Source organism: Callionymus lyra, chromosome 11 (assembly GCF_982586985.1).
Source record: "Callionymus lyra chromosome 11, fCalLyr1.hap1.1, whole genome shotgun sequence".
In the NCBI taxonomy this organism is placed as follows: Eukaryota; Metazoa; Chordata; class Actinopteri; order Syngnathiformes; family Callionymidae; genus Callionymus; species Callionymus lyra.
The window spans coordinates 6406248-6474198 of NC_141828.1; the positions used below are offsets into that span (position 1 = coordinate 6406248).

Here is a 67951-nt window from a genome sequence, read left to right on the forward strand (position 1 = left end):
GTGTAAAATAATATACTTATAGTAAACTTGAATAGACTACTATTTGCTAAGATGTCAAAAGCAACCTTCAAGTGTACTTCTTACCTTTTGGTATAAAATAAGTACACTTAAAGTACACTTGAATATACTACTATTTGCTAAAATGTCAAAAGTAACCTTCAAGTGTACTTCTTACCTTTTGGTATAAAATAAGTACACTTAAAGTACACTTGAATATACTACTATTCGCTAAGATCTCAAAAGTAAACTTCAAGTGTACTACTTACATTTTGGTATAAAATAAGTACACTTAAAGTACACTTGAATATACTACTATTCGCTAAGATGTCAAAAGCAACCTTCAAGTGTACTTCTTACCTTTTGGTATAAAATAAGTACACTTAAAGTACACTTGAATATACTACTATTCGCTAAAATGTCAAAAGTAACCTTCAAGTGTACTTCTTACCTTTTGGTATAAAATAAGTACACTTAAAGTACACTTGAATATACTACTATTCGCTAAGATCTCAAAAGTAAACTTCAAGTGTACTACTTACATTTTGGTATAAAATAAGTACACTTAAAGTACACTTGAATATACTACTATTCGCTAAGATGTCAAAAGCAACCTTCAAGTGTACTTCTTACCTTTTGGTATAAAATAAGTACACTTAAAGTACACTTGAATATACTACTATTCGCTAAGATCTCAAAAGTAAACTTCAAGTGTACTACTTACATTTTGGTATAAAATAAGTACACTTAAAGTACACTTGAATATACTACTATTCGCTAAGATCTCAAAAGTAAACTTCAAGTGTACTACTTACATTTTGGTATAAAATAAGTATACTCATAGTACAAGTGAATGTACTTACTTAACCACGGGGAAGTTAGTTGATATTTAAGCGGCTGAAAGAACTGCCAGAGGTCTGTTTATTTATGGGACCGTCAATGAATTTTACAGACGATAACATATGAAAATTAAAATGGAGAGGTGAATAGAAAAAACACTTCATATGTATTCATTGTTTTTACAATTCACTTCTCAAAATATTTTTAATAAATATTTATATGTAATTGTTGGTGTTTTTTCTCAATAGCTTCCAGATGTTGCGATAAAATCAATCAAAATCCCTTTAAGATCATAGAACTAAACGATATTCTTAATATGTATTCATTATTTTAACTGTGCACTTCTCAAAATATTTTTTAAATATTTATTTTATGTTAACGTTCGTCAAAGTATTCATTCATTGACGGTCCCTAACAGACTATATACTAAAGGCTGTATAATATGACGCAGAAAGTTTGCCCACGTGTGTTAAACGTTAGAATGTAAACGATAATCAACATAAATATCAGTCATTTTCAAATACATTTGGGTGTTTTTGCTTATTTTCTTTTTTACCCTCGACGTGTTTTTATACATTTTAAATGAAACTTGCGCGCTTTAAGTTTGTCCATCATCAGAATAATGTTCAAATGTTACTGACAACTACCGGACATCGTTGTATAATCTTGAAAACACACTCACCTGGAGGTAGAAGATGGAAGGATGTTAGATGCGCGTCCTGGACCTGGTTAAGGTGTGGTTGTGAGATACAGTGGAGGACTTAAAAAAAAAAGGATTTCCTTCCTGTTCAAAACCCCCCAAAAAAACACCTGCCGGTCAAACCCCGAACCCCCTGAAGGACCCGAGCTGCAGATCAACCTGCTGTTATTCCGAGGACTTGTCATAACATTGTTCTGCTCGCTGTGGGAAATATTTTCTCTCGATCCAATTTCCAGCAAATAATATCTGAGAGCAGAGGCTGGAATGTGGAGGAAAACAAAGTCAAGTCCGGGTCGCGCCCTGTTCCGAATATTTAATACCAATATACTCATTAAACCTGAACGAAAATGAAGTTATTAAAAGTATTAAAGGTGGAAAAACTCCCTGGACAGCATCACACTCAGTGGTTTGACTCACCGCGGCTGAGAAGATGCGACTCGTGCCTCCGGAGATGAACTCGAACTGATCCTTCACCACAGAAAAGTGTCAACGTAACGAGCGTGTCTACCTTAGTGTCTTAGATCCACCAGGTGATGACGTCACACATAAAGGTTAGGTTAGGTTAAGTTAGGTCAGGTTAAGTTAGGTCAGGTTAAGTTAGGTCAGGTTAAGTTAGGTCAGGTTAAGTTAGGTCAGGTTAAGTTAGGTTAGGTTAGGTTAGGTCAGGTTAAGTTAGGTCAGGTTAAGTTAGGTCAAGTTAAGTTAAGTCAGGTTAAGTTAGGTCAAGTTAAGTTAGGTCAGGTTAAGTTAGGTCAGGTTAAGTTAGGTCAGGTTAAGTTAGGTTAGGTCAGGTTAAGTTAAGTTAAGTTAGGTCAGGTTAAGTTAGGTCAGGTTAAGTTAGGTCAGGTTAAGTTAGGTTAGGTCAGGTTAAGTTAGGTTAGGTTAAGTTAGGTCAGGTTAAGTTAGGTTAGGTTAGGTTAGGTCAGGTTAAGTTAGGTCAGGTTAAGTTAGGTCAGGTTAAGTTAGGTCAGGTTAAGTTAGGTCAAGTTAAGTTAAGTCAGGTTAAGTTAGGTCAAGTTAAGTTAGGTCAGGTTAAGTTAGGTCAGGTTAAGTTAGGTCAGGTTAAGTTAGGTTAGGTTAGGTTAGGTCAGGTTAAGTTAGGTCAGGTTAAGTTAGGTCAAGTTAAGTTAAGTCAGGTTAAGTTAGGTCAGGTTAAGTTAGGTCAGGTTAAGTTAGGTTAGGTTAAGTTAGGTCAGGTTAGGTTAGGTCAGGTTAAGTTAGGTCAAGTTAAGTTAAGTCAGGTTAAGTTAGGTCAAGTTAAGTTAGGTCAGGTTAAGTTAGGTCAGGTTAAGTTAGGTCAGGTTAAGTTAGGTCAGGTTAAGTTAGGTTAGGTTAGGTTAGGTCAGGTTAAGTTAGGTCAGGTTAAGTTAGGTCAAGTTAAGTTAAGTCAGGTTAAGTTAGGTCAAGTTAAGTTAGGTCAGGTTAAGTTAGGTCAGGTTAAGTTAGGTCAGGTTAAGTTAGGTTAGGTCAGGTTAAGTTAAGTTAAGTTAGGTTAGGTTAAGTTAGGTCAGGTTAAGTTAGGTCAGGTTAAGTTAGGTCAGGTTAAGTTAGGTCAAGTTAAGTTAAGTCAGGTTAAGTTAGGTCAAGTTAAGTTAGGTCAGGTTAAGTTAGGTCAGGTTAAGTTAGGTCAGGTTAAGTTAGGTCAGGTTAAGTTAGGTTAGGTTAGGTTAGGTCAGGTTAAGTTAGGTCAGGTTAAGTTAGGTCAAGTTAAGTTAAGTCAGGTTAAGTTAGGTCAAGTTAAGTTAGGTTAGGTTAGGTTAGGTTAGGTTAAGTTAGGTCAGGTTAAGTTAGGTTAGGTTAAGTTAGGTTAGGTTAAGTTAGGTCAGGTTAAGTTAGGTCAGGTTAAGTTAGGTTAGGTTAGGTTAGGTCAGGTTAAGTTAGGTCAGGTTAAGTTAGGTTAGGTTAAGTTAGGTCAGGTTAAGTTAGGTCAGGTTAAGTTAGGTCAGGTTAAGTTAGGTCAGGTTAAGTTAGGTTAGGTTAGGTTAGGTCAGGTTAAGTTAGGTCAGGTTAAATTAGGTCAGGTTAAGTTAGGTTAGGTTAGGTTAGGTCAGGTTAAGTTAGGTCAGGTTAAGTTAGGTCAGGTTAAGTTAGGTCAGGTTAAGTTAGGTTAGGTTAAGTTAGGTCAGGTTAAGTTAGGTCAGGTTAAGTTAGGTTAGGTTAGGTTAGGTCAGGTTAAGTTAGGTCAGGTTAAGTTAGGTTAGGTTAGGTCAGGTTAAGTTAGGTCAGGTTAAGTTAGGTCAGGTTAAGTTAGGTTAGGTTAAGTTAGGTCAGGTTAAGTTAGGTCAGGTTAAGTTAGGTTAGGTTAAGTTAGGTCAGGTTAAGTTAGATCAGGTTAAATTAGGTTAGGTTAGGTTAGGTTAGGTCAGGTTAAGTTAGGTCAGGTTAAGTTAGGTCAGGTTAAGTTAGGTCAGGTTAAGTTAGGTTAGGTCAGGTTAAGTTAAGTTAAGTTAAGTTAGGTTAGGTTAACTTGAAATGTATTTCATCAAGTAAAGTGTATAAGTATTCACACAGCTTCACTTGTGTCATTATTACAGGATTGAAAGTGCATTAGATCCAGCGGGCGGGCCGAGGGTAGGTAGAACTTTATTGATCCCTCAGGAGGTCTCCTTAGGGAAATTGTTTTTTTCCAATTAGACACAGCAATACAGCAATTATTCATACAAGTAAAAATTAAAAATAAGAACAAAGAGAAATAAAGAGAAAGAACAAGATGATACAATCTAAGTCTAAAGATAAAGAACATAGATCAAAGAAAAATAACAAAGGATACAAAGACTAACATAGAATAGAACATCATGATACTTTCACTCCTGCCCTTCAAACTCAGAATTATACAATCTAATAGCTAATTTAATAATAATCTAATTTAAATATGCATGTGTTGAGACATACAGCATAAATGAAAGCGTGGTTCTCTCTGACCCACGATGCAAAACATGAATACATGAATTAAGACATTCAAGAAAATAAATAAAAAATAACTGAGTTGAAAAAGCTAAGGCTTCATTAAAATGTACACATTTGACTAAAAACCACAAACCTGATTTAACTGGTGATCCAGCTCACATACAATAAGGTTTATTTATCCATCTTCTTTCACCTTTCTTGCTCTTCTCCCAAAGTGAAAATGATTAAATAAAACTTCAACATGCAACTCACTTTTTATTAGAAAATTTGATTAATTTAGGATCTAATGTTTCTCTGGATTTTCAGTTGGTAAAATTAAAAAAAATTAAAACGGTAAAACATAACCAATGTTAATTGTAATAATACTGATTAAATTTAACTGTCAAATTAGCAAAACATTTATACCAAGGGTGTCATTTACAGATCACATGATGTCGTAACTGCTTTCATTGTTTTGAAACCAACTGACCAAACGCCAGCTTCAAAAACTGAAAAAAGACAATGAATATTTGTTAATTGTAAATAATTAAAATACACTTTATTGAACAGTAAACCATCAACAAAGAAAAAGGATACAAAGACTAACATAGAACAGAATATCATGATACTGTCACTCCACTCCTGCCCCCGAACTCAGAATTATACAATCTAATAGCTAATGTAATAATAATCTAATTTAAATATGCATGTGTTAAGACATACAGCATAAATGAAAGCGTGGTTCTCTCTGACCCACAGTGCAAAACATGAATAGATGAATTAAGACATTCAAGAAAATAAATAAAAAATAACCAACAAAATGAAATTAATAATCAACAAACTTAAATAATCAACTAATAAACAGAATATAAACAAAAAACAGAGTGAATACACAGGTAGTGCACGCGAACAGGCTGGAAAGGCAATTTCAATGCTGAAAAACACATAAATAGTCTGACCGTTTTATTCTTATTTCAGCCGTGCATGAAACAAAACTGCAGTTTGAAGACAATGTATGACAAGAATTATATTTACATTATTTTTCTCGAGATGGTTTTGACTTCCTTGGTTGAGTGTCATACGCCGGTTGACCGGCAGGTGACACTCGTGCATGCAGAGGCTTTCAAAACGGCCACGAGAAAAGGTAAAGAAGAAGACGCAGCCGAAGACTCCATTGGCTGTTTTAAATCCGCGGCTGTGTTCAAACGAGCGCAGCGGTTTAGTGTGGAGGACTCACGGAGCTTCCCTGGAACCACAAACCTCTATCCGGCCTCCAGTAGTTCTGCTCCCGCTGCAGGTTGTTTATAAACCGGAGGTAAGAAGCATAAAGCGGGGAGAACTTATTAGCATTAACACATTAGCATTAGCTTAGCTACGACTAAGCGCCGCCGGCGACGTTTTTGTTCTGTTGACAGTTTTATCTCTTTAGCCATCGAATAACAAAACGATTTAAGTCCATAGAACGTATTCATAACTGAAGCTGTGCTGACACACTTCTTATGTGTTCATTCCTGGTTGACGGCGATGTTTATTTTCCAGGAAATCATGGAGGATTACTTGAAAATAGAAAAGATTGGTGAAGGTAAGTGTTTACACGTACTTGTCTATTTGAACCTGAAGAGAATTGAGATGAACGGACTAGATGTCATCCATCGATCTGCTTGACAAGATCGTTGTTTTAGGGAGACTTTATTTATTTATTTAGTTTTACTTGATGTTCTCTTCAGTGCAAATTCTGCGTAAACAAAACCAAAGGTGTTCATGAACTCTATAATAGATCTGCGTGTCACCTCCCGCAGGCACGTATGGAGTGGTGTACAAGGGTAAACAGAAGTCCACAGGGCAGGTGGTGGCCATGAAGAAGATCCGACTAGAGAGTGAGGAGGAAGGAGTCCCCAGCACGGCGGTCAGGGAGGTGTCGCTGCTGCAGGAGCTGAAACATCCCAACGTTGTCCGGTAAGAGACTGAAGACGAGTTTGTTTTGATGCGACTCCACATCTGTAGCTGGTCGTGAGCTCGGCTTCTGTGTCCAGACTACTGGACGTGTTGATGCAGGAGTCCCGTCTCTATCTGGTCTTCGAGTTCCTGTCCATGGACCTGAAGAAGTACCTGGACACCATCCCGTCTGGACAGTACATGGACCCCATGTTGGTCAAGGTGAGCGATTAAAGATGCTTTGGTGAAGATGGTTCTCGTGCACGGACACTAAACCCTCGTCCATCTTTCAGAGCTACCTCTACCAGATCCTGGACGGCATCTTCTTCTGCCACTGCCGGCGAGTCCTCCACCGAGACCTGAAGCCCCAAAACCTTCTCATCGACAACAAGGGGGTCATCAAGCTGGCGGACTTCGGGCTGGCTCGAGCCTTCGGCGTTCCCGTCAGAGTCTACACTCACGAGGTGAGTCATCCCTCGCTCTCTCCCTCCAGTGACGACGCCTTGTTAACTCTCGTGATACCAGGTGGTGACACTCTGGTACCGGGCCCCTGAGGTCCTCCTGGGCTCGGCCCGCTATTCCACCCCTGTGGATGTTTGGAGCACCGGCACCATCTTTGCTGAACTGGCTACCAAGAAGCCACTTTTCCACGGAGACTCTGAGATCGACCAGCTGTTCAGGATCTTCAGGTAAACCTGCAGTGATGACGAGTCCGTCAGTGAGAGCGTCATCTTCTCACCGACCTCCACTAGGGTCGTGACAACAGTTTTCTCCTCTGAACAATGAGACCAAACATGCTGGTTCTTCTCCCCGCAGGACTTTAGGAACTCCCAACAACGACGTGTGGCCAGAGGTGGAGGGTCTGCCCGACTACAAGAGCACCTTTCCCAAGTGGAAGGCCGGCGGCTTGTCCAAGCTGGTGAAGAACCTGGACACCCAGGGATTGGACCTGCTGGGGGTGAGAGCTAAACCCATGTCATGTGTTTCCAGCAGTCGTGGAGTAACAGCTGTTGGTCATCTGACATGTTTAAACACATCACCAATATTTGTTTTTTTTCTTCTAGAAAATGTTGATCTACAATCCTCCGAAGAGGATTTCGGCTCGTGCCGCCATGTTGCATCCTTACTTTGATGACCTGGACAAATCCATCCTGCCTGCAGCCAACATAACCAGAACCTGATCCTCTTTTTTTACCTCCACTTTTGTTCATATTTGCTCGTTTGTCGTGTTGAATAAATCTATTTTAATGTCTTTATTCTGTCTTTTTCATTTGAGAAAATCACTGTAGATATTTCATGATCCGAGTCGTAAATGACTCTTCGAACAGAAACTCAAGACAACGGAGTTCGTTACAAAGAAATGTTTTCAGGCTTCAGGTTATTTTATCTTGTGCACAAATCATTTGTCATAACCTGTTGTATTGATTAAAGGTTTGTAAATGTATTCCTCTAGTGTAGAGTAATTTTAAGGAAAGTATTAAAGAAAAAAGCTAAGCCTTTAAAATGTCTTTTGACTAAAGCTTCAACATGCAACTCACTCCATTAGGAAATTTGATTCATTTAGGATCTAATGTTTCTCTGGATTTTCAGTTGGTAAACTTAAAAAAAATAAAACAGTAAAACATAACCAATGTTAATAGTAATAATACTGATTAAATTTAACTGTCAAATCAGCAAAACATTTATACCAAGGGTGTCATTTACAGATCACATGTCGTAAATGCTTTCATTTGTTTTGAAACCAACCGACAGCTTCAAAAACTGCTGGAGTCACTGAAAAAAGACAAATATTAGTTCATTGTAAATAATTAAAATACACTTTATTAAACAGTAAACCATCAAATAATTATGGTGAAAAACATGATTTGAAGCCGATCTACTCGATCAGGCCAGTGAGAAAAGTCTTTAGTAAAACAAGTGTTTATTATCAGCATATGGACAGAACAATAGAATATAGAACTTTTCTTTGGAAGAAACATTTGAAGATTCATGTTCGCGAGCCGAGCTTCACCAACATTTATCATCAGTTCTTGATTTTTTAAAAACTGGCTACTTTGAAAATATGTGTTTTAAATGAAACAGTTGCACAAATAACACAGTGAACACACACCATACATAGAAGAAACTAACTAAGATGTTTTAGGGGTTTTCTGGCGGAGAGGCGACTGCACGTTCCACTGCCTCGGTCCTGAAGACCTGAGAACACTGGAGTCTTTCTCACCTGCAGGAACGAGCAGAGGTAACACCTGCGTATCGCACGTATCTCACACCACACACATCTCCCGCGCACACCACACACACACCACACACTCACTCGTACCTGCAGCGTCGCTGAAGATGGCGCTCAATCCCTCGTCGAAGCTGAGGCTGATGCCAAAACCTGGACACATAGTTAAACACTTGTTTAGGTTACATTAGGAAAATAAATTTCATTAAAATATTCCATATCGTTGGTGTTAACAGATTTGATTGTTTCACACAGTCCTGTATATTTAATAATATCTTAGCTGCTGTGTGAGAAGCAAAAGGTCCTCATTGTTTTTATTCACACTTTGACAAGTCGGTTATTATTTGAGCAGCTGCAAATTGTTATTTAACTTTAGACTTAGATTGTGTCATCTTTCTTTTTATAGAAACTTTGTTCATGTTCTGTGTCGCTGTGAGACCTCCAGAGGGATCAATAAAGTTACATCTATCAATTATTGGAAGGCATTTCTTACCGTACCCACCTTACTGATGGTGCAACAAAACGGTGAACTCCCATGATGCCCTTCTACACACTGCTCTATTCGGTGACAGCTGATTGGTCGTTAAAACACTGTATTCATGCCACACCCATGTTGCTATGTCGAACGTTGTGATGCAAAGCATTATGGGAGCTGTTCATGGAGGCCTCAACATGTATTTGAAGATAAAACAAATGGTTCTGAGATCAGTTAACTCCCGTCGTTCGAGAGCTAGTTCGCTAAAGTTGCAACATATGTCGTCGACACTTTCTCGTCATTAGATGTTCGTTCAAAACGGGTCATTGGTGAGCAGGATCTGGTACCTCTCGGTGTGCTGATGGCTCTGTTCTGAGCCTCTCCGCGGCAAATCACTGTTGACGACAATAAAAAAAATAAAAAAACACATTTAGTCGCCGAGCTCTTGCAGAAAACACAAAGAGAACTTTACCCGTTTGTTCCAGATGAATGGACCTCGTCATCGCCGGGTCGTCCAGTTTGGAGCGAGCGTTGACACGTCTGTAGCACAAACGGATCATTAGAAACCCATGTGTGGAGCTCAAGATGTATGCTTCATCTACTGGTACCGAGCTCAGAAACACTGACTAAGCAGAACCAGAACCACGAGAGGACGGCCTGCTGGGTTTAGTTTGACTTGTCAATAAACATTTTTCTTCCTGGAAAGTTTCTCGTTAAACCGTCCGTGTCTGCGTCGAGTGTGAGGTTTGAACTCTTACTGCTCAGTGAAGGCCACGCGTGCGGCTGAAGGTTTGGGGCGCGGCGGAGGTTGTGGCGTGGCGAAGACGAAGGGAAGTTGAGACTTGGTCACGGCGGGACACGGCGCAGGTGAATCCTGGAGAGGACAAAGGTCGGCAGACTTGAACACTCACTGCCGTCAGAGGTTTATCAAGATGGTGGAACGGGAGGAACTCGCACCTGTGCCGCCGGGGTTCTGGCGTCTCCAACGATGCTGACGGTTGCCAATCGCTCCTCCGTCTCCTTCTCCATCTCCTTCTGCTCCTCAGCCTTCTTGATGGAGAACTCTATCTCTGCTGCGAGCTGCTCGTCACCGGCGAAGAACTCCTTCACCTCGTGACGATAGTCCTGCATGGTCACCTGGAGGAGACAGAGGCCACGCTTGGGAATTAGATGATAGATTTGAACCATCATTTTTTACCCGCTAGAGAAAAATATTAACTATCATTACTAAATATTAACATATTTAAAACGTGAAACGAACACTGGTTTTACTTCCGTTGATCACGAGCTCTGTGGTTGAAGCTGCACTCACTGGTGACGAGAGAGGAGATCTCTGGACAAACTACTGTCCATCATGGATGATGACATCATCGTCTGAACTCACGAATGCTCCTCCCATGATGCAACACTAATAGACTCAGGGACTCATTCATTCCTCATGTTATAAGATTGTTTAATTCTTAGTTTGGAGGCAGAAGTGAAAAGATGATATTCCATGTTAATCTTTGTCTTTGTTATTTTTCTTTGATCTATGTTCTTTATCTTTATACTTAGATTGTGTCATCTTGTTCTTTCTTTTATTGCACTTTGTTCTCGTTTACACTTTCTTTATTGTCATTGCACAGAAGAACACAGCAGTAAAAACTGGCAACGAAATGTTGTGGCTTGGCAACCGTTTAAAAACCACAGCATAGGGTGATTGTATAAATAAGTTATAAATAGCTCAATATAATATAAACAGAATAAATCAATGTTTTAAATATTGCATATAATGAATGTATATAAAACATTTCATGAATCTATTGTCTGTGTTGCTGTGAGCTGGAAAAACAATTCCCCGAAAGAGACCTCGAGAAAATCAAAGTTTATCCATCCATCTAATTTACTACATAAAGTTCACGACCACGAGTTAAAGGTCATCAAGAGTAAGTAAGTAAGTAAGTAATATTTATTTATATAGCGCTTTTCGAGACCAGGGTCACAAAGCGCTTAGACAATCAAAACAATACTCAAAAAAGTACATACTTTAAAGATCAAGAAATACTGAGAACAACACATGAGTTCGAGAAATTAAAGGAAAAGCCTGAACAAATAGAAACGTCTTAAGATGTTTCTTAAAGGAGTCAGTAGATCCATCAAGCGCAAAGAGAGAGAAGATCGTTCCAAAGCTTAGGAGCAACAGTCTGAAAAGATTTCTCTCCTCTGGTCCTGAGCCGTGTGCGTGGAACCATAAGTAGATTCTGATCCACAGACCTCAGAGCCCGAGCTGGGGTGTAAGGCTGGATCAGGGACGGGGAGATCCCCGCACGGAAAGAGAAAAAGCGACGGATAGAAAGAAAGAAGAGGGCGCTGGACGGAGAGATCACCTGCAGGTAGGTCATGAGGTCCCGGAGCGCTGGGGAGTGTTTACGCTCGAGCCGGTTCTTCAAACGGATGACCAGAGGAACAGTATTTGCAATGAAGGTCTTTTTCTGGACCTGCGGTGGACGAGACAAGCGTGTGTTGAGCGAGCGTCTCCACGTCCACGGCGAGGAGTCACGACTGTGCATGGACTTGCGTGCGAGATGGCCTTCTTCTGCGCCGCGTGCAGCACCACTTTGACCATGTTCTCCTCATCTTGCTCTTCTTCTGCGGCGCCGCCTGGAGGAGCGCTGATGGTCTTCAGTTTCATCTCCTTCAAGCTGAGTATTTTGAAGGTTTCAGATAAAATCTCGGCGCCGTCGTCATCCAGACACAAATCTTTATCTGCAAAGCATGCTGGGAAGACAAAAAGGAGTTAAACCAATCAAGTGACAGACTGACACCTCCTGCTTACCCAAGACGTTCTGGTTGATCTTGTTGGTGATGCTGAAGCGCTGGCTGTCGGTGAAGTGACTCAACAGGAAGCGATATATCCTGAAGCGCTTCTCCCGGTTTTGTGGTCCCTTCAGAGAGAAACGCACCTTCTCTCTGCAGACACATTCATGGAGTTGGCGACACGGGGGAAAACCAGCGGCGAAAATCAACAGACCAACCTTTCACTTTGAGAAAACTTGTTGTAGGAACTGTGTTTGCTGTACGAGTTGAAGTGGAAGATGCACTCGATGAAGTGTTGGCTGAACATTTCCGGATTCTTCTTCAGCAGCCGGTGAAGCAGACAGTATTCGCAAAGGCTGGACAAGAGGGAAGACGAGTTAGCTTTTCAGCCTGTAATGTCTGAGGGTCTCAAACCCGTGGCCTGTGACATGATATTCTGCAGCCCTCTGTTTAATCTCCATTAAGTCTTTTATGCAGGCAGAGCGAGGGACTCCATTTTTGCACAATGTCAGATTGGTGAGGATCAAGATCATCGTATCAAACATGATCTTTCAGCTTTGATCATATAGTGAAGATGGAACGAGTCCCAAATCAAAATAACAATAAACAAAAATGGCCAAACTTCACAGTGAAACCGCAAAAAAAAACCAGTAACCATTACGTCACAAAAAAAATATTTGTCAAAGACGTTCAGAAATAAACTACCAAAAGACCCCCTGGCCTGTGGCCCAGACTCCACAAAAATTGACCCCAACCAGTCGAGTTTGAGACCCCCGTCATAAGAGAGTGAAGGTACCTGGCAATGGCAGGAACTGGGTCGACCAGCGCGGCGATGAAGTGGAAGAAAAGTGAACCCTTCCACTTCACAAACTCCTCCTAGAGACCAGAGAAGGTTCCATCAGAGCCCGGAATATCCGTCTCCGGTCCACCCGCATCCCAGCATTCCTACCTGAAGCAGGTTGGTCAGCATGATGAGGGTCTGCTCCCTCACGACCGCCTCGTCGTCTCGCAGACATGTGGAGATGTTGGGGATGTAGAGGTCCACCACGTTGGTGTAGCGCACGCACAGGTCGCACATGATTATGATGACGTTGTTGCGCACGGCCCCCTCTTTGCCCACCTCCAGCTCCCTGGCGAACACTGGCAGGTACTTCTGAGCCAGATCCTCGCGCTGCAGACACAGTTTACCTGGAACAAGTTTCGACGCCACGTTACTCACTCACAGGTTTTATAGATTTAGTGAAGTTTTCCAAACTGATTTCTCCATTTTAAATCACTCAAAAATGTTAAACTCAAGCCTCGGGGCCAAATCATTTTATGTGGCTTGATGGTGAGTTGGATCAAAACCAGATATATAGTGACTTGTAGAGACGCACTTATTAAACTATGGAACAGAGATGAGTGATCAAGTGTTTGACATAGCAGGTCAAATATGGAAAAGGATATTTCAAGCAGAATAGACAATATAATATAAGTAAAAACAATAATTTGTATATGGAATTATGATTATATACAATTTAAATGGCTGTAAATGAAAGAAAAATTAATTTAAACATTATTTTTTTTAATTATAGGATTGATAATATCAAACTTGATGTCAGGGTTTTGTAAATAAACATTTCGTTTGGCGCGTGACCTTGACCCATAAAAGTTTTTAGCCCCTTGCGTGATCGAGCTCGACACCCCTGCTCTAAGGCCCGGTCGTATCGCAGATGTGTTTCCTCTACAGAAAAGGCAGAAGAGGAACGACAGTTTACCCAGAGTGATGACGCCATGAGCTCGGACTTTGGTCGACAGGGAATTTTCTCTGAACTGTGACAGAGGCTGCGACGCCGGGAGCTCGTTCAGACACTCTGTCAGGGAACAGAAAGAGGATTAGTCATGGGGATCCAGGGTTTCTACAGACTAAGGCAAGTTATTTTCAAGTCTTTAAGATTTTTCTAAGGTCTAGAGACAGGTGCTGTGTCTTAAATCGCATACTTCTCTTATATACTATATACGTATACTAGAAGTTAGTGTGCATCAGGATAGTGTACGTACTAATAGTAACAAATTCTCCACAGATAGTATGTCTCAAATCAAACTCTGCTGCTACGCACTAACAGGAAATGATGCGACAGCTTCTTCTTCTACTACTATTTAAAGATTGATTTCAACCAGCTGTAGGAACACTATCGACACCTGCTGGAAGCACGTTTTGTTTGGATCAAGAAATATGAGAAACGAAATATTCGCGAGATATTTAAGCTGGTATCAGCAGACATCTTATCATTCTTAAGACGTCTTGTCCTCTTACTACTGCTGAAAATGCACATGCAAGTATATGCAGTATATATATATATATATATATATATATATATATATATATATATACACTGCATATATATATATATATATATATGGAGTGTTTTTGTAACGGAAGTTACGTCATATATATATATATGCAGTATATATATATATATATATATATATATATATATACTGCATATATATACGGAAGTTACGTCATATATATATATATATATATATATATATATATATGACGTAACTTCCGTTTACAACGTCAACGTCAACTAAGATGGAGCCGTTAAGGGTAGAAATTGTCCATCGATCCACACTCAGTTTTGTGGGCATTTTACTGACAATTTAGTGTGCATGGTGCACTAAATTTCACATACTAATAATTGAGACGCACTTATGCACTAAAAATACTAAGTTTAAGTACGCAAGTATGCGATTTGAGACACAGCTATGGATTAAGGAGCCGCCATTTCAGTCGTAGAAACGTATGAAAAATAGCTCAACCAAACCAATCAAATGTTTCTTCTTACCTGCAAGTTTGTCCGTCCGGGCAGAGAGCACAGACTCCACTAGCAGCACCAGCCTCTTGCTGACTTTGGCAGGTGAGTGGAGGGAAGCCACGCCCACCGTGTGGAGGTGTTTGAGCTGGACAGAACACTCGAGTCACGTCTTTCCCTTTGAAACCATAAATGATGCTCACCATGAGCTCCTCGTCCAGAGCATGAGTTCCACTCTCGGACAGAATGACGGTCGCCAAGTACGACTCGCACACCGACAGCAGCTCGCCACAGTGGCGGTCCAGAAACACCTGAGAGCGAAAAGTTGATGAGATGAGTAGTCGCTCCGAATGTGAGAATTAAATATTAAAGGCTCTAGTTTATGAATTTATCACACTTCTGATGACAAACTTTAAGTAGTTTTCAAATTCACCAGAACCAACTATGTGGGATATAAAAGGCAATTTCAAACTAAACATTTATGTACATTTCAGACATTGTGTAAATTAAAAAATATAATTTAATATTTTAATTTTTTAATTTGATATGCTGATCCCAATAATTCAAAAGTCAATTTTGTAAATTAAATCTTTCAGTAATTCATAGCCTTTTAAATTCAAAGTAAAATAGTTTGTATAAATACTCCCACCAGACAATACAGTTGCTTAGGACTAACGCAATGATGAATTGACCCGTTGACACATGATCGTCCGCGTGTCGCACTATTGGCTATTAAGTTCGATCAGCTGCTTCTGTGCCTTTTTGGCATTGACTGGTGTCATATCCAATGATTTCAAAATAATAGAATTGAATAGAAATCATTGAATTAAATCATTCAAGAAAATAACTCAATGCTAAAATGTTACATTTTTCTGTCGGCAGTGATATTTCCTCAACAGTGTGAAAGTAATTTTGACCTCTTGACCTTCCTTCCAGGTTTTCTTGTTTACATTAAAAACATGAATGTTTCCCGGTGGACAGCCTTTACCATATTTAGATTGCGAGGAGAACAAAGAGCTATTGTTCAGACGTCTCTTACCCGAGTGCTCGTGACATCTTCACTGCTGCCCAGTTGATAAAGAGTCTGTAGAGCAGCACTGATGTTCTCTAGAGACAGTTTAGACGTCTTCATCAAAGACATCAGATCGTCTAGAAACACAAAGATACGTTATTCTGACTCTGACATCAAGATTGTTGTTCAACACCCACCAACAATGCGGTCCTTGCTCTCTTCGTTCAGCTGACTGCTGAGGTCTCCAAGGACGCTGATGATGTGACAGCATGAAGGCTGGTTCAGGTTCTTCGACCTGAAACCGGAACATATTTTCAGATTGTACAATGAGGCTCAAAAAAACTGACCTTTATTATTGTAAAGTGAGACTTGTTAAAATGTACTCGATTGTCGACCATATCTGTGACAGATTCAAACAACTCCACTCTTAGAGATGTGTTTTGGTTCTGCTAAAAATTCCAAATTTCTGGAGCCTTCATGGAGGTATTTGGATGTTTTTTGCAGTTTTTTTGGGCAAAGAAAATTGAGCTTCGTTTAGAACAGGGATCTCCAAAGGGCAGAGGTGCAAGTTTTTTATTTGATTTTGAACATTGAGAAGTACCTCCTTCCCTGCAGTTGTTAATGCACCGCTGCCTCTGATGACCCTGTACCAAGATGGCGGCGCTTTATACACATCCATATACAGTCGATGCGGCGTCTATGTATACATGTCTATGGTGTTGCTTGTTTCAGCTCAAAGCTAATTGGTTAAACTGCACATGCTTGATTGGTTGGAACAAAAACCTGCACCACCTCGGCCCTTTGAGGACCGGTTTGTAGACCCCTGGTTTAGACCAACACAAATTCTTTAAATAAGTCAAATTAAAAACAAGTACATAGTCTTAACGGCTACAAAATGAATCTAAATTCAAGAAACACACTCACGTATAACCATAAATTAGACAACAAATTGTGTTAATACATCAAATAAAGAAAACCTGTCTTATTTGAGGTCGAAATGTCTGCGTGTGAGTAACTTTTGCTCAACAAGGGAGACTTTAGTTCATGATCACAGTTTTAAACACATTTTTTTAATACATGAAGCATTTAAATACTTTCGCAGTGACTGAGACGAGAACTTTTCTGTCGCAGACCTCAGACTTGGATCATCATTTGATTGGTGATCAATACTATTTAAATGTGTCTCATGAAGTGTTTAACGTTGTTATTACCTAAACTAATCTTGTGTCGAAGTATTTTGCATGTAATTCATCATTGATCGCCATGATCATGATTCAGCGAACGGAGCGTCGGGTGAGACCCCTGGCGTCCTCCTTTATTTAAACAGTATTTAACACAAAATCACCAGTTATTGATTTACAGCAGAAGACAGCAGAAACATTGATCCATCATCAGGCAACAAGAAATCAACGTGAGTTATTGACCAAGTGAGTTAATCAAAGAGTTTTAAATGTACCACGATTACCATTTTAACTGGTAACTGTTACATCCCATTGTATTGCTTTTTTGTTTTGTATGATTTATTTTTCTATGTTGGTCTTTTGTCGTTTAGTACGATTTACTGTAACATTCATTATATCATCATTTTGTCTTAATCGTATGTAGGTTTACGCGGAAAAAAAAGTATACATTATTGTTAACTGTGGATTCCTGACACGATAAAGCCAAAAATATATTATTATTAAATAAGAGGTGACTGGTCTCTCACCCGATCATGTTGTCCCAGGCGTCGATGATCTTACTGCAGGGCATTTTGTTTGTCCAAGCAGCGACCTTGGACAGCAGCAGCCAGGCTGCAGCCGAGTGATCCGCGTCCGTGTGCGAGAGGAGGTTTGTAATCAACGACTGAGTGAACTTGTTCTCTTTGGACCAGATGGTGAAGACTCGGTTGAAATATCGACTGGAAAACAAAAGTGGTGAAGTGAGGGACACTCGCGTGTAAAAGCCTGAAAGAATTAGCCTCAAAAGAATCTAACCTGAGGTTCTGACATTCGTTGGACAGCAAATGCAGCAGGTCCCAGGTCAGCCGCTGATTGGCATCCAAGTACCGGTCTTTGGAGTATGGCTTGACCTGCTTGAGCAGAACCTGCTCCAGAGCTTCCAAGGCTTTCTCTTGAACAGAGCTTTCAGGATCCATCACTACTGGCAGCACACCCAGTAACCAAGCCTTCTGGACCTCAAGACAGTCCGGTTTCACCTGTCCATGAAGGTCCAGTTTTACATTATATTATAACACCCATTCGTTGGACTGTTTACTAACTTACTCTGCACATCTAACATGCTCACAGTTACTTTAAAATACTTGTCATTGGTTTTAAATTGCTGAAAGACTTAAGTTCCTGTTTGACTGTTTTCTTCAACCACAATTTAGTTTTTTGATGCTGCAACAAGTGAATCTTTAAACAAAAGTGCCTCTTCTGCTCCAAACAGTAACTCAAACTCCTTTGTTCCTCTCCTGTTTTTTAAAGATTATTAGTTTGAGGTTCAGATAAGCTTCATCTTAGGCACAGAACTTAGTGGGAGGCACTATTATCAAATTATCAAAACATACATTCTTATGGTGCCAACAAAACCGTGAACTCCCATGATGCCCTTCTACACACTGCTCTATTTAGTGAGCGCTACGATTCTGTCTTTTGATTCTACAATCTATGTTGCTATTTTTAAAACTGATCCACAGCTCTGGTTGGTTGAAAGGGAGGCAAAGCATTATGGGAGCTGTTCAGGCAGTCTATATTGAGAGGGATAGCACCTCATAGGTTGAGTTTTATCAATAATGGTCGTATTCATTTAATAGATGTTAAAATCCTAGGTTTTTCAGTGTAAAAACTGTGTGACGATGTGGAAAATGTTAATGGGAGTTTTAATGCAGGCATTTTCAGAATGCAACCTCAGTACATACAATAAACAGCCATTATTTTCCTCTAAAAAGACAATATTTGGTAAACAATGATCTGAATCCACTAAGTTGGCTGCATATTGTCTAAAACTATCAATAGGCCCCCAGAGATTTCCTGTGGGTAAGACTATATGACAAGATATGAACACAGAACCAAGTTCTACATGAGCTACGAGAGAGAAACAGCAGGCGGACTCACGCTGATCAGCTCTCCCACACACTGCAGGGCCTTCTTCTTCACGGACACTGCAGGGTCTCTGCTCCGCTCTGAGAGGATGGTCAGGTTCTCACCACTCATCGGAATGACTTCATGTTTGAGGAGACCAAGAACGGCCTGGAGAGAGGTGAAAGAATAAGTTTCAATTATTCGGTTCTGTCGAGTCCCTATTTAGAGGTTTGTCCATGTTAATGAAAAAAGTTTAAAGAAGGGATTCAGAATGATCCGTCTTGATTAGACTATGGGGATTTGGCCCAGGAAAGGTGCCACCAGTAGATCTATAAAGAACTCCAGAGGATCTTGTTGTTCTAATGAACAAAAGGGAACCTCGAAGTTGAACCGTGGAATGCTTGAACAAAAATAAAAGGACAACTGAAATGCAATGAGAACCAAACGCATGTTGAGTATGTAAAAAAAGTACTTAAGTCATTATTCCTGCACACTGTTAACTGAACGCACTGATGCACATGTATGTACATACCGTCAGTGCGGACTTCCTCACGTTGACGTTGGGGTGCTGCACACGCTCCAAGAGAAGGCACAGGTTTTCGTTTGCTTAAAATGCAAAATGACAAGTCAACGACTCAGGCCTTTTGTTCGACAATTACAAAAAGCAAATAGTAAACATTGTAAAAAAGAGAGAGACCTACCATCACTCAGACCCTCCGAGTGGCTGAGTTCCACAGACCTGAACGGGAGAGTACGGTAGGTTGTCCGACGATGAAGCGTACTCCTGCGTTGACCTGAAACTGACATGCATTCCTTATTTTAAAAACCTCAAGTGTTACTACTAAAGATTAAAAGATTAAGAAAGAATAAAATAAATCAATGTACCTTCAGTGCAATTGCTCTCCATCATGGCTGAAACAGATTAAGAAGGGAAGTTAGCAGATGAATGATTAATTAGTTCATCATAAAAACTTGCGCCACCCTCAAAAATTCCCAGGAGACATGATTATTGACCTGGTTAAGGGGTCCCCCAACCATTTTTAGTTTATAGACTGAATTACATTCATGGGCTGCCCTTCACATAAATACAGTTAAAATAAATCATATATAGATTGTATTTTCACTCATTTTCACTAGTTTACAGGTTTATTTTTTTTATAAACTTTTCACAGGGTAATTTAACTTTGGAGAAGGTAAGATATTTTTTCAAAAACACCCTTTAGAGAGTTATAATCAATAAAATTGAATAAAATTGTTTCAATTTCTGTGAGGCCAAGTAACATATGCCTCACGGACCGATACCTGTCCCCAGGGTTGGGGGACCACTGCTCCAGCGAGTTAAACTGTAAGTTAGTAATATTTGTAACGTGCTTTTCTAGATCAGGGTCACAAAGTGCTTAAACAATCAAAACAATACCCAATAAAATATATTTTTAAAAGGTCAAGACAACACGGAGAAAAACACAGGAGTCTCAGAGAATCAAGGAAAAGCCTGAACGAATAAAAGGTTCTTAAGATGTTACTTGAAGGAGTCAGTAGTTCATCAAACGCAGAGGGAGAGGAAGATCGCAACTTACTGCTGGAGAAGAGGCAGTGAACAGCCCTGGTGGCGTTGAGTGACGACAGCTCCAGACACTGAGCCAGGCAAGCGAAGGCGTGACTCTGAACGCTCGGGGACAGATCCAAACGTCGGGAAAACAGCACGTCCTGGATAAGGAACTTGTGAGGCAGGAAGCGAGCCAGCTCTGGGTCTCGACAGTCATCCACATTTCTCTCCGGCTGCTCCAGCAAGGTCATCACCACATCCATGGAGAAGAGGCGGCACGTCATCTAATGAGCAACAAAGAACAGCTGAAGTATTGATCTTTAAAAAAGAAAAGAGGTTGCCATAAAGGCATTTTAATTTTACCAATATGAGTCAAACTTTGCAATCAAGGATGGAGACCACCACCACCAAAAATAATAATAGTAATCAAGGCATACAGTTTGGATTTTACCTTTGTGCTTCTGGAGATTCTGGAGAGCCACTCAACAAAACAGGCAAAGTCTTTACTGCCCATCGGAGACGTCAACGTTCCAACCGCTTGTGCTCCGCGCATCCGATAGTCGTTTTTCTCAACCATCTTAAAACACAAAAAGGGAAAATGAAGGATGCCTTCCCCTGAACCCAAATGTCAAAACTGAGATTTTCCCTTTAACCTGAGCAAAGTCGAAGTCACTTATTGACAATTTTATTTTTCAGTCCACTTGAAGCTTTGAATTAAGAATTATTTCTGTGTCACGGTTCTTGTTGCTCTCCTCTGTTCTGTGCTACCGTGTCAAACTCATCGGGGCCAAATCTGGTGACCAAATCATTTAATGTGGTCGCCACATGGTTTTCTCAAACTCAATAATCCAGACCTATAAAGATGTCAATTGATAAGAACAGAGCTCATAGGCCTCAACAATCATAGAGAGACATCCAATGACAGACAAACCAAGGTTAAAACCCTGTCCTACACAGAACATCTTGAACTGAACATGCAGTGTACGTGCCGTTGAGAGTTTATTAGAAACAAAGGTAATTCAGGCATTTTAACAACTACTGTGTGACACAGGTTAAGATGTCAAATACATTAAGCTTCTGAAATTATAATATGTGTGGGTGAAGGAATTACCTGGAAGACGATGTGTTGCAGGAGAATGAAAAGTAAAGGCTGCGTCACCTCCTTCATCTCATCCACAATGTGACTGTAACATAAAATGAACAAATCATACACAAAACAAGATTAATTGTATCGTTTCAGTTGATTGTACTTATAACTGCAAAGACAATGAACGAGGTAGCTCCTTGTTTAAGACCATTTAAACAAATAAAAGCTTCAAATCTTTTAACTTGGTCAAGTTAGAAACCAGCCATAGCATCAGACAGTGACCCTGCAAAAGTAACCATTAACAATCGAGGTCTGTGTGACTTTCAATACCAGACAAACTGGATGGCCAGGTCGCGGGCGGAGAGGGACGCCTGGTTGAGCCCCAGCACCATTGGTTTCCCTCGGTTTCCCTTGTTCATCATCAGGATCACGTAGAGAAGCCTGTGAAAGACTCCAGTCAAGGACTGAGAGAGACGGAGAGGTTTACAGCAGGTTCAGATATATTCATTTATTCAGTCAAATGTTCAGACAGTACCTTTACCAAGTTTCCATGTTTGGAGGAACAAAGCAGCTTTAAGCCATAGAAAGACATTTCAGGAATACTTTTCATCGTCTTCAGCTCCCTGAGAAAAGCCAAAGAGTCACGATCATACCCTTGAAATTGGGCAGTAAAAACACTGGACTTTCTTACTTTGGTTCAGCAAAAGACAACATTCCCAAGTGAAGCTCAAAGTAAAGGAGTTTTGTAAGGACCTGCAGACAGAAAAGTCAAAACACTGAGTGGAACTCAAACACTTGACTGTGTGGGTCAGAGCTTACTTTGATACAGTTGTTGGCACTGTCGCGGAAATCTTTGAGAGAAAATGTCTGAAGAAGCTTGAGGATGCTTTGAAGCAAAAGATTTACAGACTCTCGGATCCTCATCAAGTCCTTGGTGGAAAAATTAATCACTTCCTCCTCTCCATCATCATCTTCATCATCATCATCATCATCCTCTTGATCCACATCCATCTGAATGGAAAAAACACCAGTAGAACAAGATGTTGAACACGTGCAGCAAAAATATAGGATGTCCTAACAGTTTGTTTTTTTAAATGGGCAAGTGAGTTTTTAGAAGACTGAAGAGAAAAAGCAAAACATCCCCCTCAAAAAAGAAAAATTTGCTCAGAAACGTCCCATTTATATCACTAATTTGTTTCAGATGTTACCTGTCGTGTCTTGCGTTGTGGTTTGGTACGTTTTCCATCAGCCCGGGAGCTCTTCTGGTTGTCCTTCTTGCGCTTTTTCCCAGAATCCTCAGGCCAGCAGTGAGATGTCATGTCCACACAAGTGTCCAACATGACGTCATGATAAACCTTGTTGGCAATGCTTCCTAAAAGAGTAAAATGTGCGAGAAAGCTCATTAAAAACATGATCAGGTAAATAACGGAAAAACGTGACCGTTTACCTGGGATTCCCAAAACCAACAGGTAGATGGATGCTGCTTGCAAGCTGCACACCCTCTGCTCAACACTGGCTGCTTTCGATTTTCCATTCAGGACGAAAAAGGACAGGACAGCGACAAGACCCTTGAGAGACACTTCCTGCTCTCCTAGCACTGCCCAGACACTCTGTAGTGAATACAGAACACAAATTATCATTCTTTGAGTTCCTACAGCGGCAAGTTAAGCTCAAAATGTTTGTGGTCTTTTTAATTTTAAATAACATTTATCAATCTAAACAACCCAACAACCAATCAATAACCAACATTGGAAGTAAAAAAAAAACACTAAATCCATTTAATAGGTCTAGATTTACCCAAATGCTCTTTGGAACATGAGTTTTTAATCCACTAAAAACCTTCCTTAAATGACATCGGGCGGATTTTGTGCATAACATAAAGCATGTGCTGTACGTTAGTTCCGCCGTAATCACCCCCCTGCTTTGTTTATACAACAAGTCTCTAGGAGGCAGCAACTTCCAGGATTGATGATCACAGTCATCAGTGAACAGAGAATCAGATGGAGCATGAATGCTCCCCTCCATGATGCAACACTCATAGACTCAGGGACTCATTAATTCCTCGTGCTATTAGGCTGTAATCTTTGTATCCTTTTTCTTTAATTTCTGTTCTTTATCTTTAGATTTAGATCGTGTCATCTTGCACTTTCTTTTTATTGCTCTTTGTTCTTGTTCTATGAATCTATCGTCCATGTTGCTGTGTGCTGGAAAACAATTCCAAAAGGAGACCTCCAGAGGGATCAATAAAGTTCATCCATCGATCTATCCATCCATGACGCACAGTGACGATATAATTTATCAACTTAAAAAAAGGTTTTGTGCAAAAAGACACATACTGATGAGTACAGTAGGAGGTACAAGATCAATTTAAGAGACACTCAAAACAACAGATTGGTTCAACTTTTAAAAAAAATGCAAGTAAATGTTACGAAATATGAGATTTGAAACCATTATAAAAATGTACTTATCACGTGTTCACATTTGTAAGGCTTTTACATTTTTTTTATCAAAGACTTCTGTATTACAATGCATGCCTTTTTTCAAAATGTTAAAGGATCTGCAGGAACTCTGGGTAATTTAAGTGGAGCATCACAACATGATCAATAGAATCATATTGCCACAATATAGGACAATCATACGAGACAAGATTTAAAGACATGAACCTGAGAATTCCCCCCTGACAGCTGATCTTCCTGGAGGCTCCATAAACACTCGTACAGGCTCCGGAAGTCCTGCTCTCTTGCAACCGAGAGGTCTTCTTCAATGATATGGTTCATGGGCATGTTCTCCGTGAACTCCACATCCCATACCGCGTCCACCCACGCTGCAAAGTTCAAATGTCGAGAAGATCATGACATAAATTTGCATCACAAATGGATAAACAAAAGGCATGTTATCAAGTCTTCAAAACCCTTATCTAAAAAAACCCTAAACGTGTTAGAGACCTATTATACTGTAACTGCGTATACCATAATAAACTTGTGACTAAATCTAATTCATTATTTGTTAAAAATGAAAATATACATTTTAAACGATATTATTTAATGGTACACCACTAATAATGTTGTGACAATATTAAAACAACTAAACAAAAATACAATATAGGCGCACGTTTCCGGTGTAAACAACATCCACGGCGACTATTTATGGGAGTTCAGCAACATTTTTATCTCCGGAGAACTTTTTGTGAATAATAGCAACACTTCATGCCTCGCGTTTTACCAGTTCTCATAGTTTTAACTTACCTTTTGGGACTTCATTGAGTCGTAAAAACTGCAGCGAGGAAATGAGCTTCATGTTGTCACAGTTGCCCGCCAGAACTTCAAACAGCAGAGCCGGCTGCGCATGCGCGGGCACTGAGGCTTCGCGAACTTGATGACGCCACTACGGTTCCCTCGCAGGGACAAAATGTGAGCGGCCAACAGTATAGAGAATTTATTTATTTATTATAAATGTTTTTCCATTTCTTGATTTTAATTAATTATTGTTATATTATCATTTTATGTTTTTTTAATAGTTGTTTTGTTTTGTTTTTTTAATCATTTTATTTTTTGGCATTCAAATCATATTATTCTCATCAGAGTTATTTTGTGGTCTTAATATAAATACAATAATTGTGCATGTTTAATATCTTTGCGAGCTGCTGTGAATACAATCTTAACAAACAAACTTAATATGAAAAGAATGAAGGTGTGTCAATGTAACGATCAACCAATCAAGTTGAAAACACAAAATCATACATTTTCCTTAACAAAAAAAAACGTGTCGTCCGCCATAAACTGTAACTTAAAGTTATTTATTTTGTTTAGGGGTGGTTTTGAAATACATATTAATATTTTTTGTAATAACCTTTTATGAAATCAATGACTCTAATAATAATAACTATAATAATTCTAAACGCGGGAAAAGCCAGACAAGAGTTTCCATACGTCGACACGTGGGGGTGTTTAAGTCCCCTTCACATATATTTTATTCACGGATAAAAACTTTCCTTAAGTCGTAATATGGTGCTTCTGTATTTGACGTGAAATAAAAACATTAGTATACCTAATGCACTTAGCCTTTCTACACTTTTGTAAGGTATTCTTATACCACACTTTAGCTCCTTCACCCTCCTTTAAAAGTACAATGGTTTGGTCCCGACTGGCGCGAAATAGCTAGTTAGCCCCGCCCAGTCGTGTTTTGTGCAACAAGTTCACTCTTTGGGTAACCGGATACCACTAAAATATCTTACAAAATAAAATACACCCACCGCACTCCATGCATACCATTGGTATGGAATTCGTTTAATGATTTTATTGTGAAAGTAAACATAACGGAAGTGTATTGTTCAAACATACATTTTGAAATTTTGACAAAACCCTGCAGGACATTATACTGGGGTTTGTCTACTTTGAAGAAATACTGCGAGAGTGTGCATCGTGTTTATTGTATGTTACTTGTATGTTACTTGTATAAGAGTTTTATTTTTCGCTTTAATCTCTGCCTGAGATCTACTTGTTTGGGAAACAAAGTTGCGGCACTTTGAGTGACTTTTAAACCTCGTTGTTCAACTGTGAAGATGAGCAGGTGAGCTTGACTTAAAGTGTCCGTGCAGTGTAGAAAAATATGAAGACAGTGTTTTACTATAGAACCTTTGTGTTATTGATGTGTACGACAATTAATAATGCAGAATTTTATGGGTAAATAAATAGTTAACTCTGGGTAAAGTGTGACGAATCTGCTGCAGGTGATCAGAATAAACCCTCCCTCAAGACATGAACATGCTCACGTGTTGTTGACAAATTTTAGTGGATGACTCTTAATATTGTTTGTCTTGACAGCATGAAGGTCGAGAGCAGAAGTGTGTCCCCTCTTTGTCCCAAACCCAATGAGTCCCAGGAGCCGCTGGGCACTGCTATGGAGACAACATCTGCTGAAGGTCCCTTTAATATTTGAACAATACTTGATAAAAGAGTTTAAGAAACGTGCAACAATAAACCTACATGACACTCAAAGTAGAGTTGATTGTGAATGAAGATGGAACTTCTAACTAGAAAATATGTTCAGGTGTCAGCGTGAAGTCTGAAGATGTGACGTCAGAAGTGGTCATCACCAAGGAAATGGAGGAGGAGGAGCGCCACCTGATGGAGGAGGGTGAAAAAAAAGAGAAGCAGATGATGGCCAACGTAAGTGAGCAGGTCGAGTCCTGGAGATGATGATGATGATGATGATGTCAATGGTTCTCTTGACCTTTGATGACCCACAGGCCCGTGAGTCGCGGGACAGAGATTCTCACGACATGCGCTTCAAACGACTGCAGCATCTTCTCCAGAAGAGCAACATCTACTCCAAGTTCCTCCTGACCAAGATGGAGCAGCAGCAGATGGAGGTGCGGATCACATCGACATGACCGAACCCTCGTGTCCTTTAACACAGTTTTAATGTTTCAGGAGAAAATCAAAAAGGAAAAAGCAGAGAAGAGCCCGAAGACGGTAAGAACTACCTCGCTCGCTCACTCACTCGCTCGCTCACTCACTCAGTCACTCACCTCGTGTGGATTTCTCTCCACAGAACACCAGTAAAGCGGCCGACAAAGGTGAGTGGATCTTTCCGTTAGACTTGCAGTACCTGAGGGTTGAACACTTTTTCTCTTCTTTTTATTCAAAATAGACAAAAAGAAACGTAGACGGGAAGACGACGACTTCAAAATATCAGACGTCATGTCTAAAGAGGTGATTTTTTTTCAGAACTCATCGCTTCACAATCAAATGTTTTCTCATCCAAAAATGTTCTTTTCTCTGCAGGAAATCATCTCTCAGGCTAAGAAGGCCAAAGTGGAAGATGAGGTACTGACCAGGCTCTTGTTATTGTTCCTCCCTTTCAGAATATAAATAATTATATAATAATAATTATTAATTATTTACTTTATTGATCCCTCAGGAGGTCTCCTTCGGGAAATTGTTTTGGTTTTTTTTTCCAATTATCCACAGCAAATACAGCAATATTTTATAAAAAATAATCAAAATAAAATAAGAACAAAGAGAAATAAAGAGACATCTTTACATCAGTACTGCAAAGAATAAATGATAACTTCAGATGTGCAAAAATAACATTAAAATACCAACATACAATTGAAGTTTTAAACCCATTTTTTAATTTAGAAATTATAATTTTATCGAATTTTTATTCTTTGTTCCATCAACAGTAATATTGATCTCAAATGTGAGTTAAAATGTCGTTCCGTCCTGTAGGGGGCAGCGCAGAGCAAGAAGAAACTTGACGCCAACGACATCGAGAAGATGAGCGACTCCAACGAAGACATCAAGAACCGCCTGTCTGAGACGGTGCGAGACGCTGCCAAGCAGCTCCTGGACCCCGAGCGCAAAGTGGACGGTCAGCCGGTACCGGCGCAGCAGCCGCAGCTCTTCACCGGAGGGGTCATGAGGTGGTACCAGATAGAGGGCATCGAGTGGCTCAGGGTGGGTTTCATCTCACACATTCATGAAGCGTTTAACTACAAACCTGACCTTGTGACGGGTGTTGACAGATGCTGTGGGAGAACGGCATCAACGGGATCCTGGCGGACGAGATGGGTCTGGGGAAGACCATCCAGTGCATCGCTCACATCGCCATGATGATCGAGAAGAAGGTCATGGGTCCGTTTCTGGTGGTCGCCCCTCTGTCCACTCTGCCCAACTGGATCAACGAGTTCAAGCGCTTCACACCTGAGGTGAGACCAGTTGATGTGAGGCTTCTGAACCCGGGTTTTAACCAGGTTTATCATTATTAAGTCTGTGAACGGCAAAGAAAGTGTTTTTGTGCCTTTTCCAAAGATGCAATTTAAAGTTAAAGTTATTTAAAAGTTTTTCTGACTGGACAGTTAACATTAAACTGCTTTATTACATGTAAATTACTCTTGAAAGAGACAAATTACCAAAATAAGTTGATACTATTTGACTTATGTACAACAATAAACGTTCACTCCCGGACTTATAATGAATTTTCTCCCAGTTAACGAGTACATTTCCAGGAACTAAAGTCAGACTACAGACTGAAACTATTTTTTTTTCGTTATGGTTTTAAGTGAGTCTTCTAACTAAAATAAAATCACTATTGGACTCGTATTCTTATTTTAGGGCTGTGTATTGTCAAGAATCTGTTAAAACGATACGTACCATAGTACAGGTGCATCAATACAATATATCCTGATACCGTAGTAACAAGGATATATGTGTAGTATTGTTGAGTACTTGACTCTGGTGTTGTAGTATTTACAGACCACATGACTCTTGACGAAGACGTAACTGTTTTCATTTGTTTTCAAACCAAAATATGTCCAAACATCAGCTTTAAAAGCTGCTGGAGTCACTGTATCCTCTCGTCCTCAGTTGTAATTGCTTTAATTTGTTTTCAAACCAAAATATGTCCAAACATCAGCTTTAAAAGCTGCTGGAGTCACTGTATCCTCTCGTCCCCAGTCGTAACTGCTTTCATTTGTTTTCAAACCAAAATATGTCCAAACATCAGCTTTAAAAGATGCTGGACTCACTGTATCCTCTCGTCCTCAGTTGTAATTGCTTTCATTTGTTTTCAAACCAAAATATGTCCAAACATCAGCTTTAAAATATGCTGGACTCACTGTATCCTCTCGTCCCCAGTCGTAACTGCTTTCATTTTTTTTCAAACCAAAATATGTCCAAACATCAGCTTTAAAAGATGCTGGACTCACTGTATCCTCTCGTCCCCAGTCGTAACTGCTTTCATTTGTTTTCAAACCAAAATATGTCCAAACATCAGCTTTAAAAGCTGCTGGACTCACTGTATCCTCTCGTCCCCAGTCGTAACTGCTTTCATTTGTTTTCAAACCAAAATATGTCCAAACATCAGCTTTAAAAGATGCTGGACTCACTGTATCCTCTCGTCCCCAGTCGTAACTGCTTTCATTTGTTTTCAAACCAAAATATGTCCAAACATCAGCTTTAAAAGATGCCGGACTCACTGTATCCTCTCGTCCCCAGTCGTAACTGCTTTCATTTGTTTTCAAACCAAAATATGTCCAAACATCAGCTTTAAAAGATGCCGGACTCACTGTATCCTCTCGTCCCCAGTCGTAACTGCTTTCATTTGTTTTCAAACCAAAATATGTCCAAACATCAGCTTTAAAAGCTGCTGGACTCACTGTATCCTCTCGTCCTCAGTTGTAATTGCTTTCATTGGTTTTCAAACCAAAATATGTCCAAACATCAGCTTTAAAAGCTGCTGGACTCACTGTATCCTCTCGTCCCCAGTCGTAACTGCTTTCATTTGTTTTCAAACCAAAATATGTCCAAACATCAGCTTTAAAAGATGCCGGACTCACTGTATCCTCTCGTCCCCAGTCGTAACTGCTTTCATTTGTTTTCAAACCAAAATATGTCCAAACATCAGCTTTAAAAGATGCCGGACTCACTGTATCCTCTCGTCCCCAGTCGTAACTGCTTTCATTGGTTTTCAAACCAAAATATGTCCAAACATCAGCTTTAAAAGCTGCTGGACTCACTGTATCCTCTCGTCCTCAGTTGTAATTGCTTTCATTGGTTTTCAAACCAAAATATGTCCAAACATCAGCTTTAAAAGCTGCTGGACTCACTGTATCCTCTCGTCCTCAGTTGTAATTGCTTTCATTTGTTTTCAAACCAAAATATGTCCAAACATCAGCCTTAAAAGATGCTGGACTCACTGTATCCTCTCATCCTCAGTCATAGCCGGCATCTGTAATCTAGTGGATGGAAGTTTAATTGCAACACAAACCGGGAATATTGGTTAATTGTAAATGATAAAAATCGATATAAAAAAAGAGAATGTATATTGCTGTTGAATATGGTTCAGTGAAAAGAGATATTAAAGTGTTTTCTTACACCTCTTCTCATTAACACTCTCCAAACTACAACCCTTCAGGTTTCTGTGCTGCTGTACCACGGTCCCCAACCGGGCCGGTCCAAGCTCCTGCGACAAATGCGAGGACCTCAGGGGTCGCTCTCCATGCTCCCCGTCGTGGTCACGTCCTTCGAGATCGCCATGATCGACAGGAAGATCCTCCAGGTATGTCCCGTGGACGCCCCCCCCGTCGCTGAGCTCCGGCTCACCTCTCGCCCGCCCCTGCAGCGCTACCAGTGGAAGTACCTGATCGTGGATGAAGGTCACAGGATCAAGAACCTCAACTGCAGACTGGTGCGCGAGCTGAAGATGATGCCCACCGACAACAAGCTGCTGCTGACGGGAACGCCTCTGCAGAACAACCTGGCCGAGCTCTGGTCCCTCCTCAACTTCCTGCTGCCGGAAGTCTTTGACGACCTCAAGAGGTGACCCCGCCCCCCCCCCCCCCACACACACACACTCATGAAACCCTTAGGAACCCTCGACACTAAACTTGATTTTCTTCCGCAGCTTCGAGTCGTGGTTCGACATCGACACACTGGGGGAAGCCGAGAGTGTCGTGGCAACAGAACGAGAGCAGAACATCCTCAGCATGTTGCACCAGGTCAGAGCTCAGCTGTAGTCCTTGTGGCTTCCACCAGGTGGAGCTGTTGACTGTTGCCTCCCGTCTACAAAATCAATCTAGATCGTGGTCTAGTCTTAAACCTTTTCCACTCAAAGAGCCATTCTGACCCATTTACTTCTACTAAATTGAAATATAACTCCAAATATTGTTTGCGTTATTTGTTTGCCTTTATGCTATTTATCATGATAACATTTATTTACCATAACAATGTTTTTACCTCAGACTAATTTAAAACCATATGTTTGTTAATTCTGTTCTTATGAGAAGCACTTTTGTAAAATAATAATAATAATAATATATATTGTAATCATTTTATCATCATTTTTATGTTGGTTTCAACAATACGTAGTGTATAAAAAAGGACATTTTAAACTAAATTATTTATCAAATTTTACATATTTTCTATGCATGCTTTAAAAAAAATGTAAATAAAAAAGTTTGTTTTGGTACCTTCTGCAAGATCTCTACCTAGGCTTTTTCTCATGTTATCATGTCGAAAGTGTTTAACTCGGCGACTGCTCCTCGTCCAGATCCTGACTCCGTTCCTGCTGAGGCGTCTGAAGGCGGACGTGACGCTGGAGGTTCCTCCCAAGAAGGAGATCATCGTGTACGCGCCCCTGACGGCCAAACAGGAGGTTCTGTACACGGCCGTGGTGAACAAAACCATCGCCAGGCTGCTGGGAAAAGAGAAGGTAGAGCTTCCCTGCCGCCCTCTTAGTTTGAGTCGCTTTTGTTCGCCTTGTTTGATGACTTTTGTTGCCTCACATCTAACTGTTGCTGTTTCCACTCAATCCTCAAAGTGCTCTTGCTAACGGTTAGCCTTGACAGTTTAGTTTCAGTTTAGTTTATTTATTTAAAAGGACAATGTACAGTTAGCCTTGACAACAGCTAGCCTTGCTAGCAGTTAGCCTTGCTAGCATAGTAGCATGTTGTCAAGGTAACCAAACATTAAGTACTTCAGCACTTGTAATTCAGGAAGTAAATAAGAGCCGTCAGAATAGTGAATGATTAAATTTAACATTTTAAATGTTAAAACCTTTTTTTTTTTTACTATTATTATTTAAATGTTGGTTTAAGCATTGAGTAATTGAATCCAATAATTTCTAAATGGAAAAGTAAAATCTTTGTTATTGATCAATAATTTGTATATTGGAACAGTTGATTTTAAATAAAATTAAAATTATAATATTTTCAAAATTAATGATGAATAAAATTAACTTTTTTAAATAAAGTGTGATATTTTAATTCAAATAATTAAAAAAAAAAAAACTTTGTGGCCTTTTAAATTCAATTTAAAAATATTGGTATATTCCTGCCACAGTTTTATACTTAAATTAAAAATATTATTAAAACATTATTGGAATAAGAAGCTCAAACCATGAATATATATATATATATATATATATATATATATATATTTTTTTAATATATTAAAATAAGGTCTTGTAAAGCTATTCTTGGTGTTTGCAACATTGAAACTGTAAAACGTCTCAATCCAACGATGCTCGTACAGGAGGACGCCCCGGCTCAGTTGACCCCGAGCGGGAGACCTAAACGCCGTAAGCAGCGTCACGTGGATTACTCCGAAGACTACGTGGAATCACCCGACGACCTGGAGAAGTACCTCGAGCGGGTCATGAAGGAGCAGGAGAAGAGGTCGGTCTCGCCTCACATGCTTTAACACGACTCGTGTGAACTGACTCGCTGCTCGTCCGCCTGCAGTCCTGCCTCCGTGTCCGACGCAGATGTTCCTCCCCTCACTCAAGTGACCCTGAAGCAGAAGAACATCCTCATGATGCTGAAGAGGTGCTGCAACCACCCGTACCTGCTGGAGTACCCGCTGGACCCCACCACTCTGGAGTTCAAGGTAATGTTGCCGAGGAACGATGAAGGTTCTGAGCTCGACCCGTGACTCACTGTCGTCTCCACAGATCGACGAGCAGCTGGTCCAGAGCTCAGGGAAGCTTCTCATCCTGGACCGACTGCTGCCCGAGCTCAAGAGGAGAGGCCACAAGGTGAGGGGAGCCGCACACACGCACACACACACACACACACGCGTTTAAACCCTTTTGTTTCTTTGAATCATTAAATTCAATCATTTCTATATTGAATGGTTACATAATTTTTATTCACATAATAATTAAAAAGTAAATATTATAGATTCAATATATTTGAATATTCTCTGGCTTTATTATGCCAGCATCTTTATAAGGTAAGGTAGAACTTTATTGTATTATAACTCGATTTATAATTATTTATTATATTGAATCTAAATGGATAAGAATAACAAATATTGAATTTAAAATGTGTATTTTTGATCATTGGAATAACAATATAAAATGTGTGTGTGTATAAATATATATAATATATTACATTATTTTAATTAGTCATTACACACAACTATTTACAATTATTCAAATTAATATGTTTATTTAATAATATTAGTAAAGTAATTATAACAATAGTAATATGATTATAATAATAGTAATATAATTATTAAGTAAATAATAAAAACTATTATTGTTGTTAATGTTTCAATAATAACATGAAATATATTCAACATGATCCAAACGTCTAATTCAACCCTCAATATTCCGATGGCACAGATACATTTTTAAACATTAATTATATGAGCTTCTGTCCGTCCAGGTTCTCATCTTCAGCCAGATGACCTCCATCCTGGACATCTTGATGGACTACTGCTACCTGCGAGGGTACGAGCACAGCCGGCTGGACGGCAGCATGTCGTACGCTGACCGAGAGGAGAACGTGAGTGGCTGAAGAGCGATGAGGTCCTGGAGAAGAGAGACTCACCTGGTACCTTCTCCGCAGATGACCAAGTTCTCCAGCGACCCCGAGGTGTTCCTCTTCCTGCTCAGCACCCGGGCGGGCGGTCTGGGGATCAACCTGACGGCCGCCGACACCGTCATCATCTTCGACAGCGACTGGGTGAGTTGACGGAGGAGACGGCGGCGACGAAGGCGACTTGACTGAGTCTTCGGCGTCCTCTCAGAACCCTCAGGCGGACCTGCAGGCTCAGGACCGCTGTCACCGCATCGGCCAGACCAAACCCGTGGTGGTGTACCGCCTGGTCACCGCCAACACCGTGGACCAGAAGATTCTGGAGCGAGCGTCTGCCAAGAGGAAGCTGGAGCAGATGGTCATCCACAAGAGTGAGCGTGACCTCCTGGTTCCTCCTGAAGGTGCTAATGGCTAACGTCCCTCGTGTCTCGCCACAGACAAGTTCAAAGGATGCCGAGCAGAACTGAACCAGGGCAAGAGCTGCATCGACCTGGACGAGCTGATGGAGCTGCTGAAGGCCCGCGGCTCTGAGAGGTGAGAGGTCACCCACGGCGGGTCAGATGTGACCGGAGCTCACGTGTGACGGTTTGTGTTCCTGTCAGAGAGGTGAAGGCCTCCAGGGGGAAAGTCATCAGCGACAAGGACCTGGAGGTTCTACTGGACCGCAGCGACTTGATGGGTAAGAAGCTTCAGGATGATGAATCAGTTTTATATGAAAGTATGTCAGTGTCGCCTGAATATTGAGTTTAACTTTTCAAATGTTTTAACTTGAAATGTTATTTTTAAATCATATAATTCTTTTTTTATTGAAATAATTGAATGGAAATATGTTCTTACATACAGTTTTATATTCTAATTCCAATAATTAACAAATATGTTTATTAAAATTAAATATTTTTAAACCTGTATCCTTTTAATTCAATATAAAAATATTGGTATAATAGTACCAGACTAATCCAACTGTGCATTCAGCCATTTGATGCTATTTTTTAATTCACACCAACCTATAAAACTATCTAGTAGGAAGTGGCTTCAATCAATTTAGAATAAGAATATCAATTGGATTATTACAGAAATAACCATTTAAAATCAGATATTTCATTGAAACGCAATAAATCTTTCAATATAAAATCTTTATTTATCATTATTTAATTCAAGTATTAAAAATGTATATATTAAATGCTTAATAAACAACATTCAAATAATAACAAACAATAAAATCAATGTTTTAACATTTAATATGGTAAATATTCCGTTGGAACTCATGTAGAACCACAGCTCTGACTCTGATGTCCGCTGACAATATGTCCTGCTGTCCAGATAAAGAGCGAGGGAGGAGCAGGAGGGAGAAGGTCGGGGTCTTCAGGGTCGTGGAAGCCATCGAGTCCTCAGAGATCGCGCTGAGCTGAAGACATCGCCCCCTGCTGGGAACTACTGGAACTGCTGTTTGTACAAAACCCTGCTGTTTAGTCGTGAAGCTCTGCTGCTCCTGCAGTTTACAAGTCTGTCTGTTTTATAAAGTTCTTTTATGTCAATAAATATCTTTTATTACCCGATGGTTTTCTATTCCTAATGTATCCTAATTTATTTCACTTTTCCTGACAACCTCGACTTGGATTGAATGTCAGAAAGTTGAGTCTGAAATGGATTTTATATTTATTAAGACTATTAAAACAGTGTTGAACAATAGAAGGCAATATTAGCTCTAAATCTACAGCGACACACTTGGCGTCCATCTTTATGTAAATGGTCAGGGTGTGGTCAGTGCTCACCTGAGCAGGTGCGGTCCTCCCTGGACCTGCACCACACCAGGAACATGGAGCGTCTGAAGCTGGTGCTGCAGTACTTCCAGTCCAACTCCGAGTCCATCTCCAACGGGATCTGCATCGTGCTGGCCTTGGTCAGCGTGAAGCTCTACACCAGCTTCGACTTCAACTGCCCGTGTCTGCCGCAGTACAACAAGCTCTACTCTCTGGGCGTCATGGTGGTCCCGCCCTTCATCTTCTTCTTCCTGGGGGTCCTGGTCAACCGGCACACGGGGGTCATGATGGACGAGTGGATGAGGCCGGAGGGGAAACGCTCCAAAAACCCAGCAGTGGTGAAGTGAGTTGTTTTTTTTATTATTAACAGGAAGGACCAGTCAAAATATTGCGTTAAATTACTTAGTTTTATTTTCCATTCAAAAGGTTTTTATTTGAAGCCTCTTTTATTTTTTACTAAAGCAACTTTTTTTGATTGAATAATAAAGAAACGAATCTGGATCAAAAGTTCTCCCTCTTGTCAGGTACTTGTTCTCGGCGATGCTGCAGCGCGCCCTGCTGGCCCCCATGGTCTGGATCCTGGTGACCCTGCTGGACGGAAAGATCTTCATCTGTGCCTTCAGTGTCAGCGTGGACCCCTCACTCTTCTCTGGTACGATCAGAAAGTATATCCTTTTTTAATAGAAATATTCAAGAATTTAATTGTTTTAATTGAAATTGAATTCAATAATTTCTATATTGAAATATTTAATGTGTTGTTTTGTCACGTGACTGATCGTCTCCTGTCACATGATTGGCTGAAAGTTCTCTTGTTATTTTCTGGTGGCCAACATTTTTACATGGTTTTTAAATCAATAAGCTCACGTTTACCGTTAAGAATAGGAAACAAAGATCACGGATATATCTGCCTTAAATATATTTTTTAAGAAGCTGATTTTAAGAGATTAGTAAAAAAAAAAAAGAAAGTCCATCAAAGAATATTTGACGTAATAATAAATTATTGTATTATCACCATTTTACATAAGAAACCAACAAAAGCGCAAATGAAACCAACAATTTATTAAAAATTGAAAAAGTAAAACAAATTATTTATTTAAATTTCATTACATTATGATAGATTTCAGTGGATCAGAATTTATTTTTGTAATTTTAATTATTTAGCCATTTTATTTAGTTGAAACATGAAAGGATTGAAACTCTTTTATTTGACACTGGAAGCAGCGCAGTCAAGTGGATATAATATGACATACAGTATACTCTTTTCAGATGTGGTTGTGTTGTTATGGTAACGGATCGTCGAGCAATAACATTGAGGTTAAAGTTGAGTTTCCGGATCAAGATTGTGTGTTTCGATTTGAACTCCAGGAACGAAACACTGTTAGTTGTTGAAATTAAACAAAAAACAAATACTTTAACTCTGTCAACTTGACTGAGGACATTACAATAGAAAATATTGATATCTTTATTAACTATATTCTTTTCCACAATACTGTATCAATATTCAAAAGCACTGTGTTGTTTTTTAATAATATGTTTTTTTAATGTATTTTCAATTTTGACTTTCAAATTATATTTCATGTGTTACCATAGTTTTGTTTTATAGTTTAATAATATAAAATTGATTCTATTTTTTACAATAAGCATGCAAATATTCATGCAGTTTGTTTATTTTTCTGTTGCAATTTACCTTCCAGCCGCTAGATGGCGGCAATTACTCTGTCCTCCGCAGCTAAAGCAAAAATGAAATGAGATGACTGAGGACAAGAGGATACAGTGACTCCAGCTTCTTTTTAAAGCTGATATTTGGACATATTTTGGTTTAAAAAACAAATGAAAGCAGTTACGACTTCGTCAATGTCATGTGGTCTGTAAATACTACAACGGCAAAGTCAAGTACTGGACAATACTACAAATATATACTTGTTACTACACTATAACAACACCAGAGTCAAGTACTGGACAATACTACACATATATACTTGTTACTACACTATCACAACACCAGAGTCAAGTACTGGACAATACTACACATATATACTTGTTACTACACTATCACAACACACGAGTCAAGTACTGGACAATACTACACACATATATACTTGTTACAACACTATCACAACACCAGAGTCAAGTACTCGACAATACTACACATATATACTTGTTACTACACTATCACAACACCAGAGTCAAGTACTGGACAATACTACACATATATACTTGTTACTACACTATCACAACACCAGATTCAAGTACTGGACAATACTACACATATATACTTGTTACTACACTATCACAACACCAGAGTCAAGTACTGGACAATACAACACATATATTCGTGTAACTACAGTATCACTATATATCGAAATATACCGTTTAGTTCTGCCTGTATTGTGATACGTATCTTATCGCCAGATTATTGCCAATACACACGACTACAATACAACACATTTACGTTTCTGTCTCAACATTTGAAATTCAACCGATGTTCAGATGGTTCTGAAATACTTCCGTACAGGAAGTGCATTTATGCGTTTCACGGTCTCTGGTCTCAGGTCTGCCGAACAACACGCACCTAGACGTGGTCCGGATCATGGCCAAGGTGCCTTGTAAGGAGGACGTCATCTTCAGGAACAGCTCCTTCCGCAAAGCAGTGTCGCGGTACGTCCGGTGCTACTCTCAGGTGAGACCTTCTCTGCGTGACCTTCATCCTTCCTCCTGCTGACTCGGCGTCTCATCCGGTCCAGGCCATCGGCTGGTCCATCCTGCTGTTCCTCATCGTGCTGGGCGCCATGGGGCGCCTGATCAAACCCTGCTTCGACGACCACGCCATGGTCATGCAGACGCGCTACTGGAGCAACTACCTGGACGTGGAGCAGAAGCTCTTCGACGAGACGTGTGTCCTGCACGCTCGCGAGTTCGCTCAGAAGTGTGTGGTCCAGTTCTTCGAGGAGATGCGGGAGGACGTCAGCCTGAGGCTTCCTCTCCCCTCTCAGGAGCCGGAGGAGGAAGAGAAGGAGAGACTTCACGGGATCACCAGGCAGGAGCAGGTGGATCAGCTGCTGGACAAGTGGTTCCACAGCAAGCCGGAGCTGGACGTCACCAAGATCAGCTACAGACCCCGAGTGTGTTACACCTGGGAGGACGGGCGCGGGAAGGTCATATGTTCTGATGTGTAGAACATCTGAGCGGGACAAGAACATGTCAGAAGAACACTTGTTAGATGATTCATGCGTGTCTGTGTGGATTGTTGCGTCATTAGTGTATCTAATAAAAAGACCAGTGTGTGTAAATGTTGGTTTAGGTTTTGCATGCAGGTGTGCGACGAATGGAAAGATGCAAACAAACAATGGCTCCACTGAACTCACACTAGACAAAGGTGCCACCTTTTGAAGGATGAGTGCATGTTGGTGTGTGTGTGCGTGTGCATTTGTACGTATGTGTAGATGAACGTGTGTGTGTGCTTGCATGTATGTGTGTTATTGTGTGGGTCTGTGTATATGTGCATACATGAGTGTGTATTTGTCTGTGTGCATGTGTGTGATAGTATGTGTGTGTGTGAGTGTGTGTCTGTGCTTGCATGTGTGTGTGTGTGTGTATGCTAGTGTGTGTTAATGTGTATGTGTTCTTAACTGTGTGTTTGTGTGGGCTTGCACGTGGGTTTGTGTGAATGTGTGTGTGTGTTAGTGTGTATGTGTGCTTGCATGTGTGTCTGTATGTTAGTGTGTGTGTGTTTGTGTGTCAGTGTGCTTGCATGTGTGTATGTGTTTGTGTGTATCTGTGGTGTGTGTGGGTTAATGTGTCTGTATGCTTGCATATGTGTGTTAGTGTGAATTTTTTTGTGTGTTAATGTGCCTGTGTGCTTGCATGTGTGTGTTTATGTTAATGTTTGTGTGTATCTGTGTGTGTGTGTATGTTAAGGTTTGTGTGTATCTGTGTGTGTGTGTGCTTGCATGTGTGTGTGTGTGTATGCTAGTGTGTGTTAATGTGTATGTGTTCTTAACTGTGTGTTTGTGTGGGCTTGCACGTGGGTTTGTGTGAATGTGTGTGTGTGTTAGTGTGTATGTGTGCTTGCATGTGTGTCTGTATGTTAGTGTGTGTGTGTTTGTGTGTCAGTGTGCTTGCATGTGTGTATGTGTTTGTGTGTATCTGTGGTGTGTGTGGGTTAATGTGTCTGTATGCTTGCATACGTGTGTTAGTGTGTATTTTTTTGTGTGTTAATGTGCCTGTGTGCTTGCATGTGTGTGTTTATGTTAATGTTTGTGTGTATCTGTGTGTGTGTATGTTAAGGTTTGTGTGTATCTGTGTGTGTGTGTGCTTGCATGTGTGTGTGTGTGTGTGAGTGTGTGTCTGTGCTTGCATGTGTGTGTGTGTGTATGCTAGTGTGTGTTAATGTGTATGTGTTCTTAACTGTGTGTTTGTGTGGGCTTGCACGTGGGTCTGTGTGAATGTGTGCTTGCATGTGTGTCTGTATGTTAGTGTGTGTGTGTTTGTGTGTCAGTGTGCTTGCATGTGTGTATGTGTTTGTGTGTATCTGTGGTGTGTGTGGGTTAATGTGTCTGTATGCTTGCATATGTGTGTTAGTGTGTATTTTTTTTGTGTTAATGTGCCTGTGTGCTTGCATGTGTGTGTTTATGTTAATGTTTGTGTGTATCTGTGTGTGTGTGTATGTTAAGGTTTGTGTGTATCTGTGTGTGTGTGTGCTTGCATGTGTGTGTGTGTGTATGCTAGTGTGTGTTAATGTGTATGTGTTCTTAACTGTGTGTTTGTGTGGGCTTGCACGTGGGTTTGTGTGAATGTGTGTGTGTGTTAGTGTGTATGTGTGCTTGCATGTGTGTCTGTATGTTAGTGTGTGTGTGTTTGTGTGTCAGTGTGCTTGCATGTGTGTGTGTATGTGTTTGTGTGTATCTGTGGTGTGTGTGGGTTAATGTGTCTGTATGCTTGCATATGTGTGTTAGTGTGTATTTTTTGTGTGTTAATGTGCCTGTGTGCTTGCATGTGTGTGTTTATGTTAATGTTTGTGTGTATCTGTGTGTGTGTGTATGTTAAGGTTTGTGTGTGTGTGTGTGTGTGTGTGTGTGTGTGTGTGTGTGTGTGTGTGTGTGTGTGTGTGTGTGTGTGTGTGTGTGTGTGTGTGTGTGTGTGTGTGTGTGTGTGTGTGTGTGTGTGTGTGTGTGTGTGTGTGTGTGTGTGTGTGTGTGCGTGTGTGTGTGTGTGTGCATGTGTGTGTGTTGCCATGTTCCACAGAGGGTGTGTCCAACTCTCCACAGAGGACCATCTAGATCTAGTATGTGGTTCATCAAGAGTCTTTCAGATAAAGAAACATGACTGTTATTCTGACTCCATTGAGATCAATGCGTCTCTTAAAATCACGTCGTGGTTCTGCAGTATCTGGACTTCTGCTTCCCTTCATCAGCTGCTCAAGAGGGTTTCCTTTGTCTCGGGTTCATCGACACATGGTTTCACTTACCTCGCTGTTCCCTCTGTGAAGAGGAAACCAGGGGCTGTTCCTGTGAGTCATCTGGTGCCAGTCGCGCTCACACACACACATCTCCTCAAATGTTGCTCTGTGAGTGAAATGGTGGCCGACTGTTGCAGGACTCTGGGTAAGTTTGACTTAACAACTGACTGTTTTATCATTATGGGATGTGCTGTGAGTGAGAGAGTCATCAGAAGAAGAAGAAGAAGAAGAAGAAGAGTGGAAAGATTGACACTAAGAAAAAAAAGTTAAGCTTCTCATTTCCCTGCTTCGAGCAGTGACCCAGTTTTTGAACGTGTTTGCTTGAAAATGAAAGGTTTTCTTTGTGCTCTCAGGATGAAACTTGTGTATTTATGTTCGGCGCAGAAGTCTATGTGAGTTTTAAACGACGCTTCTTCTGGTCTCTCTCTGCAGTTTGACCTTGAAGCAGCCGATCTCTGGAGTGTTTTCATCCACACGCGACTCGACATGGCCGCCACCGCCTTGATCACGGAGAACTTCAAGTTCGTGTCTCTGTTCTTCAAGAGCAAAGACGTCATGATCTTCAACGGCCTGATCGCTCTGGGCACGGTGGCGAGCCAGACGGCCTACAACGTCTTCGCCTTCGACTGCCCGTGCTCGCCGGGGAGGAACTACCGCTACGGCCTGGTGGCCATCGGCGTGCCGGCGCTGGTGTTCTTCCTGGTGGGCGTGATGATGAACAAGAGCACCTGGGACCTGGTGTCCGAGTGTCGCCTCAGGAGCTGCAGGAAGCTGTCGTTGGCGGCGGCGTTCGCGGTGTTGGGCACGATCTTCGGGCAGGCGGTCGTGGCTCCGCTGACCTGGGTGGTGATCTCCCTGCTGCAGGGTCAGGCCTACATGTGCGCCCTCAGTGAGTTCACGGATCCCGAGACGCTCCGGGGATTCCCAGAGGGTCAGGGGTCAGAGGTCATGGCACAGTTCCCCTGCAAAGAGATCGTTCGAGACGAGCTCCAGAAATTCCTGCCGTTGTTACAACGACGTCTGAAGTATGAATCTCAGGTGAGACTTCTCAGTGTGAGCATGTTTGGGCAAAAGTCCTACTACCGTATTTTTCAGACTACATGGAGAACTTCAAATCTTTTAATGTTCTCAAAGATCCACAGTGAACATTCTCTGTTCATTCATTCTAGTTGTTCTTACAGACCTTGCACCGATTTTACGTGGTACGCAGTCAAAATGTGCGTAGGCGCCTCCATGGTATTACTCTGGGAGGCTCTGTTGTATTAGTATTACTTTGTGCCACTAGTTGTATTACACAAGTCTTATTATAGTATTACTATGCGAGGCTCTGGTATATTACTCCACAAGTCTTTGTATTATTACTCTGCGAGGCTCCGGAGTATTACTTCACTCTGCCTTGTATTATTACTCGTCAAGGCTCCGAAATATTACTCCATTCGGCCTTTTATTATTACTCCTCAGGTCTCTGGAGTATTACTCCTCTCTGCTTTGTATTATTACTTCACAGGGCTTCGGAGGATTACTCCATTCAGCCTTTTTTTATTTGCAGCGAGGCTCCGGAGTATTACCTCACTCTGCATTGTATTATTACTCGGCCAGGCTCCGAAGTATTGTTTCACTCTGCATTGTATTATTCGCGGCTAGGCTCCGTAGTATTACTCCACTCGGTCTTGTATTATTACTCGGCGAGGCTCCGTAGTATTACTCCACTCGGCCTTGTATTATTACTCCGTGAGGCTCCAAAGTATTACTCCACTCGGCCCTGTATTATTACTCGGCGAGGCTCCATAGTATAACTCCACTCTGCCTTGTATTATTACTCGGCCAGGCTCCGAAGTATTGTTTCACTCTGCATTGTATTATTCGCGGCTAGGCTCCGTAGTATTACTCCACTCGGTCTTGTATTATTACTCGGCGAGGCTCCGTAGTATTACTCCACTCGGACTTGTATTATTACTCGGCGAGGCTCCGTAGTATTACTCCACTCGGCCTTGTATTATTACTCCGCGAAGCTCCAAAGTATTACTCTACTCGGCCCTGTATTATTACTTGGCAAGGCTCCGTAGTATTACTCCACTCTGCCTTGTATTATTACTCGGCAAGGCTTGCAGTATTAATCTACGAGGCGTTGTATTATTACTCTGCGAGGCTCCGGAATATTACTCCACTCGGCCTTGTATTAATCTCTTCAAGTCGTATTCAGGATTCTCGCAGAAAATGTAAAAATGTAATTCAGTCACTGTCACTCAGTATGAACGTTCTTTAAATTCTGCTGGAATCATTTCTATCTTTGATTTCAGCTCTTCGGCTGGCTGCTGGTGGCAGCCATGGCTGTGATGGTCTTCCTACACCTGTGCCTGAAGCGCTGCAGCTCACCGTTTGGGTATCTTCAGGAGAGCTACTGGTCCGCGTACCGGTCCAGCGAGAAGTCTCTCTTCCACAACACAGCAGCCACGCATGCTCGCATGCTGGCCGCCCAGAACGTCAAGAGCTTCTTCGGCTTCGTCGAGCTGGACCAAGAAGAGCAGCAGCTGCTGGAGGATCAGAAGATCACGGCGCCCGTCACCAGCACCGACTGGAACAGGGTGACGGGCGTCTACCTGTACAGGGAGAAGAACGGGCTGCCGCTGTACAGCAGGCTCAACAAGTGGTCCACCTACACCCTGGGCAACGACGTGGAGGCCATGGATAAGGAGATGGACGTGTTCTGACGACTATAACATCCATCGCCATCAGATTAAACTCTTGATTCTCGTCCGCACTGGAGGGAGTCGTTCAAACTTTGACAAGCGAATTATACTTGAGGTGTCGCGGTCTGACGGAGGAACTTCACGCACAACAATACCGGTCCTGGTTCACAGGAGAACATCTGTCAACAGGACATCAGCTGGACTCTAGTGGACTTTAATCTGAAGTCCACTCATGACCTAAGTTACCTGAGAAACATATGGAATTATATTGTTGTCAATAGAATATTGAAAGCTTGAATTTAAAGGCTACAAATTAAACAATACTGAAATAGAAAATTTACTTTTGAACTATGGAATTACAATATCAAACTTTATGTTTAAAAAAAATATATTAATTTTCAAAATCTTCTATTTTTTAAATATATTTATTCAATAAAAACAAAGCCAACATTTTATTTTAAATAAAATAATTGTATTTCATACCAATACCAAAACAGAGTTCAGTGCTTGAAAAATAAAAAAAATCTAAGTCTCAACATTTGAAATGTTAAATCCAACCATTAAATATTCTGATGGCACTAATATACTTCCATACCATAGAAAAACTCATTGTCAGCTCCTCTGACAGTCCAGGACTTCAACCTAATGTCTTATAACGCACAAAACTGACTCACTAAAAGCCGCTGTTTACAAGAAAACAACAAACACCAGTTGGGAGAATACTTTTTTTTTTTACTTCTGTGTTTGCGCTGATGTGTGTCTTCATGAATTAATGATGGAACTCTCAGGACGAATCATTTAAAATGTCTTCAGGGATTTGATGGACCTTTTGTATTTACGTGTTTTATTATTGTGTTCCAACATCTGATAAAAATGTTTACAGACATCCTTGTAGTAGTTGTGTCTTCATTACTTTTGTACGAACCTCTCTAGTTCTGTCTCGCCTGCAGTTGATTCAGAACTCTGCAGCGAGAATTCTGACCCGTTCTAGTAGAAGAACTTACATTTCTCTGATCCTTAAAACTCTTCACTGGCTGCCAGTTTCTTTCAGGATCAACTTTAAAATTCTGGTTCTTAGTTTCAGATCTATTCATGGTCAGACCTTCCATCAGTGATCTGATCCAGACTTACACCCCAGCTCGGGCTCTGAGGTCTGTGGATCAGAATCAACTGATGGTTCCACGCACACGGTTCAGGACCAGAGGAGAGAAATCCTTCCAGACTGTTGCTCCTAAGCGTTGGAACCATCTTCCTCTCTCTTTGCACTTGATGGATCTACTGACTCCTTTAAGAAACATCTTAAGACGTTTTTATTTGTTCAGGCTTTTCCTTCATTTTCTTGAACTGCTGTTGTGTTATCAGTTTTATCTTGACCTTTAAAGTATATACTTTATTGAATATTGTTTTGATTGTTTAAGAGCTTTGTGACCCTGGTCTGGAAAAGCGCTTTACAAATATAAATTACTTACTTACTTACTTACATCATTATAACCACAGTTGCTCCTTAATCTTCATCATCCTCCATAGTCGTCTTCCAACATCTTTTGTCCAACACTGTTCTTCTTCTTGTCTCCAAACATCTGTCTTTCCAAACTTTGTTTCCAAATTTCTCTACGGTGTCTGCACTCTCTTCTTCACCTCCATCACTCTGATGATTAGAGCCCTAACACTTGAACTTGTCATTTCTTATTTTATCTTTCATTAATACGGTAATGAACTCTGAATCACAGTACCGGACGCAGAACGCTAAAAGAAAACTTTTATTGACGTTTATGGCGAAAACACAACCGGAAGGAGAACTATGACGTCAGCTTGACACGTGACAGCGGCGAAGTCTTGCCTTGCCACGTTTCACAAGTGACGTAATGCTGCCCTGACAGGTCGCGGCTGCTCCAGCGTCACTAAGCCCGATAGTAACCGTCAGAACCCCGCGGACAACACGCCTTCTCTCCCGTAACGCTGGGCTTTTTTTCGTGTTCGGTTAACGACGCGTCTTGTTGATGTTCGCCGCTTCCTGCTCGGGACTTGCAGCCATTTTGGATTTTCTTACGTAGCAGCGACTAGCCGGTCCGAGAGCACCGAGCAACAGCGACCCCTGAGCCCCGCGGAGAGCCTGCTGACAGACCCGGGACCACCAAACAATTCACTGAGGACTGCATTTCGAAACCACAACCATGAATCCCGAGTAGTAAGTATGGGTTTTTAAAACAACGGGCTAGTGCGAGTGAAGGCGATGTAGCTAAGCTAATGCTAACTAGCATCTGGTTTATTCACGGTCGAACCTGCTCGACTCGTCGCTGCGGATGCGACCGAAAACACTGTCAATAGAGAGGCGTCGAGAGACGACACTGCTCCGGGCAAAGACACCGGAACCACGAACTGTCGCATCGGGCGATCTCGGTGGTGACGGTTCGTGGTTCTGCCACATCCGGGGCCGAGGAGGCTCCACTTGGACCTGGAGAGTTTAGCTCGGAATGTTTGGACAGAACATGACACTTGTTTGTTGATGGCGACACTTTGACATGTTTCTATGCTTTGTGTAATTGTCGTGTAGTTTTTCCTCTCGTGACGTCCGTTCAGAGGATGCTGGGACTTCAGTCACGAGTGGGTCACATGTCACGGAACAGACTCGCCACTTCCACACAGTTCTTGACCAACAACTCTCAAAACCAGTGTCACTGGATCACTGGAGCAGGATCCACACAGAAGACTGTTGACGAATAAAACTTCTGTGCGCATTTACAAGACTCGTCACGTCGAAGCTGAAGTCCTGGTTCTTAGTCAGCTGGTTGTCATCTGACTCACCTGTCACGTCACCTACACCTGTTCTGTCTGTGGGACCTTTAAGTCATTGAGAAAGTATTGACTGGGACACCTTAGATCTGATGATGATGATGATGATGAGACTTCATTATTACGGAAGATCTCGGTTAATCTTAATTTAATCTATTTGTCGTGCACACACACACACACACACACACACTCTGACTACCTGTGTGAGCTCCACAGGTGTGTAAGTCCTCACTGGTGGACTGTGATGTTTTAAGTGCGTGACCGTGACAAAGTCGTATCGATGCACATTCCTGCAGTTTCTGCTGATTCGTGTTGCTGGTCAGCTGGTGATCTGGAGAAGGAAGGCATTGTTCTTGTGAAAATCTCTTAACTTAGGGAAATGATGTCACAACCTGATCTGGAGCTTATAATCCAGGCATTTGTGTCTTCTCGTTTAGACTATTGCAACAGTTTATTTCGGTGACTAAACAAAAAGGAGCTGTCTTTCCTGTAGTTCAAACAAAACTCTGCAGCAAGAATTCTGAGCCGCTCTAGTAGAAGAACTCACATTTCCACGATCCTTAAAACTCTTCACTGGCTGCCAGTTTCTTTCAGGATCATTTTAAAATTCTGGTTCTTACTTTCAGATCTATTCATGGTCAGTGATCTGATCCAGACTTACACCCCAGCTCGGGCTCTTACCCTGGTCTAGAAAGGCGCTTTACAAATGGCTATGACTTACTTCGTTTTCAGGGTGTGTAGTAAAGCACCAAAGCTACTCGTTGATATTTTACTGTTAAGACTCCTGTGTTGATGGAGTTTCACTGAAGCAACTCAAACGGTCACTTTGCGTCCAACAATGCATCGAACATGGTGACTCACGTCCAGAGTGAAGCTCTTCTGCCCAGGATTTTACCAACATTATGGAAGTAAACTCGCAGGAAAGTTATTGTCCAACATACAATTCTCGTATGTTCTCATCAGGACTATTTAGCCGTAACTCGAGGATTCAGTCTAAGTCGTCATTACACTGTTGCTGTCGCTTCTTCAACAGGAAGACCGTACTAGAGATGACCTTTGACCTGTGATGTCATCATAGAACTTGACGTCTACATTTCTCTCCCGCAGTGATTATTTATTCAAGCTGCTCCTGATCGGGGACTCTGGTGTCGGAAAGTCTTGCCTTCTCCTCAGATTTGCGGTGAGTTAAGAGCGACTCCTTTCAGTCATCGAAGAATGTTTAACGTGTGTTTTTTCATGTGTTTCTGCAGGACGACACATACACAGAAAGTTACATCAGCACCATTGGTGTGGACTTCAAGATACGGACCATAGAGCTGGATGGAAAGACCATTAAACTTCAGATCGTAAGTGATCGTAACACTTGTCCTTGTGTTTTGATTAACGGTCAGTATGACCCGACAAGTTCACACAAGAGTCTCTAAAGTCTTACACTGTCCACTGATGGACAAAGTAGTCGTACCTGTCAATCATGAAGTCATAGTGTTGTGTCAAGAAGAGTTTGTGACTGATGTTGTTATCTTCATTTTTTATAATTTAGATTCCAGAGTAACTTTATTTTTTTAACGGCTGATTCGCTTCGTCACAATAGATCAAGGGTGGACAATAAAATGTGTAAAACCCTTTTATATATAACAATATATATGATCTCAATATTTACTCCAATTATTGTGAGGGCCAAAAAAGTTTTTAAAAAAAAACGTGTGCCAGGAAGATCAGTTCTACTCTGATAAATGCATACATTTAAAGACAAGTCTGCATTAGATAATTGGCAGTGGAGAATTTTTCATTCTGCATTAACTGTGGTTTTAAAATAGAGAAAAACACGTGAAACAAAATAAGATGCAGGACGTATCATACTTTAAATGTGAGTAGATTAAAACGATAACGACGAAAAGATAGTAAAACAAAAAATGCCCTTTGTCAGTTTCGTTAATAGATTTATTTTTGGAATGACTCATTTATGAAATATTGGTTTGATAATAAAATTGAAATGAAGGACATTCTTGTTCCTTTTTAACAATTTAAGTGATTTAATGAACACATGCAAGTCATTCTTCTACTGATTAACTAAATGTTTCATCTAAAGAATCCACATTTATGAATAAAATATTTAGCTAATAATGAAATATTATTCATTAAAAATATATGTATTTAGTCAGAGGGGATAAAAGTATATTTCCATTCTTTTACCTATTTTAATAGTTAAAATAAATCATCTTAATCTTCATGTTTGCCCAACAGTTGACAACAACAATATATTTGTGCTCTATAGTGCCACTCACAGGCCTGGCACGTGTACTGCATCTGTAAATTCAAGTTGACATTCTGATCCATCTGTCCACCACACTTACGTGTTAGATCATCCATAACATGTACATATTTAAGATGTCAGGTGTTGCTGTGTAAGTGTGAAACTAGTCGTGTGACCTTCAACTTGTGGTCTCGCAGTGGGACACGGCGGGTCAAGAGAGGTTCCGCACCATCACGTCCAGTTACTACAGAGGAGCTCACGGCATCATCGTGGTGTACGACGTCACGGACCAGGTGAGCGACATTCCAGGTGCGACGCTCGGAGAGCAGCGGGTTTGACGGTGTTTCTCCGCAGGAGTCCTTCAACAACGTCAAACAGTGGCTCCAGGAGATCGACCGCTACGCCAGTGAGAACGTCAACAAGCTCCTGGTGGGGAACAAGTGCGACCTGACGACGAAGAAGGTGGTGGACTACACGACGGCGAAGGTGAGCTCTCTCACACACACACGCACACACACACACTCAACCTTCACAAAGACCTGTGCAGACCTCTACACCACTTGTCTCTCTGGGCGCAGGAGTTCGCCGACTCTCTCGCGATCCCGTTTTTGGAAACCAGTGCCAAGAACGCCACCAACGTCGAGCAGGCCTTCATGACCATGGCCGCCGAGATCAAGAAGAGGATGGGACCCGGGGCCACGGCCGGCGGCGGAGAGAAGCCCAGCATGAAGCTGACCCCCGGCACGACGGTCAAGCCTTCATCAGGAGGATGCTGCTGAATAAAGAAACTACCCCCCCCTCACCCCTCCCCCTCCCTCAAGACTCGCCATGACCACACGGGACAGGATCACATGACCACCACGAGAAGTTGCCTGTATTTGTACTGTACATAATGTAGCCGCACTACCAAACAAATAAACCTGCTACTGGTCATGATTGTCTCTTTTTGACAAACGCCACTTCTCTGACCTGCAGCCTGACCCCTGAACTGCGTGAGTGTGTGTGTGTGTAGGTGTGTGTGTACTTGCTTTTGTTTGTCTCGCTGCATTCCATTTACACTTTTTTTCTTTTATGTGTGTGTGTGTGTGTTTGGCTTCTGAAATGTTGTGCAGCGTTCGATGTTCACTGAGATTCATTGACATCCAGACGGTCCTGTTGTGATTATTTATTCTGCCTTCATCAGTGTCATGACTGTGTAACTTCAGTGCGACGCAGACAAACTGTTTTCTGGCTTTTCATAATAAAGGCGACTGGACTCAGTTGGACGAGTGTTTTTGTGGAGTCGACACACTCTTCTAGACGCACCTCAGCGCTTACGACATCACCAGACAAGAAGGTTTTGTCATCCAGGGACGGATCACGCGTGTAAACGATGTTCAAACAAATTCTGTGCCTCGTCTTGTTTGTCGTGTCGTCACGAGATCCTGGTCCACCTCGACCTGCAGGTCCAGACTAGAGGGTTGAGTCAGAGTCTCCACGGCCGACAAGATGGAGGATAGAAGCTGCTGGGTCTGGTTCTCCAGCACCGAGGGCTGTCGTTCCATCAGTGATAAGGCGTCTCTGATTTCTGCAGATGAAGAAAAGTGAGTTTTAGGGGTTTTATTGGTTTGGTTTCTCAGAGCAAGGTGTGGCTGGACCTGGATAGATGCTGTTGATGCAGCTCAGCAGAGAACGTCCGCTCTTCAGGGCTCTGGAGGTCAGAGGTTTGTGGAGATCCACTTCTCTCTGGAAGCTCTGGGATTGAAGTATATGAACGGCATCACAGTGTTTAATGGTTGAGTTGAAAACATTGAAACATTTATTTAAATTTGAAATTTAAGCGGTGAATTAAAAAACAATATATATATTAAAATGTTGAATATTTGTATCTTTTAAAGCAATTCTATTTATCGAATTTATAATTTTTCACCAAAATCAATTATAACAGTTGGATATTCCAATAAAATGTATGGTTTCAATTCATAGCCTTTTCAATTCAATATAAAAATATTGATAGAGCCGTCAGACATAACCAACAGAGTACCGAGCTACTTGATCCAACTTTCAGCCAATCACGTGACGACAATTCAACATCTAAAAGCTACGGTGTTGTGTTAGAACTACATGTTTAAAGTGACATTAAATGGCTATAAGTTGAAAAAAAATATTGGATTTAGAATATTTACTGTAACTTTTCATTATGGGAATTATAATATAAAACTATATGTGTAAAATAATAATTAATTTTGAACACGTTTTAATTTTAAAAGAACCAAACTCAACTTTTCAATATAGAAGTTATTGAATTCAATGATTAAAAAAAACAGTTAAATATTTGTTTTAATTTCAATTAAATCAAGCTGATGCTATTACTTCCATATTCTGGACAGAAGAAGAGAAGTGAGATTAAAACAAACATTTCTTCCTCATCTTGAATCTCCTGGAAAGTTCCGCTGACCGACGGCAGGCCAGACGAGCCGAGCACAGATGAGTGAAGCAGTGACACCTGAAAACATCACACACCTGGTACTCGGCCAGCGATCGCCTGACGCTCTCCAGGTCCAGGGAGGGCGAGGTCAGTCCGGCCTTCCTCTCCGGGATGGTGTGAAGCCACTGGATGAGCTGCTGCAGGTGCGAACAGAAGATCTGACCAGAGAGAGAGAGAGAGAGCGAGAGAGAACGTTCTTGAACAGGTGACCAGTCCAAAGATTGTAAGTTAGTGGACCATCTGTCTAGTGTAGTCCAGACCTGGGCAAGGTCCGGGTACCATATGTGGCCCTTAATGGGGTCAGAGTAGAACATAGAGCTTACAATTATATTTTGTTATATTTAATATTGTATTAAGTGTGAATACATCATGTTCTTTCTCCTTCATTCTTTTGGTCAATATTGAAATAATGCGACTGAACATTGAGATCATATTTAGAAAAACATATTTTTTTTATCAGATTTTCTAAACGACTATATTGAGATTAATTTTATGTTGAACATTTTTTCCTCTTTCATTTCTTATTTGCTCTCTTTTCCATCACATTTTCTCTCCTCCCTCCTCTGGCTTTTGGTTTGGTGGCCCCTCACATCGAGCGGCATATAACGTGGCCCCTGAGGTCATTCGAGGTAATCACCCACCAGTGGGGGGCGCTCCCACGTACCTGGACGTGCTCCATCAACGAGTCCTCCAGGTCCTCTCGCCTCCTCGAGGCAGCTCCTCGCAGCTTCTCCGACAGACCCTGGACCCGCTCCCGCTCAGGGGTCCAGAGAGAAGGGGCCGCTGACTCAGCAGCTGCGTCTGAGGGACCAGAACAGCGGAGATGATGAAGGAAGGAGCAGAAACATCTGAAGCTCCTCGTTCGTACCTTCATCTTTCTCAGCCTGGAGTGAAGAGACGCCGAGATGCATCCCGTCCAACAGAGAGGAGACGTCGTTCACCTGAACACACAAACGCTGATGTTGGACCATCAGGGGGACGTGTGGAGGTCTTACCTGCTGAGTCAGTGACTGCAGCTCCTCCAGGTGGTCCGGCAGCAGCCAGAACTCCTCATGGAGGTCTCCTTCTATGGTCCAGGACTTGGGTAGGAGACTGGTGGAGCGGAGGGACGTGTGGGTGGAGGACACTCCCCACTGAGGACGGCCAAGCAAACTGTCCCGGAAGCTATTGTAGGTGGGCGAGGGGGTCCCCACAGAGAGGTCTTCATCATGAGACCTGACACTGGAGCACCATCGGTCCAGTTCGATCCCCGAGTCCTGCAGGTCTGCCATTGTGGGCCAGACTCTGGAGCTGATGTCTCCACCTGCTGCTAAGGGATACGTGTAGTCCAACAGGGACTGGTACTCCGAGTCGGGGTCCCACTCGGCAGACCGTCTGTCCGGTGAAGGAGGCAAAGAGTCCGGAACCGCACAGGCCCGGAAGTTCCTCTGGTGAAATGTCTCGGCCCGAACTGGTGTAGGAAGTCTGCTGGCTTTGGTCCTGGGCTCGTGGCGGACCAGCCGGTACTTTGAGGTGTAGGTGGGGTGCAGGACCGTGGAGGTCAACTGTGGACGCTGGGGCAGGTCCAGTCTCTGGACCTCCAGGACGGAGCTAGAGGAGCTCCTGTGAGGACACCTGGGTGATGTGGTGCGAGAAAATATCAATGCACTTAGATATTTACCACAGCTAAAGAAACAATGAAATCCTGCAAGATCCCGGTGATGACTGAGGACGAGAGGATACAATAGACTCCAGAATCTTTTAAAGCTGATGTTTGGACATATTTTGGTTTCAAAACAAATGAAATCAGTTGCAACTTTGTCAAGAGTCATGTGGTCTGTAAATACTACAACATCAGAGTCAAGTACTTGACAATACTACACATATATCCTTGATACTACAGTATTACAATATATCATATTGATGTTTTGTGATACGTGTCACCAGATTCTTGTCAACAAACAATACCTGGGTGTCGCTGGTTCTTCTCGGTCCGGACTGGGGACCGTGTCAGAAGGACCTCTGAGGTCATCTTGGCTCAGTTCTACTCCTGAGACCCTGGTCCTGCTCACACCTGAGGCACCGTAGACCGCCCGTGGGTTCTCCTGCCAGAGCGAAAAAACAACCGTTCACACCCTCAGTGACACTTCCTCTCCTGACGAGAGTCTCACCTTCTTCAGGATGGAGGTTGGTCCCGAGAACAAAGGCTGTCTCGCCACATACTTCCTGTCGGTGGAGATGCGGCCGTGCTGCGGTCGGTCAGAGTGACCCGGCTCCATCACGCAGACAGGAAGTCAACGCTCCTGCACTTCCTGTTTTGTGACAAACAGAACAATCCACAGAAAACGTTTGTTTTTCTTCTTCTTCGCAACAAGAACAGTCCATAACAACAACAACAACAACGACGGTATTTAATGGAGATTTAAAAAGAATAAAACGCTCTGACGAGTCCAACAGAACCTGTAGAATTCTCCAATGATGGCGTGATAACGAGCTCCTGTGACGGTAGTGTGGGCGTCACCATAGCAACCGATCAAACCACGTGATCGACGCCTACATCGAGTTTGGAGTCTTTAGTTTTCGAACTTTCGAGCATAAATCCCGTTTAAGGAAACGAGTGTCGCCGCGACTGCTGACAGACCACTCGTGACATCACCGACGTCACGGACACCACAGACCACAGACAGACTCCCGTGTCACGAAAACACATCGTCTCAGTGGAAGCTGCTCAGCATCACCTCCCGTCATGTGTCATGTGTTCAGAACTAGTTTCAAGTGATGTTTTTTTTTTACCTCAGACCTCGTCCTGCAGCGTCCGTGCTGCGAGCTAGCTGCTGCTGCTGCTGCTGCTGCGTCCGTGGTGCGTTCAAGTCCGGTACGTCACTCTACTGCCAAGTTTTCTTATGGCGAATATCCAACACCAAACAACGACATTTTCATTTATCATAAACGACGTTGGAAAGTTACATTTTCCCAAAAACCTACATGCATAAAGTCTTATGAATAAGACGTCATATTTAGGTTGAAAAACTGACGAAGTGAACCTCAGAATCCGGCGAAGTGGTTTGTAGCACGTTTTAAATGTTCAACTAAAGTCATTGTTTGTTTTGTTTTTTTCGTGTACAAAGACTTCCATATAAAAAAATGGGGAAAAGTATTCAGGGAGGAAGTTCCATGTATCTCTGCCGCCATCTGCTGGCCAGTGGTGAGTTATTACGATTGAATGACGACTGGGACACTGTAAGTAAATAAAGTAAGTAATTTTTATTTGTATAGCGCTTTTCCAGACCAGGGTCACAACGCGCTTAAACAATCAAAACAATACTCAATAAAGTATATATTTTAAAGGTCAAGATAAAACTGATAACACAACAGGAGTTCCATAAAATCAAGGAAAAGCCTGAACCAATAGACTTAGACTTAGACTTAGACTGCACTGCACAATAAAAACGTCTTAAGATGTTTCTTAAAGGAGTCAGTAGATCCATCAAGCGCAAAGAGAGGGGAAGATCGTTCCAAATCCAGAGAAGACACTGGAGTGAGTTTAACACCAACATCTTTATTGAGGAGCACAGACATGAACCCCAGCATTAGTCCTTACGTATGTACATTATTTTAATATAACAAACAAATGACACAAACAACAGAAGTGGAGGCTTTAGTTAGAAGTCCACACAGCGACCCTTCCTCTCCCAGTCTCCATAGCGGGTTGGCTCTGGGCCCCGGGGACCCCCTTTCTCTTTTGTGACGGGGTTCACGTCATCCGGGAACTCTGCGAGTGACACAATAACAGAGGAGAGCATGTCACAGACAAATCTTTTCCGCGGTCCTTCTTTCAATTCAAGCCTACTTTCCAAGACGTCCTTGTTCTTCTCTGGCTGGTCGAAGCGTCCCTGAGGTGTGGTGGCCTTCTTCAGCGGCGCCTTGTCCTTCACCGCTCCACTGCTGCTCCGAGACCAGCCTGTGGGCAGAAGACATTCTGAAGGTCCTTCAATGAATATATCGGCGATCGAATGAATGATCTGTAGTGGGTTGAACATACACGCATTTCAGACTAAACACACAATGTTTTTTAATTAAAGATACAATAAAATAAAGTGTATCTATCTATAAACTATAGTAAACAAAGCGTCTGGTTGGTCTCAATTCAATTTTCACCTCCTAAATGTTCATTCTGTCTCTGAGCACAACACAACAGGACCACGACTGAACACTGCGGTTAAGTGAGCCGCGATCAAAATCTTTTCTCTCAATAGATTCCAGAGAAAGTTCGGTTCTAGATTTGAGGCGACATTTGAGTCCAGAGTCTGCAGACGTGTGTGAGACTGTTTGAAGGAAAGCGGTGGAAATATGAAATATTTATTTTCTGCTGATCTGTTATAATTTCCCATTTATTATTTTGTTTTCCTGCAAAATGATTAAATTACGGTTGTTTAAATAATTTAAGTACTGACGTATGACGTTATTTTTGCTGAGAAAGCTGTTTGTGCACAATGTATTTTATTATTAAAAAATAAACCTTAATAGTTGACAAAGATCTGACTTTACTTTCATGTTCAGCAGGTTTTGAAGTATAAGTGAACACAGTTTCATGTATTTTTACTGTAGAAATATTGATTTATTGTCAATTTAGTACAGTGTATTATTGTCACTGTTATGTTAACCCAGATCAGCCAGTGAGGGAGCAATACTGACCGGAACAGACGGAGTCCGGTACCAGACTCTTGGAGAGAAGACGTCCTCGGAACTTCACACACACTCTGAGGAGAGACATTTTGCAAAGCAGGAGGAAAAAAACTGGTCCGGAACAGAGTTCCTGCTTCTCGCCCAGGACGCTTACACAAGTTTGTTGTTGTGAGGCGAGTAGTGATGACGCAGAGGCTACGTCATTTGAGCGCACCGGAAACACGTGACGACGCTGCTGCTACAATGCGCGCGCACACACAGGCCCTCGCTGTCACTTGTTAACTCGAGTTAAATCTGTGGAGACATTTTTATCTTCTCATCAAATACGTTTCTAGAAGTAAATAGACACAGTCGGAGAAGAACAAGTTCACACTGACAGAAATAATCAAATTAAGTCACAACAGTGAATTTAAAGAGTGTTTCGTGTGTATCATGAATGAAGGGTTGAGATGATTCAAGATGATTCAAACTCGTTGAAGTTTGTTTTGTTTTTCTACATGTTTGTTTGTTCTGCTCCAGAAAGACAAAAACAATCGGTTGGTGAGTATTTTTTCACTCACGAAACCCGAACAATAGAATTCTCTTGAGGTGTCGCTTTTCTACAATAATTGTTAAATGTTAATTGTTGAATGTTTTGTTAGAAAAGGCCTGAACATAAATCTGCACCAACGAACCTCATGGACGACGTCACTGTGTTGTCTTGGCCTGTTAAAGTGTGTACTTTAACCGTGTATTGTTTTGATTGTCTAAGCGCTTTACAAATATACATTACTTACTTATTTTTCCGAAGGATGACACGTCCTTGTTTTGATTTTTTCTTATAACGCCAGCAAATATTTGCGGACAAACCACTGCACATTAGAGATAATAAAAACAATAAATACGCGTCTTTTGAGTGAATAAAAAATCCTGTAATCACCCGTTATTTGAGGAAAATACCTGCTGCGGAAAGAGTTGTAAATGTGGGTTTAAAATCCATTTTTCAGTTTTAAACTAATAATTAAAAGTCTTCTCGAATGAAGACAAAGACACCAAGACTGGTGGTACCTTCAGTTGCACTTGCAACGGTATTTTAACAATTATATTTATATTATTATTTATTCTACGAGAGTTTAGCAACACAAAAATACTCAGTCAGGAGCGACTTTTGAGTGGTTGAATCAGGGACATACATTTGCTAGAAATGTGCCAAGGATCGACGTTCAATCTATTTGTGTACATTTAAATTAAATACAACTTGATGAACACAACAATGTCCCGTGTTGTTTAAATGTTGGTAAAATAGGTAAAATAATCAAATTGGACCGATGGCTGCTGCACAAATGTGTTGTGATTTGTGGCCGTTATTATTATAACTATTATTAGTAGTATTATCATCACTCAGTTTTTACACGCACAACTTCAACTTGCTGCATTAAAGTGACTTTTATTTGGATGCTTACAGACCCACAGTTGTAAAAAAAAAAGGAAAAATCACAAGTGGTGAAACAAGTGCTCGTGTGTCAGACGTCCATGACGTCTGGTCTCTTCTGTCACGTGTAGTCGCGTGCGCGCACACACACACACACTCTTCAGTCTGACGTGAAAACGTTTCTCGTGAGCTTTTGGTCCTAAATAGGTCATATACAAGAGTTCTGCTCCAGGACGAGTTCCTCAGTTCGACCGACGACCGTTGGGTTCCAGAACCGGGTCTGTCCCAGATGTTTTCCCGCAGAGAGAAGCTCCATCACGAGAGCCTGAAGTCCGGTTCCGTTGCAGTGACACCGGGGCCCGCTCCGGTGCTGCGTGGAGTCTCGGTTCTTACTCGCAGGCGGACACGCTGCTGATCTTGCCGGTGTTCTCGGTCCACGGCTGCATGTTCTGCAGGGCGAACAGGGAGCTGTTCTGCAGGCACAGCGGGTCCGGAGTCATGGGCTGGTTGATGGACTTCTGGAAGGCCTCTTGCTGGAGCTGCATCAGGATCCGGTTCGCCTGCTGACGCTCCGCTTCTCGCTCCTCCGCAGTCTGTCGCCTGTTCAGAACCAGAACCAGTGAAGTCAGGCGAGTATAGAAGAACAAATGTCATTTTTGGAGGGAATCTGTGGGTTGTTTTCTCACAATTAAAATATATTTTACATTTCTTTATTATTAGAATTATCTAACGGCTGTCGTTCTGTATTCTAGTCAAAAGATCCGAATAAAATTTCTGTCTTATCTAATTGAGATAGTATCGGGAATTGTTTGATAAATACACTTTAATTAAGAACAATCAAAGAAAGTTCATTAAAAAAACAACTTATTGTTTAATTTATTATTTAACAAGTAATCAATAGATGCTAAATAAATAACATACGATATTAAATTAATATAATTATGTGACAAAAATCACATACGATATACTTTGAAATAATGACCCTATTCTATTTTTTTTTTTTTAATAAATCAAGATTAATGTAATAAATAAAACATGTGTTAATAATCCGATGTATTGAATAACGAATATATTTAACAAATAATCACACTAAAGATTTTAAAGCATTTAAATTATGAAACAAATAATCACAACGAATATACTTGAAAATTACGAATTTAATAAATCACGAAATATAAAATAATTTGGGAATCAAATAATCCGTAGTATTTCATTAGAAACAATAATGAATCAAACTAAATATATTTCAAATAATTTCGGGGAATAGGCAACAATTACAATTATTTAGGGAATAATTAATAAGTATTTAATAAGAATAATTCAAATGAATTATTAAGCATCCGTTTATTCTCGTTACCTCCATTTTGTACGTCGGTTCTGGAACCAGGTCTTGACCTGGGCGTCGGTCATCTTCAGGGCCTTGGCCAGCGCCGCCCGCTCGGCGGACGCGAGATACTTCTGCCGGTGGAAGCGTTTCTCCAGCTCGCAGATCTGCAGGCGCGTGAACGAGGTCCGGGGCTTCTTCTTCTTCGGCGGGGTCCGGTTCTGGTAGGGGTGACCTACGCGACGCGTCACAGTAAGGGGTGAGAGAGACACTGGGGCGGGCAGAGGAGAATAGAGGAGGACAGAGGAAGATGGAGGAGGACAGAGGAGGAGGACGTGAGCGAAGCAGCGAGAGGCAGAAGCAGCAGCAGCTGAAGAATAACTGATAAATTATCTTTATTCTACTTCAGCACCTACGTCACTGCCGGTTTTAATATACAGTATTAAACGACAACAACATTTTTGATTCGCCGATTTCTTGCATTTATTTATATATATATATATTATTATTATGTTATTATTATTATGATTATTATTATTATTATTATTATTATAAATAATTATTATTATGATGCATTTAATCCGTTCATTTATTGTAGTTTCACTTTAAGAATCAGACATTTTTTATTCAAAGTTTATAAAACCAATTTGTTAGAAAAGACGATTAAAAGTAAAATAAAATCTGTAACTTGTTATATTTATATAAAAAAAAATGAATTCAAAGCTTATAAAATCAATTTGTTAGAAAAGACGATTAAAAGTAAAATAATATATATATATAACAAGTTACAGACTTTATTTTACTTGTAATCGTCTTTTCTAACAAATTGGTTTTGTAAACTTGGAATAAAAAATGTCTGATTCTTAAAGTGAAACTACAACAAATGAACGGATTAAATGCATAATAATAATAATTAATTCAAACACCTTTAGAAACTAATAACAGAAGAACGAAAGTCGTCATTACATTGATTTAAAGGCGGAACGATCAGGGATGTAAAATATTAATTTCAATAATAACCACAGACATTACCAAAAAAAAGATAATGTATTAATATACTGTATATTTTTCTCTGTTTTTTATTTACGTTTTTAAAAATTCAGAAATGTTTCCGCAAAAAGTACAATAATAATATTATTGAATATTGTTTTGATTGTTTAAGCGTTTTGTGACCCTGGTCTGGAAAAGCGCTATATAAATAAAAAATGACTTACTTACTTACTATAATTCGATATTTTTCTTAAAGATATTTGGGTTTTATTTCTACAAATTATAATCAATTATTATCGTCTACATGATCTCGTTGTGACGCAGATAAAGGCATGTTACCGGTGAAGCGGTCTTTCGTGTACCGCCTGTTACTCTCCATCCACGGGAAGGTCAGTGTTCCCAGGTTGGTTCCGTTCGGAGGTCCAGCTGGACTCCCGCCGCCCAGAGGTCTGTGGGCCGGTACTCGGATGACACCGGCAGAGTTCATGTTGGTCCCGTTCACGCCCATGTTCATGTGGTAGGACCCACCGAGGCTCTGGACCCCGCAGGGCCCACCGGTACCGCCGTTGTATCCGCCGCCGGCGCAGGCGAACCCGCCGCCGTAGTAGTCCGGTTCGGGCATCCTCTGGCCCAGCATGCAGCTCTGCTCCACGGTACTGAGGATCTGGTCGATGCCGAAGCTGATGGGCTCCACGTGCGAGTGCTGCTGCAGGTGCGCGCCCAGCAGTCCAAGGTGGTCCATGGCCTGTGGACCCCCCGAGCCAGGCTCTGCTGAACCCGTCCTTCCAGAGGCGTCTCTCCGTGCGGGTCCTCCGAGTGTCTCTGCGGGACCCGAGCGCGCCCGAGTCCTCCAGCTCCGAGTTACCTTCTGAGTGTGTGTGTCTGTGTGTGGAGGCTGGACTGCGTGAGACCCCCCCCCCCCCCTCATGCCCCCCCAACTCCCACGCAACCCACACCCGGCCCGTCCGCCCGTGCACATCAATCACAATACCAAACAGACATCCGAGACCCAGTTGTGTGGTTCCGTTTCTGATTACGTCATGATTTCTTGTCGAATAGCACACACGCGCTCACACACAGGCACAGTAACACACACACACACACACACACACCGCTTGAATCAGAAAAGTATTGTCTCACTGCTAAAACAGTGAAGTTGTGTTGTTGTTGTCTTGTCATTATCAGTGTTAAAACAGTTTAGTTGTGTCGTTGTTGTCACATTATTATCAGTGCTAAAACGGTGAAGTTGTGTTGTTGTTGTCTTGTCAATGTCAGTGTTAAAACGGTTTAGTTGTGTCGTTGTTGTCTCATTATCTGCGCTAAAACGGTGAAGTTGTGTTGTTTTTGTCTTGTCATTATCATCCCTAAAACAGTAAACTTGTGTTGTTGTCTTCATTGTTGTCTGAAATCATTAGTTCTAAAACAGTGAAGTTGTGTTGTTGTCGTCATTGTTGTTGTCTTGAAACTATCAGTGCTAAAACAGTGAAGTTGTGTTGTTGTTGTCTCATCATTATCATCCCTATATCGGTGAAGTTGTGTTGTTGTCGTCATTGTTGTTGTCTTGAAACTATCAGTGCTAAAACAGTGAAGTTGTTTTGTTGTTGTCTCATCATTATCATCCCTATATCGGTGAAGTTGTGTTGTTGTCGTCATTGTTGTTGTCTTGAAACTATCAGTGCTAAAACAGTGAAGTTGTGTTGTTGTTGTCTCATCATTATCGGCCCTAAAACAGTGAAGTTGTGTTGTTGTTGTCTCATCATTATCGGCCCCAAAACGGTAAAGTTGTGTTGTTGTTGTCTCATCATTATCGGCCCCAAAACGGTAAAGTTGTGTTGTTGTCGTCATTGTTGTTGTCTTGAAACTATCAGTGCTAAAACAGTGAAGTTGTGTTGTTGTTGTCTCATCATTATCATCCCTATATCGGTGAAGTTGTGTTGTTGTCGTCATTGTTGTTGTCTTGAAACTATCAGTGCTAAAACAGTGGAGTTGTGTTGTTGTTGTGTCAACACTATCTGTGCTAAAACAGTGAAGTTGTGTTGTTGTTGTCTCATCATTATCGGCCCTAAAACAGTGAAGTTGTGTTGTTGTTGTCTCATCATTATCGGCCCCAAAACGGTAAAGTTGTGTTGTTGTCTTCATTGTTGTTGTCTTGAAACTATCAGTGCTAAAACAGTGAAGTTGTGTTGTTGTTGTCTCATCATTATCATCCCTATATCGGTGAAGTTGTGTTGTTGTCGTCATTGTTGTTGTCTTGAAACTATCAGTGCTAAAACAGTGGAGTTGTGTTGTTGTTGTGTCAACACTATCTGTGCTAAAACAGTGAAGTTGTGTTGTTGTTGTCTCATCATTATCGGCCCTAAAACAGTGAAGTTGTGTTGTTGTTGTCTCATCATTATCGGCCCCAAAACGGTAAAGTTGTGTTGTTGTTGTCTCATCATTATCGGCCCCAAAACGGTAAAGTTGTGTTGTTGTCTTCATTGTTGTTGTCTTGAAACTATCAGTGCTAAAACAGTGAAGTTGTGTTGTTGTTGTCTCATCATTATCGGCCCCAAAACGGTAAAGTTGTGTTGTTGTCTTCATTGTTGTTGTCTTGAAACTATCAGTGCTAAAACAGTGAAGTTGTGTTGTTGTTGTCTCATCATTATCATCCCTATATTGGTGAAGTTGTCTTCATTGTTATTGTCTTGTCACTATCAGTTCTAAAAAAGTGAAGTTGTGTTGTTGTCTTGAAACTATCAGTGCTAAAACAGTGTAGTTGTGTTGTCGTCCAACAGCGTTATGAAATGTTAATGTTCAGCAGAGTCCCGGCGGGCCGGGGAGCAGGAGAGCGGGTCAATGAACCGGCCTTTAATTCTTCATGTAATGGTGTGACGCTGCAGCGGCGAGTGTTAATAAATAACTCCGGTTATTTACGAGCGTCGCTTCCTCTCATTGATCATCTCACGACGTCATTACACTTTTTAATGAGCCCGACCCGGACGCACACCGACACGTCGAGGCTGCTGTGTTCAGGGGAAAAGCGGCGACACATGAATTATTAAGTCCGCAAACGCACACACATCCGTCAGTGCTGTGAGTCATTAAAACACGGTTTCACGTTCTGGAAGATTCTGACCCAAACATTCCTCCACATTTATGCCGACTCTTGCTCTGAGAGGTGAGTGAGTGACAGGACCTCTTGTCTGCTCCATTCTCTTGGAGTTCCTACCTGCAGACTTGTTGACCTCTGACCCGGAGCTAGTTGGCGCCGGCTCTTTCAGCATGATGCACTTTCCCTTCAACACTTGCTGGAAGGTCCGGAGCTGTCAGAGCGGTGGAGTACCAAGAGGAGCTCGTCTGCTGTTGCGTATTTGTGAGGGTTTAACACACCGGACTGTGAATAAAGTACTGAATACAGTAAATGCTGCAGGTTTCTGAGCCTCCTGACACACGTCGGTTCTGATCCGTCAACCTTCCCATACAAGGCCCGGTGTGGGTGGACGGTTGAAGTCGACCTCGGTGGACGTGCACAAACTCGGGGCTCTTCTCGGAATAGTCCGGAGGCCGAAGGCTCGAAAACTCCTTGTCATCGTTTGACGTGAGATTCGTGTGAACTTCCCGACGATCGGAACTTCTCAATCAAAAGTGAATGGAATTGATTTGCTTGTGGGAACGACATGTTCTCTCGGCTGTGGGAGCTGGAAGAGACGTCGGAGAAAGTTCCTGTTCGAGGGCGGATCACAATAAGTGAGCTGAGCTGAGAGGTTAATGTCTGTCACACTCATGTCAGTTAGAAAGTCAGTTGGCAAGTGAGTTTGGAGTAGTTCAGTTAGCAGTAGGTCAGTAATTGATATAGCAGCAGGTTAGATAGCACGTGAGATAGCAGCAGGTCAGTTAGCAGTAGGTCAGTTAGCAGTAGGTTAGTTAGCATGTAAGTTAGTGATATAGCAGCAGGTCATCTAGCAAGTTAGTAATGTCAGATAGCAGGACAGATAGCATGTCAGTTAGCAAGTGAGTTAGTATTTCAGTTAGCGGGACAGATGGCAAGTGAGTTAGCATGTCAGTTACTAGGTCAGATAGCATTCAGTTAGAATTTCAGTTCACAGGACAGATAGCAAGTCAGTTAGCATTTCAGTTAACAGGTCAGATAGCGTGTCAGTTAGCATATCAATTGGCAGGTCAGATAGCAAGTGCGTTAGCCGTAGGTCAGATAGCATGTCAGTTAGCAAGTGAGTTAGTGTTATAAGAATATTTCAGTTAGCAGGACAGATGGCAAGTGAGTTAGCATGTCAGTTACCAGGTAAGATAGCATTCAGTTAGAATTTCAGTTAGCAGGTCAGATATCGTGTCAGTTAGCACGTCAATTAGCAGGTCAGATAGCAAGTGCGTTAGCCGTAGGTCAGTTAGCAGGTCAGTTAGCATGTCAGTAAGAGTATATAGCAGCAGGTCAGCGATCAACTTAGTTAGCAAGTCAGTAAGCATGCTGTTTAGCATGTCATTTAGCAAATGAGTTAGCATGCTTCACTTACAAGTCAATTAGCAGGTCAGATAGCAGGTGTTAGCATTTCAGTTAGCAGGTCAGTTAGCATTTCAGCTAGCAAGTCAGTTACTAAGTGAGTTAGCAGCAGGTCAGTTAGCAGGAAGGAAGAGCTCCACTCCTGGTTCATGTTATCTATTATCTAATGTGTGAAACCATAAGCTAGGATGCTGACAGTGGTCCAGGTCTATTCGTCGTGGTCGCTCCAGGGACTCGGGGACCATCAACCGCCAAAATAAAAGTGCCACCATGACTCAGGAGGCAGAACCTTCCTTCGGCCACAGATGGTCTCTGTCAGGACCACCGGTCCTCCTACATGCTGCCGTTGAAGACTCAAGTGTTTCCTGCAGCAGCAGCTGGGAGACCTCTGCTGGACACACGGGAGGAACATCATCATCATCATCATCATCAACATCATCATCTCTCCCTGATGCGTCTGTCAACAGGGTCAGACCTCTGACTCGGAGCTGGGATGTTCCTGAGTCAGAGTGGGTGGATGGGTCTTCATCTCGATTGTAGCTGAGTCAGCAGCAAGTGCAGAGCTGTCACTCACCTGAAGACTCCGCCTTCTGACGTTTGTTTTAATATGGAGTCACATGGCCGGATCACATGACCGCCGGGACTCGGATCCGAAGCCCGCGACACAAGTCGCCGCCGAAGTGACGACACACACTTGATGAAGTTCACGAAGCGACGACTCCGAGCCCACCAAGACTAACACACAGGTTTGTGTTTCCATTAGCTCTGAGGGGTTTTTAACGACGGCCCACATTAGTGTAACACACACTTGAGAGAGAGACTGGCTGGTGCCTGTGTCGCCCCAGGGGTTTGTGCTCTGGTCCTAATGACGTGTCGAGGATCCACAATCTGCTCTCATTTCTTCACACACTCAGATTAACAACCGTCCTCCTGCTGTTGAGCAGCTGGATTATTTCACTCTCCGTCCATCCTCGCGCCGCACCGACACACTCATCCATCAAGAACATTTTTATTTCCACTTCGCAAGTTCGACGAGAGAGACGCCAGAGCAACTTGGCTTCCTCCACGTCTCGCCGAGGCCTGAGGTCTGGTCCTGCTAGGAAGTGATCCGACAACCTTTGGTTCTTACGTTTTAAACTGTGTCTGCATCTGTTGACGTCCAGAGACATTTGAGAAGATCTCGGCTGACGACGGAAGAACGAAGAAGCAAGTGAAGCAACAGAGTGTGTGTGTGTGCGTGTGTGTGTGTGTGTGTGCGCTGGTGGGTGTGCGCTGGTGGGTGTTTTGACTGAATATGTTTTCACCTCTGTGTTTGTATTTCTCATTTTCTAAAGGTCAAAGGTCGACTCTAATTGGCTTAATGGACTGTCTGGACCCAAACAAGCAGATATCGGGTCAGCGAGGATCAGAGAAGGAAACCTCAAGAGGAGAAGCCTAACACAGCCTCAGACAAAACACTACACAAGCTCCACACACACGCGCACACGCACGAGCACACACTCATTCGCATACACACACTCACAGATACACACTAATAGCCAATACCCACATACACAAGAGTCGAGGAGGTCGAAGTTGCAAGAATCAAGGATGCGGACGAACTTGCCAGAGTGAGAGTCGATGACGTGGAAAAAAAGAGTGAGAGTCGATGACGTGGAAAAAAAGAGTGAGAGTCGATGACGTGGAAAAAAAGAGTGAGAGTCGATGACGTGGAAAAAAAGAGTGAGAGTCGAGGACGTGGAAAAAAGGGTGAGAGTCGAGGACGTGGATAAAAGGGTGAGAGTCCAGGACGTGGAAAAAAGAGTGAGAGTCGAGGGCGGACGAGGAACACGTGAGAGTCTAGGAAAACGCGAGAGTGAGAGCCGAGGAACACGCGAGAGTGAGAGCCGAGGAACACGCGACACTGAGAGCCGAGGAACCCGCGAGAGTGAGAGCCGAGGAACACGCGAGAGTGAGAGCCGAGGAACACGCGACACTGAGAGCCGAGGAACCCGCGAGAGTGAGAGTCGAGGAACACGCGACACTGAGAGCCGAGGAACCCGCGAGAGTGAGAGTCGAGGAACACGCGAGAGTGAGAGTCGAGGGCGGACGAGGAACACGCGAGAGTGAGAGTCGAGGAACACGCGACACGTGAGAGCCGAGGAACACGCGACACTGAGAGCCGAGGAACCCGCGAGAGTGAGAGTCGAGGAACACGCGAGAGTGAGAGTCGAGGGCGGACGAGGAACACGCGAGAGTGAGAGTCGAGGAACACGCGAGAGTGAGAGTCGAGGAACACGCGAGAGTGAGAGTCGAGGGCGACGCGTGAGGGTCGAAAGTGAGAGTCGAGTGCGGCGAGGAACACGCTAGAGTGAGAGTCGAGGGCGACGAGGAACACGCTAGAGTGAGAGTCGAGGGCGACGAGGAACACGCTAGAGTGAGAGTCGAGTGCGGCGAGGAACACGCTAGAGTGAGAGTCGAGGGCGACGAGGAACACGCTAGAGTGAGAGTCGAGGGCGACGAGTGAGAGTCGAGCGCGGCGAGGAACACGCTAGAGTGAGAGTCGAGGGCGACGAGGAACACGCGGGAGTGAGAGTCGAGGGCGACGAGGAACACGCGAGAGTGAGAGTCGAGGGCGACGAGGAACACGCTAGAGTGAGAGTCGAGGGCGACGAGGAACACGCGAGAGTGAGAGTCGAGGGCGACGCGTGAGAGTCGAGCGCGGCGAGGAACACGCTAGAGTGAGAGTCGAGGGCGACGAGGAACACGCGAGAGTGAGAGTCGAGGGCGACGAGGAACACGCTAGAGTGAGAGTCGAGGGCGACGAGGAACACGCTAGAGTGAGAGTCGAGGGCGACGAGGAACACGCTAGAGTGAGAGTCGAGGGCGACGAGGAACACGCAAGAGTGAGAGTCGAGGGCGACGAGGAACACGCTAGAGTGAGAGTCGAGGGGGACGAGGAACACGCTAGAGTGAGAGTCGAGGGCGACGAGGAACACGCAAGAGTGAGAGTCGAGGGCGACGAGGAACACGCTAGAGTGAGAGTCGAGGGGGACGAGGAACACGCTAGAGTGAGAGTCGAGGGCGACGAGGAACACGCTAGAGTGAGAGTCGAGGCCGACGAGGAACACGCTAGAGTGAGAGTCGAGGCCGACGAGGAACACGCTAGAGTGAGTCTAAGATTTTGTGAACCAACTAGTTAAACCTCAGTTTTGTGTGAGTTCAGTTAAAGTGAGTTTTGGTTCATCAAGGAATGTAAGTTTCATCTTTGATCTGAATCACTCACAGGACCTTGGATCTCTGAGGGTCCATGAGAGGAGAAGGTGATCCAGAACTGTGTCAGAGATAGAGGGTCCACTCTGCTCCCTGCACATAAATAAGGACACGTGTGACGGCAGCGCTGAAGAGCAGCTGCAGGAAGCTGCACAAACACTCCTCACGGTGACCTCTGACCTGGGAAGAACCCTTGAACATGACATGAGACTTCCTCAATGAACTCAAGTTATTGTGAACTCTTTCTCAAGTCATATATATATATATCACATGACACACACGCATGAGAGAGGGAGTGTGTGTCTTTGTGTGAGGGTGTGTGTAAGTAAGTGTGTGCGTGCCTTTCTCTGTGTGTGTGTCTTTGTGCAAGTTGTAAGTGTCTAAAAGAGAATGTGTTTTCGAATGTTATCATTTGTCTGTGTGTGTGTGTGCGTGTATTTGTGTGTAAGAAAGAATGTGTGTTTTTGAATGCTAATGCGTGTCTCTTTGTGTGTGTATGTATTTGTGTGTCTTTCTTTGACTTGTGCACTTTTGCGTTTGTGTGTACATTGTTGTCTTTCTGTGAGTGTATTTCTCTTGCACTGTGCGTGTATTTGTGTCTCTGTGTGAGTTTTTCTGTGTCTGTATGTGTTTGCGTCTCTCTGCAAGTGTGTATTTATTTGTGTGTATATGGTGTCTTCCTGTGTCTTCTGTGAGCTTTTCT

The 67951-nt window shown here is 42.1% G+C and overlaps 10 protein-coding genes across 11 annotated transcripts in view; 5 read left to right on the forward strand and 5 right to left on the reverse strand.

Annotated features, from left to right (window-relative positions):
- LOC148069081 (uncharacterized) overlaps positions 1-1541 on the reverse strand; it is a 26449-nt gene extending 24908 nt beyond the window's left edge. The window contains exon 1 of the mRNA XM_087802512.1: positions 1520-1541. The gene's annotated coding sequence lies outside the window, so the exon portion shown is untranslated. The remainder of the gene's footprint in view (positions 1-1519) is intronic.
- A 4068-nt stretch (positions 1542-5609) lies between these two features.
- LOC148069082 (cyclin-dependent kinase 1) lies at positions 5610-7614 on the forward strand. The gene is made up of 8 exons (XM_087802099.1): positions 5610-5738; positions 5963-6005; positions 6223-6379; positions 6457-6580; positions 6652-6822; positions 6884-7047; positions 7175-7316; positions 7423-7614. Exons 2-8 carry the CDS (start codon positions 5969-5971, stop codon positions 7537-7539), a joined length of 912 nt encoding a protein of 303 aa, XP_087658225.1. The 5' UTR covers positions 5610-5738; positions 5963-5968; the 3' UTR covers positions 7540-7614.
- Positions 7615-8193: 579 nt separating this feature from the next.
- ncapd3 (non-SMC condensin II complex, subunit D3) lies at positions 8194-24686 on the reverse strand. The gene is made up of 34 exons (XM_087802295.1): positions 24610-24686; positions 24028-24188; positions 22812-22974; positions 22573-22736; positions 22184-22375; positions 22056-22117; positions 21900-21987; positions 21695-21828; positions 21389-21461; positions 20729-20854; positions 20309-20561; positions 19617-19643; positions 19433-19531; positions 19264-19337; positions 18765-18899; positions 17643-17863; positions 17375-17566; positions 15864-15961; positions 15694-15803; positions 14858-14965; positions 14688-14802; positions 13614-13709; positions 12806-13044; positions 12653-12732; positions 12075-12212; positions 11876-12009; positions 11618-11817; positions 11427-11537; positions 10018-10197; positions 9819-9934; positions 9533-9600; positions 9408-9455; positions 8679-8738; positions 8194-8579 (listed from the first exon to the last, which is right to left on the reverse strand). The coding sequence occupies exons 1-34, from the start codon at positions 24659-24661 to the stop codon at positions 8488-8490; spliced, it is 4209 nt and encodes a 1402-aa protein (XP_087658421.1). The 5' UTR covers positions 24662-24686; the 3' UTR covers positions 8194-8487.
- A 1091-nt stretch (positions 24687-25777) lies between these two features.
- On the forward strand, positions 25778-35242 carry hells (helicase, lymphoid specific). The gene is made up of 23 exons (XM_087802048.1): positions 25778-25933; positions 26188-26285; positions 26414-26532; positions 26613-26735; positions 26797-26838; positions 26918-26942; positions 27017-27078; positions 27151-27192; positions 27598-27825; positions 27894-28076; positions 30284-30427; positions 30491-30687; positions 30773-30866; positions 31418-31579; positions 32401-32543; positions 32610-32754; positions 32819-32902; positions 33537-33656; positions 33720-33836; positions 33901-34060; positions 34127-34223; positions 34292-34368; positions 35010-35242. The coding sequence occupies exons 1-23, from the start codon at positions 25926-25928 to the stop codon at positions 35096-35098; spliced, it is 2559 nt and encodes an 852-aa protein (XP_087658174.1). The 5' UTR covers positions 25778-25925; the 3' UTR covers positions 35099-35242.
- Positions 35243-35505: 263 nt separating this feature from the next.
- calhm3 (calcium homeostasis modulator 3) lies at positions 35506-38625 on the forward strand. Its single transcript, XM_087802865.1, has 4 exons — positions 35506-35792; positions 35974-36101; positions 38002-38129; positions 38194-38625. The coding sequence occupies exons 1-4, from the start codon at positions 35506-35508 to the stop codon at positions 38623-38625; spliced, it is 975 nt and encodes a 324-aa protein (XP_087658991.1).
- Positions 38626-40977: 2352 nt separating this feature from the next.
- Positions 40978-44431, forward strand: LOC148069086 (calcium homeostasis modulator protein 2-like). The gene is made up of 3 exons (XM_087802731.1): positions 40978-41052; positions 41340-41945; positions 43208-44431. Exons 2-3 carry the CDS (start codon positions 41394-41396, stop codon positions 43616-43618), a joined length of 963 nt encoding a protein of 320 aa, XP_087658857.1. The 5' UTR covers positions 40978-41052; positions 41340-41393; the 3' UTR covers positions 43619-44431.
- Positions 44432-45445: 1014 nt separating this feature from the next.
- LOC148069087 (ras-related protein ORAB-1-like) lies at positions 45446-49577 on the forward strand. The gene is made up of 6 exons (XM_087803376.1): positions 45446-45785; positions 47498-47570; positions 47641-47736; positions 48842-48937; positions 48999-49130; positions 49223-49577. Exons 1-6 carry the CDS (start codon positions 45772-45774, stop codon positions 49421-49423), a joined length of 612 nt encoding a protein of 203 aa, XP_087659502.1. The 5' UTR covers positions 45446-45771; the 3' UTR covers positions 49424-49577.
- Positions 49578-49796: 219 nt separating this feature from the next.
- cep68 (centrosomal protein 68) lies at positions 49797-53948 on the reverse strand. Of its 2 annotated transcripts, none has more exons than XM_087803374.1 (9): positions 53884-53948; positions 53262-53402; positions 53059-53195; positions 52107-52725; positions 51980-52052; positions 51776-51912; positions 51147-51269; positions 50282-50378; positions 49797-50211 (listed from the first exon to the last, which is right to left on the reverse strand). In XM_087803374.1, exons 2-9 carry the CDS (start codon positions 53367-53369, stop codon positions 50021-50023), a joined length of 1485 nt encoding a protein of 494 aa, XP_087659500.1. In that variant the 5' UTR covers positions 53370-53402; positions 53884-53948; the 3' UTR covers positions 49797-50020. The 2 variants fall into 2 exon arrangements, with proteins under 2 accessions (XP_087659500.1, XP_087659501.1); XM_087803375.1 differs by lacking the exon at positions 53884-53948 and adding an exon at positions 53551-53606.
- Positions 53949-54629: 681 nt separating this feature from the next.
- On the reverse strand, positions 54630-55952 carry sdhaf4 (succinate dehydrogenase complex assembly factor 4). The gene is made up of 3 exons (XM_087803377.1): positions 55786-55952; positions 54941-55051; positions 54630-54862 (listed from the first exon to the last, which is right to left on the reverse strand). The coding sequence occupies exons 1-3, from the start codon at positions 55862-55864 to the stop codon at positions 54753-54755; spliced, it is 300 nt and encodes a 99-aa protein (XP_087659503.1). The 5' UTR covers positions 55865-55952; the 3' UTR covers positions 54630-54752.
- A 1624-nt stretch (positions 55953-57576) lies between these two features.
- Positions 57577-60243, reverse strand: tlx1 (T cell leukemia homeobox 1). The gene is made up of 3 exons (XM_087802743.1): positions 59841-60243; positions 58545-58782; positions 57577-57787 (listed from the first exon to the last, which is right to left on the reverse strand). The coding sequence occupies exons 1-3, from the start codon at positions 60241-60243 to the stop codon at positions 57577-57579; spliced, it is 852 nt and encodes a 283-aa protein (XP_087658869.1).
- Positions 60244-67951: the final 7708 nt, after the last annotated feature.

Coding starts and splice junctions, on each gene's coding strand:
- hells (XM_087802048.1), top strand. Junction 26,286..26,413: donor GGAGACAACATCTGCTGAAG/GTCCCTTTAATA, acceptor AAATATGTTCAG/GTGTCAGCGTGAAGTCTGAA. Junction 26,736..26,796: donor TGGAGCAGCAGCAGATGGAG/GTGCGGATCACA, acceptor TTAATGTTTCAG/GAGAAAATCAAAAAGGAAAA.
- LOC148069086 (XM_087802731.1), top strand. CDS start 41,394: ATGGCCGCCACCGCCTTGATCACGGAGAACTTCAAGTTCGTGTCTCTG. Junction 41,946..43,207: donor GTCTGAAGTATGAATCTCAG/GTGAGACTTCTC, acceptor CTTTGATTTCAG/CTCTTCGGCTGGCTGCTGGT.
- LOC148069082 (XM_087802099.1), top strand. CDS start 5,969: ATGGAGGATTACTTGAAAATAGAAAAGATTGGTGAAG. Junction 6,581..6,651: donor TGGACCCCATGTTGGTCAAG/GTGAGCGATTAA, acceptor TCCATCTTTCAG/AGCTACCTCTACCAGATCCT. Junction 7,317..7,422: donor AGGGATTGGACCTGCTGGGG/GTGAGAGCTAAA, acceptor TTTTTCTTCTAG/AAAATGTTGATCTACAATCC.
- cep68 (XM_087803374.1), bottom strand. CDS start 53,369: ATGGAGCCGGGTCACTCTGACCGACCGCAGCACGGCCGCATCTCCACC. Junction 53,196..53,261: donor CAACCTCCATCCTGAAGAAG/GTGAGACTCTCG, acceptor TCGCTCTGGCAG/GAGAACCCACGGGCGGTCTA. Junction 50,212..50,281: donor CATCAACAGCATCTATCCAG/GTCCAGCCACAC, acceptor CTTCATCTGCAG/AAATCAGAGACGCCTTATCA.
- tlx1 (XM_087802743.1), bottom strand. CDS start 60,243: ATGGACCACCTTGGACTGCTGGGCGCGCACCTGCAGCAGCACTCGCAC. Junction 58,783..59,840: donor CACGAAAGACCGCTTCACCG/GTAACATGCCTT, acceptor TGCCCGCCCCAG/TGTCTCTCTCACCCCTTACT. Junction 57,788..58,544: donor AACCGACGTACAAAATGGAG/GTAACGAGAATA, acceptor GGTTCTGAACAG/GCGACAGACTGCGGAGGAGC.
- calhm3 (XM_087802865.1), top strand. CDS start 35,506: ATGGAGCGTCTGAAGCTGGTGCTGCAGTACTTCCAGTCCAACTCCGAG. Junction 35,793..35,973: donor AAAAACCCAGCAGTGGTGAA/GTGAGTTGTTTT, acceptor CCCTCTTGTCAG/GTACTTGTTCTCGGCGATGC. Junction 38,130..38,193: donor ACGTCCGGTGCTACTCTCAG/GTGAGACCTTCT, acceptor CATCCGGTCCAG/GCCATCGGCTGGTCCATCCT.
- ncapd3 (XM_087802295.1), bottom strand. CDS start 24,661: ATGAAGCTCATTTCCTCGCTGCAGTTTTTACGACTCAATGAAGTCCCA. Junction 24,189..24,609: donor ACTCAATGAAGTCCCAAAAG/GTAAGTTAAAAC, acceptor TGAACTTTGCAG/CGTGGGTGGACGCGGTATGG. Junction 12,733..12,805: donor TGCTGACCAACCTGCTTCAG/GTAGGAATGCTG, acceptor TCTGGTCTCTAG/GAGGAGTTTGTGAAGTGGAA.
- LOC148069087 (XM_087803376.1), top strand. Junction 47,737..48,841: donor AGACCATTAAACTTCAGATC/GTAAGTGATCGT, acceptor GTGGTCTCGCAG/TGGGACACGGCGGGTCAAGA. Junction 48,938..48,998: donor TGTACGACGTCACGGACCAG/GTGAGCGACATT, acceptor GTTTCTCCGCAG/GAGTCCTTCAACAACGTCAA.
- sdhaf4 (XM_087803377.1), bottom strand. CDS start 55,864: ATGTCTCTCCTCAGAGTGTGTGTGAAGTTCCGAGGACGTCTTCTCTCC. Junction 55,052..55,785: donor ACCGGACTCCGTCTGTTCCG/GTCAGTATTGCT, acceptor TTCTGCCCACAG/GCTGGTCTCGGAGCAGCAGT. Junction 54,863..54,940: donor GAACAAGGACGTCTTGGAAA/GTAGGCTTGAAT, acceptor TGTCACTCGCAG/AGTTCCCGGATGACGTGAAC.